Source organism: Rutidosis leptorrhynchoides, chromosome 4 (genome assembly GCF_046630445.1).
Source record: "Rutidosis leptorrhynchoides isolate AG116_Rl617_1_P2 chromosome 4, CSIRO_AGI_Rlap_v1, whole genome shotgun sequence".
In the NCBI taxonomy this organism is placed as follows: domain Eukaryota; kingdom Viridiplantae; phylum Streptophyta; class Magnoliopsida; order Asterales; family Asteraceae; genus Rutidosis; species Rutidosis leptorrhynchoides.
Genome location: NC_092336.1, coordinates 632,879,500 through 632,951,588, shown reverse-complemented (window position 1 = coordinate 632,951,588; position 72,089 = coordinate 632,879,500). Strand labels below are relative to the sequence as shown.

At 33.6% G+C, this 72,089-nt stretch overlaps 2 protein-coding genes across 2 annotated transcripts; both read left to right on the top strand.

The window, feature by feature from the left end:
• The first annotated feature begins 39,517 nt into the window (after nt 1-39,517).
• LOC139904252 (serine/threonine protein phosphatase 2A 57 kDa regulatory subunit B' kappa isoform-like) lies at nt 39,518-43,066 on the top strand. The gene is made up of 3 exons (XM_071886198.1): nt 39,518-39,695; nt 40,786-41,972; nt 42,400-43,066. The coding sequence occupies exons 1-3, from the start codon at nt 39,668-39,670 to the stop codon at nt 42,781-42,783; spliced, it is 1,599 nt and encodes a 532-aa protein (XP_071742299.1). The 5' UTR covers nt 39,518-39,667; the 3' UTR covers nt 42,784-43,066.
• A 3,780-nt stretch (nt 43,067-46,846) lies between these two features.
• Nucleotides 46,847-48,033, top strand: LOC139904251 (uncharacterized). The gene has a single exon (XM_071886197.1). The coding sequence runs from the start codon at nt 47,058-47,060 to the stop codon at nt 47,697-47,699; it is 642 nt and encodes a 213-aa protein (XP_071742298.1). The 5' UTR covers nt 46,847-47,057; the 3' UTR covers nt 47,700-48,033.
• The last annotated feature ends 24,056 nt before the right edge of the window (nt 48,034-72,089 follow it).

Genomic DNA, 72,089 nt, shown 5'->3' with positions numbered 1-72,089 from the left:
TCACAACATCCGTTAGGGCACTTAACACCTCGCACCACTAACCCCTAGGGTGGCACCTTAACACCTCGGCACTTCACCCCGAGTGGCATCTTAACACCTCGATGCTTCACTCATTATTTTACGGAGTGGTGTCTTAACACCTCGACACTACACTCCTAGGTGGCATCTTAACACCTCGATGCTACACCCGAGTGGCATCTTAACACCTCGATGCTACACTCTTCATGTGAAACGTGGTGTATTAACACCTCGACACTACACATTTCATGCTACAATAAATAGATACATTATATACCTACGCATATAATTATTCCACTCACCTCAAAGTCTTGTGTAAAGATACCCGAGCTTGCGAAACCTCAAAGTAACGTACCTATCATGTTATACATATTATCAAACGCAAACTCAAGTCGGTCAACCAATTCTTTCACCATTCCTAAGTCATTTTGACCCAAAGTGCAATCCCGACCCATTTTGCACCATTAACCCTAATAATGGGTCAACTTCACCAAAAACCCTAACTCTAGTCAAATATGGTCTTATTACATTTTTAAATCACCAATTTAACTCATTTTCACACATGCAAGACCACTTAGGTCATTAAAGACCCATTTGACCCATTTCAAGGTCAACACACCCATTTGGGTCATCCACAACCCAAATGACACCCACTAACATTAACTATAAGTGTACTAGTGATTTGCTAGGCCTTTAAGACCCATTTACCCTTTCAAAACCCTAGGTTAGTCACCATTTGGGTCTTCATGACCCAAACTTACCCAAAACCCCCAAATTACTCACAAATGGGTTTTATGTGCAACACTAACCCAAACCCTTAAACACATTAAACTAAGGTAATCAAGTTTAGGGCTTACCACCACAATCAAAACGAAGCTAACGAGAAGATGAACAACTTTAATGCTCGAGCTAGAACCCGAAACAAGCTTCTTCCTCCCCTATTTGAGCTTTCTCACACTTAAATGCACTCTCACTCTAGAATTGAAGTGGATGAGGTTTGGTGGTTGGAAATGGAGTAATGAAGCTCAACAAAACTGATCTAGGGCCTTTAATTCGTCCACAAAGTGAAATTACCAAAATGCCCATCTAAAATTTCAAAAAAACAAAAAGGCTTGTCTGCCAGCCATTCTGGACGGTGTCCAGAAAGTTGGACGGCGTCCAGGCCTTTAATATGGGGTGGCGTCCCGCCCATTTGGACGGCGTCCCACCAGTCTGAGGAAACCGGATCTTACAACTCTCCCCCACTTGAACCGGATTGCGACCTCGCAATCCACGCCGCATGACAAGCAGGAAGATAAACCAAGACAAAGTCTTCGGGCTCCCAAGTAAACTCGGAACCTATACTTCGACGCCATTGGACTTTAAAAGTCCTCACCTCTTTATTTCTCAATTTCTTAACCTTTTCATCAAGTATAGCTACCGGCTCCTCAACATACCCTAACTTATTATTTAGCTCAATCTCGTCTAACGACACCCACGAAGAATCATCCGCAAGACACTTACGAAGATGGGAAACATGAAATGTATTATGGATCCCCGCAAGTTCTTCGGGTAATTCCAAATGATATGCAACTTCACCAACACGAGCTAAAACTTTGAATGGCCCAATAAACCGAGGAGCTAACTTTCCCCATTTTCGAAATCGAATAATACCTTTCCATGGCGAAACCTTAAGCATCACCATGTCACCTTCTTGAAATTTGATCGTTCGTCTACGTTTATCGGCATACGACTTTTGTCTATCTTGAGCCTTCTTCAAGTGATCCCGAATAATATCAATCTTGTTATTCGTCTCCAAAACCAAATCGGTACTCCCGATTTCCTTTTGTCCCACTTCACCCCAACAAATCGGGGTTCGACACCTACGCCCATAAAGCATCTCATATGGCGGCATCCCGATACTAGTATGATAACTATTATTGTACGAGAATTCCACCAAAGGTAAGTGCTCGTCCCAACTACCACCAAAATCAATAATACACGCCCGTAACATATCCTCCAAAGTTTGATTCGTACGTTCGGTTTGACCGTCCGTTTGAGGATGATACGTCGTGCTCAATTTCAATTGTGTACCCATATCTTCGTGAAACTTTTTCCAAAACCGAGATGTAAAACGAGTATCTCTATCCGAAACAATAGATATAGGAACCCCGTGTCGAGAGACCACTTCCTTGATAAACAACTTAGCCAAGGCCTCCGACGATATTGCTTCTTTAATGGGAAGAAACAAAGCACTTTTCGTCAACCGGTCAACTATCACCCAAATCGTATCAAATTGGGTTCTCGCCGTCTTAGGTAACTTTGTTATGAAATCCATGGTAATGTGCTCCCATTTCCATTTCAGAATTTCTAACGGTTGTAATTTACCATACGGCTTTTGGTGTTCGGCTTTTACTTGCAAACACGTGACGCATTGCTCAACATACTTCACAACATCACGTTTCATGCCCGGCCACCAATAATCTTTCTTCAAATCATGATACATTTTCGTCGCACCCGGATGAATGGAATATTTGGACTTATGTGCTTCATCAAGTAGCACCCGTCGGTAATCACCCATCTTAGGCGCCCACACCCTTTCTTGAAAAGACAACAAACCACGCGAGCCCATAGTAATGAACTCCGATTGGCCCACGATTCGTTCCGCATGTTTGTTGTGAACGTAAGCCTCTATTTGAATCTCGCCAAGCCTCTCAAGAAAATCGTTGGAAATAATCAAACGTAACGATCCCACTTTTATCGCCGGATGTTGACTATTTCGACTCAACGCATCCGCGACAATATTCGCCTTACCCGGATGATAAAGTATCTCACAATCATAATCTTTCACCACATCCATCCACCTACGTTGGCGATAATTCAAATCTAGTTGATTAAAGAGAACTTTCAAACTCTTATGATCCGAATAAATCGTACACTTGACACCATACAAGTAATGGCGCCAAATTTTCAACGCATGCACAACCGCCGCCAACTCAAGATCATGAGTCGGGTATCTTGTTTCGTGTTCCTTTAATTGTCGTGAGGCATAAGCGATGACTTTACCTCTTTGCATCAGAACACACCCGAGCCCATTTAGCGAAGCATCACAATAAACCGTCATGTCTTCCACACCTTCCGGCAATACTAACACCGAAGCTTGACACAACTTCCCTTTTAGCAATTGAAAAGCAATTTCTTGCTCGTTCTCCCAATTAAACTTAGCATTCTTTCTCGTCAACTTCGTTAACGAAGAAGAGATCTTAGAAAAGTCTTGGATAAACCGACGATAATAACCGGCCAATCCGAGAAAACTTCGGATTTCCGTAGGCGTAGTCGGTCGTCCCCAACTCTTCACCGTCTCTATCTTCCCCGGGTCTACTTGAATACCGTTTTCGTTCACAATATGACCAAGGAATTGAACTTTCCTTAGCCAAAATTCACATTTGGAGAACTTTGCATACAACTTCTCCTTTCGTAGCGTCTTCAATACTTCACGCAAATGACGTTCATGTTCGTTCATACTTTTCGAGTAGACTAGTATGTCGTCAATGAACACTATTACCGACTTGTCCAACATAGGTTGGCACACTCGGTTCATAAGGTCCATGAATGCCGCCGGTGCATTCGTAAGACCAAAAGGCATTACCACAAATTCAAAATGCCCATAACGCGTTCGAAAAGCCGTTTTCTCGATGTCTTCCTCACGGACCCGCATTTGGTGATAGCCGGACCGTAGGTAGATTTTAGAGTAATACGTTGCACCTTAAAGTTGATCAAACAAATCGTCAATCCTAGGTAACGAATAACGATTCTTGATCGTCACTTTATTCAACTCTCGATAATCGATGCACATCCGCATACTACCATCCTTCTTCTTCACAAATAACACCGGAGCGCCCCATGTGGAAGCACTCGGTCGAATAAAACCCTTCTCAAGTAACTCTTGGGTTTGATTTAGCAATTCTTGCATTTCCGTCGGCGCTAAACGATAAGGAGTTTTAGCAATGGGAATAGCTCCCGGAACCAACTCAATGCGAAATTCAACTTGTCTTTCCGCCGGAACACCCGGTAACTCGTCCGGAAAAACATCTTCGAATTCATTAACAACCGGAATTTCACGAATGGGTGGTGGCTCATCACGAGTATCAACAACATGGGCAAGAAAAGTCATGCCACCACTAACAAGGAAACGACATGCCCGTGCAAAAGTGCATATCGACATAAGTCTTCTACGCTTATCACCGTGAATAATTAACTCTCCCCCACTTGGGGTCTTCACACGAATAAATTTTTCATGGCATGCAATATCGGCTCTATTACGATCGAGCCAATCCATACCCACAAGAATATCAAAGTCGCCCAAAGTCATCGAAATGAGATCTATCTTAAAGTTTTCGGCACCAAACACGACATCACAATTTTTGCACACATCGACCACTAGCACCGTCTTGCCGTCCGCTATTTCAACTTCTATCGGACGACTTAACTTAGCTAACGGTCTATTAAGTTTAGGCACAAATTTAGGAGACACAAACGACAAATTTGCACCACTATCGAAAAGAATCCTTGCCGGATTGGAATTAACCATGAAAGTACCCGATGAAATGTCCCGTTCTTATTGATTAAAAACGTTCCATATTAATTGATTTCGTTGTGAGGTTTTGACCTCTATATGAGACGTTTTTCAAAGACTGCATTCATTTTAAAACAAACCATAACCTTTATTTCATCAATAAAGGTTTAAAAAGCCTTACGTAGATTATCAAATAATGATAATCTAAAATATCCTGTTTACACACGACCATTACATAATGGTTTACAATACAAATATGTTACAACAAAATAAGTTTCTTGAATGCAGTTTTTACACCATATCATACAAGCATGGACTCCAAATCTCGTCCTTATTTAAGTATGCGACAGCGGAAGCTCTTAATAATCACCTGAGAATAAACATGCTTAAAACGTCAACAAAAATGTTGGTGAGTTATAGGTTTAACCTATATATATCAAATCATAATAATAGACCACAAGATTTCATATTTCAATACACATCCCATACATAGAGATAAAAATCATTCATATGGTGAACACCTGGTAACCGACATTAACAAGATGCATATATAAGAATATCCCCATCATTCCGGGACACCCTTCGGATATGATATAAATTTCGAAGTACTAAAGCATCCGGTACTTTGGATGGGGTTTGTTAGGCCCAATAGATCTATCTTTAGGATTCGCGTCAATTAGGGTGTCTGTTCCCTAATTCTTATATTACCAGACTTAATAAAAAGGGGCATATTCGGTTTAATAATCCAACCATAGAATGTAGTTTCACGTACTTGTGTCTATTTTGTAAATCATTTATAAAACCTGCATGTATTCTCATCCCAAAAATATTAGATTTTAAAAGTGGGACTATAACTCACTTTCACAGATTTTTACTTCGTCGGGAAGTAAGACTTGGCCACTAGTTGATTCACGAACCTATAACAATATATACATATATATCAAAGTATGTTCAAAATATATTTACAACACTTTTAATATATTTTGATGTTTTAAGTTTATTAAGTCAGCTGTCCTCGTTAGTAACCTACAACTAGTTGTCCACAGTTAGATGTACAGAAATAAATCGATAAATATTATCTTGAATCAATCCACGACCCAGTGTATACGTATCTCAGTATTGATCACAACTCAAACTATATATATTTTGGAATCAACCTCAACCCTGTATAGCTAACTCCAACATTCACATATAGAGTGTCTATGGTTGTTCCGAAATATATATAGATGTGTCGACATGATAGGTCGAAACATTGTATACGTGTCTATGGTATCTCAAGATTACATAATATACAATACAAGTTGATTAAGTTATGGTTGGAATAGATTTGTTACCAATTTTCACGTAGCTAAAATGAGAAAAATTATCCAATCTTGTTTTACCCATAACTTCTTCATTTTAAATCCGTTTTGAGTGAATCAAATTGCTATGGTTTCATATTGAACTCTATTTTATGAATCTAAACAGAAAAAGTATAGGTTAATAGTCGGAAAAATAAGTTACAAGTCATTTTTGTAAAGGTAGTCATTTCAGTCGAAAGAACGACGTCTAGATGACCATTTTAGAAAACATACTTTCACTTTGAGTTTAACCATAATTTTTGGATATAGTTTCATGTTCATAATAAAAATCATTTTCTCAGAATAACAACTTTTAAATCAAATTTTATCATAGTTTTTAATTAACTAACCCAAAACAGCCCGCGGTGTTACTACGACGGCGTAAATCCGGTTTTACGGTGTTTTTCGTGTTTCCAGGTTTTAAATCATTAAGTTAGTATATCATATAGATATAGAACATGTGTTTAGTTGATTTTAAAAGTCAAGTTAGAAGGATTAACTTTTGTTTGCGAACAAATTTAGAATTAACTAAACTATGTTCTAGTGATTACAAGTTTAAACCTTCGAATAAGATAGCTTTATATGTATGAATCGAATGATGTTATGAACATCATTACTACCTTAAGTTCCTTGGATAAACCTACTGGAAAAGAGAAAAATGGATCTAGCTTCAACGGATCCTTGGATGGCTCGAAGTTCTTGAAGCAGAATCATGACACGAAAACAAGTTCAAGTAAGATCATCACTTGAAATAAGATTGTTATAGTTATAGAAATTGAACCAAAGTTTGAATATGATTATTACCTTGTATTATAATAATAACCTACTGTAAGAAACAAATATTTCTTGAGGTTGGATGATCACCTTACAAGATTGGAAGTGAGCTAGCAAACTTGAAAGTATTCTTGATTTTATGTAACTAGAACTTGTAGAATTTATGAAGAACACTTAGAACTTGAAGATAGAACTTGAGAGAGATTAATTAGATGAATAAAATTGTAAGCATTTTTGTTAAGTAGAAGTATTTTGATAAGTGTATTGAAGTCTTTCAAAAGTGTATAAATACATATTAAAACACTACATGTATATACATTTTAACTGAGTCGTTAAGTCATCGTTAGTCGTTACATGTAAGTGTTGTTTTGAAACCTTTAGGTTAACGATCTTGTTAAATGTTGTTAACCCAATGTTTATAATATCAAATGAGATTTTAAATTATTATATTATCATGATATTATCATGTATTAATATCTCTTAATATGATATATATATACATTAAATGTCTTTACAACGATAATCGTTACATATATGTCTCGTTTACAAATCATTAAGTTAGTAGTCTTGTTTTTACATATGTAGTTCATTGTTAATATACTTAATGATATGTTTACTTATCATAGTATCATGTTAACTATATATATATCCATAAATATGTCATCATATAGTTTTTACAAGTTTTAACGTTCGTGAATCACCGGTCAACTTGGGTGGTCAATTGTCTATATGAAACATATTTCAATTAATCAAGTCTTAACAAGTTTGATTGCTTAACATGTTGGAAACATTTAATCATGTAAATATAAATCTCAATTAATATATATAAACATGGAAAAGTTCGGGTCACTACAGTACCTACCCGTTAAATAAATTTCGTCCCGAAATTTTAAGCTGTTGAAGGTGTTGACGAATCTTCTGGAAATAGATGCGGGTATTTCTTCTTCATCTGATCTTCACGCTCCCAGGTGAACTCGGGTCCTCTATGAGCATTCCATCGAACCTTAACAATTGGTATCTTGTTTTGCTTAAGTCTTTTAACCTCACGATCCATTATTTCGACGGGTTCTTCGATGAATTGAAGTGTTTCGTTGATTTGGATTTCATCTAACGGAATAGTGAGATCTTCTTTAGCAAAATATTTCTTTAAATTCGAGACGTGGAAAGTGTTATGTACAGTCGCGAGTTGTTGAGGTAACTCAAGTCGGTAAGCTACTGGTCCGACACGATCAATAATCTTGAATGGTCCAATATACCTTGGATTTAATTTCCCTCGTTTACCAAATCGAACAACGCCTTCCAAGGTGTAACTTTAAGCATGACCATCTCTCTAATTTCAAATTCTATATCTTTTCTTTTAATGTCAGCGTAGCTCTTTTGTCGACTTTGGGCGGTTTTCAACCGTTGTTGAATTTGGATGATCTTCTCGGTAGTTTCTTGTATAATCTCCGGACCCGTAATATGTCTATCCCCCACTTCACTCCAACAAATCGGAGACCTGCACTTTCTACCATAAAGTGCTTCAAACGGCGCCATCTCAATGCTTGAATGGTAGTTGTTGTTGTAGGAAAATTCTACTAACGGTAGATGTCGATCCCAACTGTTTTCGAAATCAATAACACATGCTCGTAGCATGTCTTCAAGCGTTTGTATCATCCTTTTCACTCTGCCCATCAGTTTGTGGATGATAGGCAGTACTCATGTCTAGACGAGTTCCTAATGCTTGCTGTAATGTCTGCCAGAATCTTGAAATAAATCTGCCATCCCTATCAGAGATAATAGAGATTGGTATTCCATGTCTGGAGACGACTTCCTTCAAATACAGTCGTGCTAACTTCTCCATCTTGTCATCTTCTCTTATTGGCAGGAAGTGTGCTGATTTGGTGAGACGATCAACTATTACCCAAATAGTATCAAAACCACTTGCAGTCCTTGGCAATTTAGTGATGAAATCCATGGTAATGTTTTCCCATTTCCATTCCGGGATTTCGGGTTGTTGAAGTATACCTGATGGTTTCTGATGCTCAGCTTTGACCTTAGAACACGTCAAACATTCTCCTACGTATTTAGCAACATCGGCTTTCATACCCGGCCACCAAAAATGTTTCTTAAGATCCTTTTACATCTTCCCCGTTCCAGGATGTATTGAGTATCTGGTTTTATGAGCTTCTCTAAGTACCATTTCTCTCATATCTCCAAATTTTGGTACCCAAATTCTTTCAGCCCTATACCGGGTTCCGTCTTCCCGAATATTAAGATGCTTCTCTGAACCTTTGGGTATTTCATCCTTTAAATTTCCCTCTTTTAAAACTCCTTGTTGCGTCTCCTTTATTTGAGTAGTAAGGTTAGTGTGAATCATTATATTCATAGATTTTACTCGAATGGGTTCTCTGTCCTTTCTGCTCAAGGCTTCGGCTACCACATTTGCCTTCCCCGGGTGGTAACGAATCTCAAAGTCGTAATCATTCAACAATTCAATCCACCTACGCTGCCTCATATTCAGTTGTTTCTGATTAAATATGTGTTGAAGACTTTTGTGGTCGGTATATATAATACTTTTGACCCCATATAAGTAGTGCCTCCAAGTCTTTAATGTAAAAACAACCGCGCCTAAATCCAAATCATGCGTCGTATAATTTTGTTCGTGAATCTTCAATTGTCTAGACGCATAAGCAATCACCTTCGTTCGTTGCATTAATACACAACCGAGACCTTGCTTTGATGCGTCACAATAAATCACAAAATCATCATTCCCTTCAGGCAATGACAATATAGGTGCCGTAGTTAGCTTTTTCTTCAATAACTGAAACGCTTTCTCTTGTTCATCATTCCATTCAAATTTCTTCCCTTTATGCGTTAATGCAGTCAATGGTTTTGCTATTCTGGAAAAGTCTTGGATGAACCTTCTGTAGTAACCAGCTAGTCCTAAAAACTGGCGTATGTGTTTCGGAGTTTTCGGGGTTTCCCACTTTTCAACAGTTTCTACATTTGCCGGATCCACCTTAATACCTTCTTTGTTCACTATGTGACCGAGGAATTGAACTTCTTCCAACCAAAATGCACACTTTGAAAACTTAGCGTACAATTCTTCCTTCCTCAATACTTCTAACACCTTTCTCAAATGTTCACCATGTTCTTGGTCATTCTTTGAGTAAATAAGTATGTCATCAATGAAAACAATGACAAACTTGTCAAGGTATGGTCCACACACCCGGTTCATAAGGTCCATGAACACAGCTGGTGCATTAATTAAACCAAACGGCATGACCATAAACTCGTAATGACCGTAACGTGTTCTGAAAGCAGTCTTTGGAATATCATCTTCTTTCACCCGCATTTGATGATACCCGGAACGTAAGTCAATCTTTGAATAAACAGACGAGCCTTGTAGTTGATCAAATAAGTCGTCGATTCTCGATAGTGGGTAGCGGTTCTTGATGGTAAGTTTGTTCAACTCTCGGTAGTCGATACACAACCTGAATGTACCATCTTTCTTCTTGACAAACAAAATAGGAGCTCCCCACGGTGATGTGCTTGGTCGAATGAAACCACGCTCTAAAAGTTCTTGTAATTGGCTTTGCAGTTCTTTCATCTCGCTGGGTGAGAGTCTGTAAGGAGCACGAGCTATTGGTGCAGCTCCTGGTACAAGATCTATTTGAAATTCAACGGATCGTTGTGGGGGTAATCCCGGTAATTCTTTCGGAAATACGTCGGGAAATTCTTTTGCAATGGGAACATCATTGATGCTCTTTTCTTCAGTTTGTACTTTCTCGACGTGTGCTAGAACAGCATAGCAACCTTTTCTTATTAGTTTTTGTGCCTTCAAATTACTAATAAGATGTAGCTTCGTGTTGCCCTTTTCTCCGTACACCATTAAGGGTTTTCCTTTTTCTCGTATAATGCGAATTACATTTTTGTAACAAACGATCTCTGCTTTCACTTCTTTCAACCAGTCCATACCGATTATCACATCAAAACTCCCTAACTCTACTGGTATCAAATCAATCTTAAATGTTTCGCTAACCAGTTTAATTTCTCGATTCCGACATATATTATCTGCTGAAATTAATTTACCATTTGCTAATTCGAGTAAAAATTTACTATCTAAAGGCATCAATGGACAACTTAATTTAGCACAAAAATCTCTACTCATATAGCTTCTATCCGCACCCGAATCAAATAAAACGTAAGCAGATTTATTGTCAATAAGAAACGTACCCGTAACAAGCTCCGGGTCTTCCTGTGCCTCTGCCGCATTAATATTGAAAACTCTTCCGCGGCCTTGTCCATTCGTGTTCTCCTGGTTCGGGCAATTTCTAATAATGTGGCCCAGTTTTCCACATTTATAACAAACTACATTGGCATAACTTGCTCCGACACTACTTGCTCCGCCATTACTCGTTCCGACACCATTTGTTTCTTTCGTTCTATTAACCCCTGGTCCGTAGACCTCACACTTCGCCGCGCTATGACCATTTCTTTTACACTTGTTGCAAAATTTGGTGCAGAACCCCGAGTGATACTTTTCACACCTTTGGCATAGCTGCTTCTGATTGTTGTTGTTGTTGCGGTTATTATTGTTGTTGGGATGATTGTTGTAGTTGTTGTTGTTGTTGTTGTTGTTGTTGTTGTTGTTGTTGGGCCATTTGTTGTAGTTGCGATTGATGTTGCGATTGTTGGGATAATTGTTGCGATTATTGTTGTAATTGCTGTTGTTGTTGTATTGGTGATTCTTATCACCGTTTTCCTCCCACTTTCTTTTGACTTGCTTTACATTGGCCTCTTCAGCAGTCTGTTCTTTAATTCTTTCTTCAATCTGGTTCACTAGTTTGTGAGCCATTCTACATGCCTGTTGTATGGTGGCGGGCTCGTGTGAACTTATATCTTCTTGGATTCTTTCCGGTAATCCTTTCACAAACGCGTCGATCTTCTCTTCCTCATCTTCGAATGCTCCCGGACACAATAAGCATAATTCTGTGAATCGTCTTTCGTACGTGGTAATATCAAATCCTTGGGTTCATAACCCTCTAAGTTCTGTCTTGAGCTTATTGACCTCGGTTCTGGGACGGTACTTCTCGTTCATCAAGTGCTTGAATGCTGACCACGGTAGTGCGTACGCATCGTCTTGTCCCACTTGCTCTAGATAGGTATTCCACCATGTTAACGCAGAACCTGTGAAGGTATGCGTAGCGTACTTCACTTTGTCCTCTTCAGTACACTTACTTATGGCAAACACCGATTCTACCTTCTCGGTCCACCGTTTCAATCCAATCGGTCCTTCGGTTCCATCAAATTCCAAAGGTTTGCAGGCAGTGAATTCTTTGTAGGTGCATCCTACACGATTTCCTGTACTGCTAGATCCAAGGTTATTGTTGGTATGTAGTGCAGCCTGTACTGCGGCTATGTTTGAAGCTAGAAAAGTACGGAATTCCTCTTCATTCATATTCACGGTGTGTCGAGTAGTCGGTGCCATTTCCTTCAAAATAGTCAAATGGAACAAGTTAATCATACAGAATATTAAGAGTAGTTAATAGTATTTTGTAGCATAATATGAACTCATTTATAAAAGCTTTTTCTTCATATTAGCGTTTTATAAGTTTAAATTCGGGTAGTACCTACCCGTTAAGTTCATACTTAGTAGCTAATATACAATTCAACTACTACAATTCTATATGAAAAACTGATTATAATAATATTTCGCATTCAAACTTTTACACAATATTTTACAAACTTACAATACCCCTTATTTTACATATAGTATGAAATATAGCACACAATAAACTTGATACAAGATGGTTGTGAAGATAATTCTAGCTAGTACACAAGTCGTTCAGCAAAGGCAATAAAGACACGTAATTCATACGTCCAGAAACAAGTCATGCATTCTGGTTTTACTAGGATTACTTCCCATCCTTGGTCTTGTGGAACATAACCGTTATGGCCGTTGATAAGACAGCGTGTTGTAACGTCGTCAAAGGGACGAGGGTTACGTAATGTCCAACAGTCCCGTAACAATCTAAAAACCTCATTTCTTACCCCAATTACCGACTCCGTCACTTGTGGGAACGTTTTGTTTAATAGTTGTAGCCCGATGTTCTTGTTCTCACTTTGGTGAGAAGCGAACATTACTAATCCGTAAGCATAACATGCTTCTTTATGTTGCATGTTAGCCGCTTTTTCTAAATCACGAAGTCCAATATTCGGATTTCCCAATGTGGTATCCCCCATCTTTCGAACGAAAGCCTTTTATAAACCAAGGCATTCTTGGAACGTTCTTCGAATGTCTTCCAAACTGATCTCGCCTTAAATAGTTGTGCCGCAGAATTCTGACCGACTCTAGACAAGATTTCATCAATCATGTCTTCGGGTAGGTCTCTTAAAATATTGGGTTGTCTATCCATTTTGTGTTTTTATACTGTAAAATAGACAAGAGTTAGATTCATAAAAAAAATACTTATTAATACAAGCAATTTTTACATATATCATAAAGCATAAGCACACTATATTACATATATTACACCACACGAATACAACTATCTTATTCCGAATCGCTTGTTTCTTCTTCTTCGGTTTTGTTCGTTTTGCCAAGTTTCTAGGGATATATGATGTTCCCCTAATACGAGCCGTCGTTTTCCACATTGGTTTAGAAAAACCTGGTGGTTTAGAGGTTCCCGGGTCATTGTTACAACTTAAGGACTTCGGGGGTTGACGATACATATAAAGTTCATCGGGGTTGGAATTAGATTTCTCTATTTTTATGCCCTTTCCCTTATTATTTTCTTTTGCCTTTTTAAATTCAGTAGGGGTAATTTCTATAACGTCATCGGAATTCTCGTCGGAATCCGATTCATCGGAGAATTGGTAATCCTCCCAATATTTTGCTTCCTTGGCGGAAACACCATTTGTGACAACCCGGAAATTTCCAACCAAATTTAAACTTTAAACTTTATATGTTTCCGACACAATAAGCAATATTTGTTAAGTTAAATTTCAAGAATTTTAAACTATGTTCATACATTCATTCAACCTCGACCAAGTTCCAACGATTCACGAACCATTAAACGAATATGATTATATATGAATATGTGTATATATATTATAACTTGAAACGTAAACGAAATATTAGATTAAATACTTTATATGATTGTATCTGTTTCAAAATGTTTATCAATGGAATTAGAAGATAAGATCAACTGATTGAATTATCAGATATATTAAATTATGATTACAAGTCTCTGTTGAAAGGCCCACGTTGATTTAAGAAATCTTTCCATTTTAACAATATTCGGAAAATGGTAAAGTAATTTATAAATAAGAACAAATTGTCAATCATTGAGAACTAGACAAAGGATAGTGGAAGATTGAATCTCATAAAGACTCGATTGATCTATTTAGTTTCAAACGTACAAAAACGTTTTCAGTTTAAAAAGAACTTTATTATTAAAACGTATATAACTTTTATAAATATCTAGAATCACTTTTGACAACTCATTACTTAACTAGTATGATAAAGATAACGATATTTATATTTTATTTTATTAAATATATATAACGATTTAAATTAATATTATATATATTTATACGCGTATAATACGTACATAGTTTTATACTTTTACTATACTTAAACTTTACCTTTACTTTATTTTTACTTTACTTTAACTTTAATAATTCATACTTTAATAATTTATACTTTAATAATTCACTTTAATAATTCATACTTTAATAATTCACTTTAATAATTCATACTTTAATAATTCACTTTAATAATTCATACTTTAATAATTCATTTTAATAATTCAAAAATCTATTATAAATAGAATTCAATATGTTTCATTATTTCATAGAAACTTGAAAATATTTTTCTCTAAACTCTCTCAATCGATTTACATATATATATTTACTCCGTATTATTTCAAGATATTATTAGTATACATAAAATATTACGACGGAGTGTTGTCCGAGTGATTTCGAAATTGTTTTTCGAGTAGGATAGGATTAAGGAAATTATGGGTTATAGCTATGGAGGTGATTGAGTATGGTTCATGGGTATGCTCGTGAGGTCAATATAGTGTTTATCATTTCCGTTGCGTCTACGTACCTTTCCTGCAATATTGAATCTCAATATTGATGCGTGAGTACTCATAATTTAACTTTTACATACTAATAGTGTATCCCTGACTAGTGCTCGAGTATTTAGGATTATGCATGCTTGTACTTTTGATATTGCCCTTAGACAGGTTAGGTTGAATCTTGAATTAGTTACACTTGCAGTTGAGATAAGGTATAAGATATGCATGTCCTTGGAAAGCTAGCGAAAAATTAAGTACTTTTCCTTTAGATATCGAATGGTTTCGATGAACGGATTAGAAGTTATAATCAATTGAATTTTCGATATTTTTATTAAAAATGATTATTATTATCGTCGTTTTTATCGTCGTTCTAGTTTTATCTTATTATTATCATTATTATTATCTTTATCAATAAAAGGAATTTATCATTAAAAATTGTTTTTTTTATTACTATCGTTATTATCGTTAAAGTTATAATTAGTATTATTATTATTATTATCCAATTATCATTATTATTATTATTATTATTATTATTATTATTATTATTATTATTATTATTAGTATTATTATTATTATTATCATTATTAATATATATATATATATCATTATTTAAAAATGGTTATTGTTATTGTTATTATTATTATTACTATATTATCATTAAGATAATTATTAGTATTATCGTTAATAATATTATAGTAACTATCATTATTAATATTAGTGTAATTAAAACAAATAATTGTAACACCTAAATATTTTGATTACTATTATTATCATTATTATGAACACGATATAAAAGACGATTAAAAGCTATTAAACGAAACGATTAGGAAATAATGAGTAAGAGTATCATGATGAAATTAAAATATTATAAGATATTAATTTAGATAAAATTATCGTTCTTATTATTTTTATCATTACTATTATTATTAAAAGTATCGTTAGTATTAAAACTATCATTTTAACAAAAATTATCATTTTAATAGAAATGTCATTGTTACTATAAAATATCATTATTATTATTATTTTAAATAGAATTATTATTTTAAAGATAATATTAAAAATTATCGTAAATATTAAAGTTATCATAATTAGAATTATCGTTTTATCATAATGTCATCTTAGTAATTATAAATATTGATATTTTTATAATAATAATTATTATTACAAAATAATACAACTTTTACTTACTATCATTATAGATATTATTTTATAAAATAAATATGTGATACAAACATATTTTACTACGTGTAATAACTTATTTTAATAATACCTATCATATTATCTTTATGATATTAAATGAACCCTATAAATTTTATTACTTAATATATATAAAAGTATATTTGATTATATAAATTTAATATAAAATTTTATTTATTAATAAATAAATTATATTATTTACTCTAATAAATCTTTTTAAAATATTTAAAAATATAAAACGATGATATTTAAACTATATATTAATCATGTATAGATTTTTAGAAATTATTTTGAGTCAAATTTACTTTTGTTGACTTTTGCATATTAGTCTCGAGCATTAGGATTGTGGTACACTATGACTTGACCTAATTTGTTAGACAAATATTGACCAACATATAAATATATATAATTAATTTAGGTTCGTGAATCCGAGGCCAACCTTGCACTTGTTCAATGACGTTATATGTATTTTTACTACGAAATACAGTATGGTGAGTTTCATTTGCCTTTTTACCCTTTATATTTTTGGGCTGAGAATACATGCGCAACTTTTATAAATGTTTTACGAAATAGACACAAGTACGTGAAACTACATTCTATGGTTGAATTATCGAAATCGAATATGCCCCTTTTTATTAAAGTCTGGTAATCTAAGAATTAGGGAACAGACACCCTAATTGACGCGAATCCTAAAGATAGATCTATTGGGCCTAACAAACCCCATCCAAAGTACCGGATGCTTTAGTACTTCGAAATTTATATCATGTCCGAAGGAGGATCCCGGAATGATAGGGGATATTCTTATATGTATCTAGTTAATGTCGGTTACCAGGTGTTCACCATATGAATGATTATTTTTGTCTCTATGCATGGGACGTATATTTATGAGAACTGAAAATGAAATTCTTGTGGTCTATTAAAATGATGGAAATAAATGATTATGATAAACTAATGAACTCACCAACCTTTTGGTTGACACTTTAAAGCATGTTTATTCTCAGGTGTTAAAGAAATCTTCCGCTGTGCATTTGCTCATTTTAAAGATATTACTTGGAGTCTTTCATAGCATATTTTGAAGAACGTTGCATTCGAGTCATTGAGTTCATCAAAGATTATTATTAAATCAATTTATAGTTGGATAGTGGATATTATGAAATGGTATGCATGCCTGTCAATTTTCGATGTAAAGAAAGTTTGTCTTTTAAAAACGAATGCAATGTTTGTAAAATGTATCATATAGAGGTCAAATACCTCGCAATGAAATCAACTATTGTGAATCGTTTATAATGTATATGAACGGGTCCTTTCAGTTGGTATCAGAGCGGTGGTCTTAGCGAACCAGGTCTGCATTAGTGTGTCTAACTGATAAGTCGATAGGATGCATTAGTGAGTCTGGACTTCGACCGTATCTGCATGTCAAAAGTTTTGCTTATCATTTTGTGTCGAAAATTAACTACTTATCATCCTCAGAAAATTACCTGCTTATCATTTTTAGTCTAAGACACGTCTTGCTGTATTGATTGCATGAATAGTGTATAGACAAAAATTCATATCTTAGCATATCTGCTAAATCATATCTTATCGTATCTATTACTTTAAACTTTGCCTGACATATCCCGCAAAGTCCTCCGTAATCTACGAAATCTTTTGATCTATATATATATATATATATATATATATATATATATATATTCTATGTAATTAGAATACCATCCGTTAGCCAAAATCATTTCATATCGAAAAAAAAAATCCTTTATCCAATCGTACGAAATGGAATTCGTCATCAGTTCAAGTCACTCAGATTCCGAAATGGAATCCCATTCAAGCTCCGAAAGCAGTGTGACCGGAATAGATCAACCAATCAGTCATCACCTATTCTGGATGAATTGGGGATGGGTTCGTAGCATCCTCAATCATTGGAGACAAGAAGAAGGTGATCCCTTCCATCCACCACATTGCCCTCGTGATGAAGAACCTGAAGCACTTACCGGCGAACCTGTCCGAAACACCATTTTCTCGCTCATTTCCAGAGTATCTCGTCACGATTATATATTACATCAAATTTTAGATTTTATTTATCCGCTCGTCCGAACCGACAATCACCCCGGTGTAATAGAAGAAGTCAACGAGCTTCGCGCTCGGGTAGTGGCTTTGGAGAATATGGTGCAGAGATTACAAACACCAGCAGCAGCATCAGCAGCATAACCAGTACCACCATCATCAACACCAACAGTACCATTACCACCTCCAACCACAACCGCGTCGTAAACCTCAACTTCACAATCTGTCCCACGAGCATCAACGTCATACGCACCATAGATACCAAGGAGTACCAACAACAATAACTAACGAAGTATTAATTCATAACTTCATTGGAGAAACATTCCGCGGCGATTATGTAATCTCTAAAGTCTTAGAGATTATCTAATCTAGCCCTAACCATAAATCAGTTAAGCGAACCAAAATGATGGAAGGAAGAGTAGAAACCCTGACAAAAATGGTGTGTGATTAACAAGCTAAACTTGCTTTACCAACAACATCAATAGTACCATCAGCGTTACCAGCATCGTCAGTACAGTCAACATCCGAATCAACAACACCGATAACATCACAAACTCCGTCAGTTCAAGAATCACTGTGGACATCATTACGAATCAATAACGTTTATATTGTATCAACGAGTTATGAAGAATTAACTCATTTCCTCTGAAGAAATTATATGTATATTATATATATATATATATATATATATATATATATATATATATATATATATATATATATATATATATATATATATATATATTGAAATAAATCTTTCAGTGCTAAGCTATTGTGTGTGAATCTTAACTACTCGGTTAATTCATATTACAAATATGCAATAATGTACGTCCTTCGGCCGCAACTTAACCAGCGTTAACTACAATCTCTGTCGCAATTCAACAAATTCCAATTCATAATAAATCAAGTATATATTTGATTTTACACTTTCATCATCAATGTACCCGAAACTTTTCAGATAACATCATTCGTACTTTGCGAAATTCACAAGAATTCCACGAACCGAACACCATACATCAACAAATAACGAAGTATTGATTCATAATTTTAATGTCATTAAAGAAATACTGCGTAAAAGTTATGTACTTTTTAAAGCCTTTAGGGATTATTCAATTCTAGTTTCAACCGTAAATTAAATGAGTTTAATTTAACATTAACTCATTAAATCTATGTTACATCTGAAGAAAATATACATATATATATTTTCATAAAGACTGTAATAAAATTCTTTTGTACAAAATATTAATTGTGAAAATTTTTTTTAACGGGTAGGTAATACCCGAGAGATATATAAATTCACAATTAATATGTTACATTCTTCGAATCTGATTCAGCAAATCATCCATTATACTCCCTACTTTCACAACAATATACATTCTTTTATAGAAATCAAAGCAACCATACTCATTCAAAATTTAATTACATATTCTGATTTTGAAATCTCAAAATTTAACTTGAGATATGACCAAAATCATCACTCTTAGATCCTTACATCTTTCACAAGCTATATTTTGACTTCAAAACTGTGTTAGAACATCAAATGTATGTTAACGATTACAATCTGTGTTCAAACCCTTCGAAAATTTCTGAAGACACTTCGAATGATGAGCAATCGAGATGATGATCCAACCACATGTTACCCACAGTTATGTACCCGAAAAACTCTTGAAACCAAAGTAAAAGTTTAAACAACGTATCCGCGTCAGATTCTTTGGCATTTATTAGCAAAAATAACTTTGCGACTCCTATTCAAAGTAGCCAGTTTTGTCACAGCTCCAGCAAGTCAACTTCGACTTTTCAGTCAGACTAACCTTATTATAACCTTGAGATATACACCATCGTTACCAGGGAACCTTTTACATTCCACCATATTATTAGCAGATGTACCAACAACTTCATTACCCTTTGACTTTAGCCTCTCCAAAAAGTCATCATAATTATTCATTGAAACCCCATCATTTACTCATTCGCATCTTGTAATGAGAATTGTCATACGAATCATTGGGAATTAGCAATCAGTATTTTGAAATCTTGCAGCATGTCTGCGCCAACAGTTATATGTGTATATATAACGTCTATCTTCTGGACTTAATTTGAATGTGAAGTTTCTGAAAAACACTCCGAACTACGAATTGGTTCTCCGAAAATGGAAAAAATGCTGATGGAGCAGCAAAAACTATAAACGACTTTAAATGGTAAAAGCTGGATGATAATGATGAAGTGTGCTGGCAAAGCGCAGAAAAAGAGAAGTTTTGGAACTGGAAAACGGATTGAGCAAAGTAGGAAGGAGGCTGTGGACAAATTACAAAGACTGAACCTTGACTTTAAAGGATCCAAATGATTCAGTACCTGCTGAAGTCATTAACGAATACCTTGCTCCTGACTCTAAACCCCTGCGGACAATATTCTTCATCATCCTCTGATATTAGAAATTCTAAAATATCATCATATCTTTCATTATAAATATCCTCCATATTTCTGAAGATATTTTCTTAATTTTTCTTATTTGAAATCATTTACCTCTTCGCGCTATCTGTATTACATCATAAAAGAAACTATTTTAGTTTCTAAATTCTGAAAGATTCAAGTTTAAAATAGGAATATTTTGAAGTAGTGTTGAGAACTGAAGCATGAATTAGTATAATATAATGACACTTGATCAATGTGATTATATTACAGTAAGTCATGCTGAGTTTCTAAATGGAACGTGATGATTCACAGATCATAACATCATCATGTGCCATGTTATACGACTCTTGTATTCTATTTAACCTCTAAAATATCAAGAAAATATTTCTTAATGATTCGGCCTTTTCCAAGGTATTCTAGTAATTTGACAAGTCAAGATCGTGCCATCACAATTTCCTTCCTAGAACATTAACAATGTTCATTCCTAAATTCATATCTGTGAATTCTGGACCATTACAAGCGGTGCTTAATCGCAAGAAGAAGAAACGAAAGGACAAAACTCCGAAATAGAAATTGGGGTATAAATTGCAGCAAATAAAAGAGAGCATTAACTGTGAATGATAATGATTATAGAAGACAGAAGCAGAGACTTTGAAATATAAGGGAACATATAAAGCTCAACGACAAACCAGAAATTATAAACCATATATCGATGCATATAGCAATATAAAGACACGGGAGAACTAGAAACACTATAAACCCAAGAGTATAGTAGAAGTAAATAGATTCTTCCGGCGGTAGATGAAAAAGAAGAATGACCGATATGAAAGTTAGAAGTATATCGAGAATCAGAGCTGGATGGAGCATATTGATGAATACTTTAAAATATGAGTTGAGGGGAAAAGAATAGAAGGTGATGAAACATGACTAGGAACTTAGAAATCAACAGATTTAACTCACACAATGGCAGAATAAGTGAATCAAACCCTCTAGTGAATAGGTTAAGTTTTTTTTTGATTAATTTAGTCAAACCACAACTAAATCAAGTGTGATTAGATCAACACCTAGAGCTATTATTCACCACATGGGTGATTTGGACTGAGAGAGAATCGGAGGAGCTCACTAGATCTGAGTGTGTGTAATAAATAAGAGGCTTAACCTAAAATGAAGAACATAAGACTTTATATACCCCTGCTGTTGACTCACCCATACGATTCATTCATCACACGTACGAGTTGGCTTCATCAACCGTACGGGTGATCACTCACTCGTGTCTTCTCATTTAGGTTGTAATTGTGACTTAGCTCAGCATCAACCGTGCGTATGAGCCTGTCAGCCGTACTAGTGAGGCTTCACTCGTACGTCTGACTAAGTCTAACATAGTCAAACATCTAAATCTCGTTCCTGCAGTTCCTGTAATCACATACAAACACAGGATAATAATGAGCAATCATGGTGGCCTGTAAACTGTTGTACCTGCAATGGACGTGGGTAGATGTCTAGGGACTTGCATAAAATGCATCAACAGAAGGTGTGAGTTGTAAGGAAACGAAGGAGGTGAATTTATAAGAAAATCTCCGACAGAAAAATTAAAATGGACGATCGCATTTAAAGCGGATCCTAATTTCCTTGATTACCGGAGAGTCAAATCTTATTAAGAAGATTTTCTTCAAATCCCTTGAAATCTGGGAATCAATCATATCTACATCAAATGATAAGATGAATCTACACTTACTCATTTCACTCTTCTATGTTAGCTTCATTCGTACTCTTCATATAAATGGATTGTTTATCCAAATTATTCGCTGATGATAAAACTCTAATTTTCAGCCCGTATGTATCATGAAAACATACTTATTATCATTCACGACCTTTCCACTTAAATTTCGGGACGAAATTTCTTTAACGGGTAAGTACTGTGACAACCCGGAAATTTCCAACCAAATTTAAACTTTAATCTTTATATGTTTCCGACACAATAAGCAATATTTGTTAAGTTAAATTTCAAGAATTTTAAACTATGTTCATACATTCATTCAACCTCGACCAAGTTCCAACGATTCACGAACCATTAAACGAATATGATTATATATGAATATGTGTATATATATTATAACTTGAAACGTAAACGAAATATTAGATTAAATACTTTATATGATTGTATCTGTTTCAAAATGTTTATCAATGGAATTAGAAGATAAGATCAACTGATTGAATTATCAGATATATTAAATTATGATTACAAGTCTCTGTTGAAAGGCCCACGTTGATTTAAGAAATCTTTCCATTTTAACAATATTCGGAAAATGGTAAAGTAATTTATAAATAAGAACAAATTGTCAATCATTGAGAACTAGACAAAGGATAGTGGAAGATTGAATCTCATAAAGACTCGATTGATCTATTTAGTTTCAAACGTACAAAAACGTTTTCAGTTTAAAAAGAACTTTATTATTAAAACGTATATAACTTTTATAAATATCTAGAATCACTTTTGACAACTCATTACTTAACTAGTATGATAAAGATAACGATATTTATATTTTATTTTATTAAATATATATAACGATTTAAATTAATATTATATATATTTATACGCGTATAATACGTATATAGTTTTATACTTTTACTATACTTAAACTTTACCTTTACTTTATTTTTACTTTACTTTAACTTTAATAATTCACTTTAATAATTCATACTTTAATAATTTATACTTTAATAATTCACTTTAATAATTCATACTTTAATAATTCACTTTAATAATTCATACTTTAATAATTCACTTTAATAATTCATACTTTAATAATTCATTTTAATAATTCAAAAATCTATTATAAATAGAATTCAATAGGTTTCATTATTTCATAGAAACTTGAAAATATTTTTCTCTAAACTCTCTCAATCGATTTACATATATATATTTACTCCGTATTATTTCAAGATATTATTAGTATACATAAAATATTACGACGGAGTGTTGTCCGAGTGATTTCGAAATTGTTTTTCGAGTAGGATAGGATTAAGGAAATTATGGGTTATAGATATGGAGGTGATTGAGTATGGTTCATGGGTATGCTCGTGAGGTCAATATAGTGTTTATCATTTTCGTTGCGTCTACGTACCTTTCCTGCAATATTGAATCTCAATATTGATGCGTGAGTACTCATAATTTAACTTTTACATACTAATAGTGTATCCCTGACTAGTGCTCGAGTATTTAGGATTATGCATGCTTGTACTTTTGATATTGCCCTTAGACAGGTTAGGTTGAATCTTGAATTAGTTACACTTGCGGTTGAGATAAGGTATAAGATATGCATGTCCTTGGAAAGCTAGCGAAAAATTAAGAACTTTTCCTTTAGATATCGAATGGTTTCGATGAACGGATTAGAAGTTATAATCAATTGAATTTTCGATATTTTTATTAAAAATGATTATTATTATCGTCGTTTTTATCGTCGTTCTAGTTTTATCTTATTATTATCATTATTATTATCTTTATCAATAAAAGGGATTTATCATTAAAAATTGTTTTTTTTTATTACTATCGTTATTATCGTTAAAGTTATAATTAGTATTATTATTATTATTATCCAATTATCATTATTATTATTATTATTATTATTATTATTATTATTAGTATTATTATTATTATTATCATTATTAATATATATATATATATCATTATTTAAAAATGGTTATTGTTATTGTTATTATTATTATTACTATATTATCATTAAGATAATTATTAGTATTATCGTTAATAATATTATAGTAACTATCATTATTAATATTAGTGTAATTAAAACAAATAATTGTAACACCTAAATATTTTGATTACTATTATTATCATTATTATGAACACGATATAAAAGACGATTAAAAGCTATTAAACGAAACGATTAGGAAATAATGAGTAAGAGTATCATGATGAAATTAAAATATTATAAGATATTAATTTAGATAAAATTATCGTTCTTATTATTTTTATCATTACTATTATTATTAAAAGTATCGTTAGTATTAAAACTATCATTTTAACAAAAATTATCATTTTAATAGAAATGTCATTGTTACTATAAAATATCATTATTATTATTATTTTAAATAGAATTATTATTTTAAAGATAATATTAAAAATTATCGTAAATATTAAAGTTATCATAATTAGAATTATCGTTTTATCATAATGTCATCTTAGTAATTATAAATATTGATATTTTTATAATAATAATTATTATTACAAAATAATACAACTTTTACTTACTATCATTATAGATATTATTTTATAAAATAAATATGTGATACAAACATATTTTACTACGTGTAATAACTTACTTTAATAATACCTATCATATTATCTTTATGATATTAAATGAACCCTATAAATTTTATTACTTAATATATATAAAAGTATATTTGATTATATAAATTTAATATAAAATTTTATTTATTAATAAATAAATTATATTATTTACTCTAATAAATCTTTTTAAAATATTTAAAAATATAAAACGATGATATTTAAACTATATATTAATCATGTATAGATTTTTAGAAATTATTTTGAGTCAAATTTACTTTTGTTGACTTTTGCATATTAGTCTCGAGCATTAGGATTGTGGTACACTATGACTTGACCTAATTTGTTAGACAAATATTGACCAACATATAAATATATATAATTAATTTAGGTTCGTGAATCCGAGGCCAACCTTGCACTTGTTCAATGACGTTATATGTATTTTTACTACGAAATACAGTATGGTGAGTTTCATTTGCCTTTTTACCCTTTATATTTTTGGGCTGAGAATACATGCGCAACTTTTATAAATGTTTTACGAAATAGACACAAGTACGTGAAACTACATTCTATGGTTGAATTATCGAAATCGAATATGCCCCTTTTTATTAAAGTCTGGTAATCTAAGAATTAGGGAACAGACACCCTAATTGACGCGAATCCTAAAGATAGATCTATTGGGCCTAACAAACCCCATCCAAAGTACCGGATGCTTTAGTACTTCAAAATTTATATCATGTCCGAAGGAGGATCCCGGAATGATAGGGGATATTCTTATATGTATCTAGTTAATGTCGGTTACCAGGTGTTCACCATATGAATGATTATTTTTGTCTCTATGCATGGGACGTATATTTATGAGAACTGAAAATGAAATTCTTGTGGTCTATTAAAATGATGGAAATAAATGATTATGATAAACTAATGAACTCACCAACCTTTTGGTTGACACTTTAAAGCATGTTTATTCTCAGGTGTTAAAGAAATCTTCCGCTGTGCATTTGTTCATTTTAAAGATATTACTTGGAGTCTTTCATAGCATATTTTGAAGAACGTTGCATTCGAGTCATTGAGTTCATCAAAGATTATTATTAAATCAATTTATAGTTGGATAGTGGATATTATGAAATGGTATGCATGCCTGTCAATTTTCGATGTAAAGAAAGTTTGTCTTTTAAAAACGAATGCAATGTTTGTAAAATGTATCATATAGAGGTCAAATACCTCGCAATGTAATCAACTATTGTGAATCGTTTATAATGTATATGAACGGGTCCTTTCACCATTGACCATAATTAACCTTGGTCGGTTGGTTGAGGATTTTATTTTACTTAACCGTTTTATTATTTCCCCCACCGGTTCTATTTCTTCATCCGGTTTCGATTCTTCTTCCGGTTTCGATTCTTCTTCCGGTTCCGACTCTTCTTCCGGTTCCTCTTCGGGAATTTGTGAATCAGTCCACGAATCATTCCAATTTACATTTGACTCTTCATTATTATTAGGTGAGTCAATGGGACTTGTTCTAGAGGTAGACATCTATCACATAATATCAAACGCGTTAAGAGATTAATATATCACATAATATTCACATGTTAAAAATATATAGTTTCCAACAAAATTTGTTAAGCAATCATTTTTCAAGTAAACACGGTCGAAGTCCAGACTCACTAATGCATCCTAACAAACTCGATAAGACATACTAATGCAAAATTCTGGTTCTCTAAGACCAACGCTCGGATACCAACTGAAATGTCCCGTTCTTATTGATTAAAAACGTTCCATATTAATTGATTTCGTTGCGAGGTTTTGACCTCTATATGAGACGGTTTTCAAAGACTGCATTCATTTTAAAACAAACCATAACCTTTATTTCATCAATAAAGGTTTAAAAAGCTTTACGTAGATTATCAAATAATGATAATCTAAAATATCCTGTTTACACACGACCGTTACATAATGGTTTACAATACAAATATGTTACAACAAAATAAGTTTCTTGAATGTAGTTTTTACACAATATCATACAAGCATGGACTCCAAATCTCGTCCTTATTTAAGTATGCGACAGCGGAAGCTCTTAATAATCACCTGAGAATAAACATGCTTAAAACGTCAACAAAATGTTGGTGAGTTATAGGTTTAACCTATATATATCAAATCATAATAATAGACCACAAGATTTCATATTTCAATACACATCCCATACATAGAGATAAAAATCATTCATATGGTGAACACCTGTAACCGACATTAACAAGATGCATATATAAGAATATCCCCATCATTCCGGGACACCCTTCGGATATGATATAAATTTCGAAGTACTAAAGCATCCGGTACTTTGGATGGGGTTTGTTAGGCCCAATAGATCTATCTTTAGGATTCGCGTCAATTAGGATGTCTGTTCCCTAATTCTTATATTACCAGACTTAATAAAAAGGGGCATATTCGGTTTAATAATCCAACCATAGAATGTAGTTTCACGTACTTGTGTCTATTTTGTAAATCATTTATAAAACCTGCATGTATTCTCATCCTAAAAATATTAGATTTTAAAAGTGGGACTATAACTCACTTTCACAGATTTTTATTTCGTCGGGAAGTAAGACTTGGCCACTAGTTGATTCACGAACCTATAACAATATATACATATATATCAAAGTATGTTCAAAATATATTTACAACACTTTTAATATATTTTGATGTTTTAAGTTTATTAAGTCAGCTGTCCTCGTTAGTAACCTACAACTAGTTGTCCACAGTTAGATGTACAGAAATAAATCGATAAATATTATCTTGAACCAATCCACGACCCAGTGTATACGTATCTCAGTATTGATCACAACTCAAACTATATATATTTTGGAATCAACCTCAACCCTGTATAGCTAACTCCAACATTCACATATAGATTGTCTATGGTTGTTCCGAAATATATATAGATGTGTCGACATGATAGGTCGAAACATTGTACACATGTCTATGGTATCTCAAGATTACATAATATACAATACAAGTTGATTAAGTTATGGTTGGAATAGATTTGTTACCAATTTTCACGTAGCTAAAATGAGAAAAATTATCCAATCTTGTTTTACCCATAACTTCTTCATTTTAAATCCGTTTTGAGTGAATCAAATTGCTATGGTTTCATATTGAACTCTATTTTATGAATCTAAACAGAAAAAGTATAGGTTTATAGTCGGAAAAATAAGTTACAAGTCGTTTTTGTAAAGGTAGTCATTTCAGTCGAAAGAACGACGTCTAGATGACCATTTTAGAAAACATACTTCCACTTTGAGTTTAACCATAATTTTTGGATATAGTTTCATGTTCATAATAAAAATCATTTTCTCAGAATAACAACTTTTAAATCAAAGTTTATCATAGTTTTTAATTAACTAACCCAAAACAGCCCGCGGTGTTACTACGACGGCGTAAATCCTGTTTTACGGTGTTTTTCGTGTTTCCAGGTTTTAAATCATTAAGTTAGCATATCATATAGATATATAACATGTGTTTAGTTGATTTTAAAAGTCAAGTTAGAAGGATTAACTTTTGTTTGCGAACAAGTTTAGAATTAACTAAACTATGTTCTAGTGATTACAAGTTTAAACCTTCGAATAAGATAGCTTTATATGTATGAATCGAATGATGTTATGAACATCATTACTACCTTAAGTTCCTTAGATAAACCTACTGGAAAAGGGAAAAATGGATCTAGCTTCAACGGATCCTTGGATGGCTCGAAGTTCTTGAAGCAGAATCATGACACGAAAACAAGTTCAAGTAAGATCATCACTTGAAATAAGATTGTTATAGTTATAGAAATTGAACCAAAGTTTGAATATGATTATTACCTTGTATTAGAATGATAACCTACTGTAAGAAACAAAGATTTCTTGAGGTTGGATGATCACCTTACAAGATTGAAAGTGAGCTAGCAAACTTGAAAGTATTCTTGATTTTATGTAACTAGAACTTGTAGAATTTATGAAGAACACTTAGAACTTGAAGATAGAACTTGAGAGAGATCAATTAGATGAAGAAAATTGAAGAATGAAAGTGTTTGTAGGTGTTTTTGGTCGTTGGTGTATGGATTAGATATAAAGGATATGTAATTTTGTTTTCATGTAAATAAGTCATGAATGATTACTCATATTTTTGTAATTTTATGAGATATTTCATGCTAGTTGCCAAATGATGGTTCCCACATGTGTTAGGTGACTCACATGGGCTGCTAAGAGCTGATCATTGGAGTGTATATACCAATAGTACATACATGATACATCTAAAAGCTGTGTATTGTACGAGTACGAATACGGGTGCATACGCGTAGAATTGTTGACGAAACTGAACGAGGATGTAATTGTAAGCATTTTTGTTAAGTAGAAGTATTTTGATAAGTGTATTGAAGTCTATCAAAAGTGTATAAATACATATTAAAACACTACATGTATATACATTTTAACTGAGTCGTTAAGTCATCGTTAGTCGTTACATGTAAGTGTTGTTTTGAAACCTTTAGGTTAACGATCTTGTTAAATGTTGTTAACCCAATGTTTATAATATCAAATGAGATTTTAAATTATTATATTATCATGATATTATCATGTATGAATATCTCTTAATTTGATATATATACATTAAATGTCTTTACAACGATAATCGTTACATATATGTCTCGTTTACAAATCATTAAGTTAGTAGTCTTGTTTTTACATATGTAGTTCATTGTTAATATACTTAATGATATGTTTACTTATCATAGTATCATGTTAACTATATATATATCCATATATATGTCATCATATAGTTTTTACAAGTTTTAACGTTCGTGAATCACCGGTCAACTTGGGTGGTCAATTGTCTATATGAAACATATTTCAATTAATCAAGTCTTAACAAGTTTGATTGCTTAACATGTTGGAAACATTTAATCATGTAAATATCAATCTCAATTAATATATATAAACATGGAAAAGTTCGGGTCACTACACCCGAGACAACTTCGTTCGATTGTTTGGCTTCATAATTGGTCATCAAATAGTTGCGACCCCTAGCCGTACCCACCGCCTTCTCTAATCGCTTCACATTATCGTTTCGCAAATCGGGACACTCCGGCTTCTTATGCCCTTCTTTTCCGCAATTAAAACAAGTGACCTTGTTTCCGAAAGATGGTTTAGGACATTCACGAGCCATATGACCCGGTTGCCCACAATTGTAGCACGCATAAGAAAAACCCCCGGAAGCGCCCTTCTTCACGCTATTAACACTCTCGGAACCCTTCTTGTTTTTGTTCTTCTTGTTTGAAAAGTTAGAATGACTAGAACCTTCAAACTTTCTTTTGAAAAACGTGAAATCGCTTTTTCTTGGAACATCCGGCTCAAAACCCCGGGCCAATTCAAATAACTCATCAAAAGACTTAGCCATACCCCGACTAATCTTGCCCTTGAACTCATCATTCAAAGTACGGTAGAAATCTTTCATTAGCTTGTGATCGTCACCCACATATTCCGAACAAAAACGAGTTTTTGCCAAAAAGGTAGACTTGAGTGTGACCAAGTCCATTGAACCTTGTTGCAAATGGTGCAACTCGTCTCGGATTCTATCAAGATCAGAAGAAGTTCGGTATTCTTTGAAGAATTCCTTCTTAAACTCCTCCCATGTCAAGTTCATGCATTGCTCTTCACCATATAAGTTGATTTTGTCGTCCCACCACAACTTGGCTTCTTCCCTCAACATACTAGAACCATACCTCGCTTTCCTTTCGGGAGGACACTCTGCGGTACGGAAAGCCCCCTCGATATCGGAAATTCAACACTTGCTTTTCAACGGATCTCGTACCCCATTAAACAACGAAGGTTGAGTATCCTTGAAATTTTTGTAGTGGAAGTCCCGCCTTCCACCCCCACCATTACCTTCACCCCCTTCGCCTCGAGGATAAATGTTTCTAGCCTCTAAAGCCTCCTCTATTGCGGCTTTCATTCGATCATTGATCATTTCGGTCACTTGTCCATCGACCGACTCTTAGAAGACCCTTCGAACGTCGTCAATAAAATCCCTCTTTAGCCTTTTAAAGATGGCCTCAACCTTGACCGTGAGTTCAACGTCCTCACTCGTACCTCCGTCATTGGTGTCGTGCCCATTTCTCATCTTCATTCTATAAAACGAAGTAAATTAAGCAACAAAACGAAAGGACTTAACCCATATGTATATACATGTATACCACACTACCCCGTCTTGCTCAACAATCGTCGTACATCGCTTGTTTGACACGATTTGAACCCGTAACAATGGTAGCTAATCTTTGTTACGCGAGCACATCGCATTAACTCACTAGTACCACGTCTATCTCGCTTGACGATTTTAAATACCACACAAAACAATAGCGCATGATTAGTTCACATAAACCTATGCACTAACCAAAACCCGATCCGACCCAAAGTCCTACAAGTCCCGCATAACGCGCACACAAAAGTCTAAGTCTAGGCGCCTATCTCAAGTCACCTAAATCCCTTAGACCATGCTCTGATACCACTTGTAACGACCCGACATCTCAAATCCCAAAAAAAAAAAATTCTGGGCCTGACCATCTGGACGGCGTCCAGGTTTTGGGACGGCGTCCAGCTTTTAAAACTGGGACGGCGTCCAAGAAATTGGGACGGCGTCCCAATGAACTGCCAGGGACTGACCTGGTGTCCCGTTTCACGTACGCGGAAAACCCGCTTCCCGACATTTTTAAACGAAAACCTTTTTACCACAAGTCAATATAAGTGAAACTAAGAGTTTTGCATAATCAAAACAAGTTTTACATCATCAGGCCCACGTCGCCTATTTACGAGTTTCGTTCAATAATACAAGTTTCGACCAAATACAAGTTTAAGTTCCAAACGACACTAGAGCATGGTATTTGGGGTTAAACTACCCAATCTCGGTCGAACTCCAAAAGCTAACACCCAAAAGCATCCCCTATCAAAACGGGCGGAGACCACTAATCCAATTGAACGCTCTTACCCTTGTCAACGCCCGAGCCTATAAAAAGGTAAACAACGAGAGGGTAAGCAAAGCTTAGTGAATGCAATAATTATACGAATACATATATAATTATACCTACTTGCATACACTTACACAACCGTAAACTTGCTAGCAAACAACATTAGCTTATCGTCGCAATAACAAGCTATAATTCACCAATACCCCCAAGCTAGCATAACAACCGCATATAAATATAACTCGAATAATATAATATGCTTTCAACACAAATAACCATGGTTAACCAATAGTACAAGGGAACGGCGCTCGCGAAAACGCCATCGGTGTTCACAACATCCGTTAGGGCACTTAACACCTCGCACCACTAACCCCTAGGGTGGCACCTTAACACCTCGGCACTTCACCCCGAGTGGCATCTTAACACCTCGATGCTTCACTCATTATTTTACGGAGTGGTGTCTTAACACCTCGACACTACACTCCTAGGTTGCATCTTAACACCTCGATGCTACACCCGAGTCGCATCTTAACACCTCGATGCTACACTCTTCACGTGAAACGTGGTGTCTCAACACCTCGACACTACACATTTCACGCTACAACAAATAGATACATTATATACCTACGCATATAATTATTCCACTCACCTCAAAGTCTTGTGAAAAGATACCCGAGCTTGCGAAACCTCAAAGTAACGTACCTATCACGTTATACATATTATCAAACGCAAACTCAAGTCGGTCAACCAATTCTTTCACCATTCCTAAGTCATTTTGACCCAAAGTGCAATCCCGACCCATTTTGCACCATTAACCCTAATAATGGGTCAACTTCACCAAAACCCTAACTCTAGTCAAATATGGTCTTATTACATTTTTAAATCACCAATTTAACTCATTTTCACACATGCAAGACCACTTAGGTCATTAAAGACCCATTTGACCCATTTCAAGGTCAACACACCCATTTGGGTCATCCACAACCCAAATGACACCCACTAACATTAACTATAAGTGTACTAGTGATTTGCTAGGCCTTTAAGACCCATTTACCCTTTCAAAACCCTAGGTTAGTCACCATTTGGGACTTCATGACCCAAACTTACCCAAAACCCCCAAATTACTCACAAATGGATTTTATGTGCAACACTAACCCAAACCCTAACCCTTAAACACATTAAACTAAGGTAATCAAGTTTAGGGCTTACCACCACAATCAAAACGAAGCTAACGAGGAGAAGAACAACTTTAATGCTCGAGCTAGAACCCGAAACAAGCTTCTTCCTCCCCTATTTGAGCTTTCTCACACTTAAATGCACTCTCACTCTAGAATTGAAGTGGATGAGGTTTGGTGGTTGGAAATGGAGTAATGAAGCTCAACAAAACTGATCTAGGGCCTTTAATTCGTCTACAAAGTAAAATTACCAAAATGCCCATCTAAAATTTCAAAAAAACAAAAAGGCTTGTCTGCCAGCCATTCTGGACGGCGTCTAGAAAGTTGGACGGCGTCCAGGCCTTTAATATGGGACGGCGTCCCTCCCATTTGGACGGCGTCCCACCAGTCTGAGAAAACCGGATCTTACATTCTCTTACTCCAAAAAGCAATAAAAATTTATTAAAGTTTTAATTATGTTCCTTTAATTATTAGAATATAACATTAACTATAGAAATTAATTTATTAGTTGCTATTTATAATAATATATTATATAAATAAATGAGAAATTAGACAATTCATTTAATATACCTTAAATTAAACAAAAAGTTAAATAAGTCACTTTTTATTTACCCCTAACAAATAAAATATGCATCTTATTATCGATCACCATTTCATATAAATTAAACCCTTATCTAATAAAGAGAGTTGATGAATAATACCCACAAATGTGCTTTACTCATTTCTAACACTTGCTTAAACACATGTACGCACAAGAAGCAACACTAGACATGGTGACTTCCAGAGTTAAGGGAAACTTAAGGGGTAAAAATGTAATTTCCTAGGGTGTACATGTTAAATTCATAGAATCCAAGTGTAACTTCTCTACTTAATATAAAACCCGCGAACTTTAACTACATAAATTTTTGACGGAATTTATCTTTTTGTTCGATGCGAGGTTACGTTTCACCACCATAACAGTTAAACTCGAAATAATTTTACGAATGAAACGCAATAAATTATATTCGAAACGTAACTTCACTGTAACGATCCTTTTTGTTCGTTAACTTTTTTCGTTAATTCTTTAATGGCCGTTAACTGACTCTTTATGCATAGCTTTAAGATAACATTATCACGTGTTATATTTTATTATAAACTGGTTTAGGAGGCTTCGCTTCGCGTCGGGGACTCCGTTTTGAATGTAATTTATTGCATTTAGTTCGTAAAATTATTCGTGTTTAATGGTGATGTCGGTGAAACGTAACTCGAGTCCAGCGAAAAGATATAGCCCGTCAAAGATTTAGGTGGGAGTAGTTTTGGACCCTTATGATATTTAATTTTTTGCCCAAAAAAATTTCTGTTTAGCCGTTGAAGTTTTGAAAGGGTGTCATTTTTAGTGAAGGGCCCTTGTGTGTACAACGTATAAAGTCGGGTGTATCAACTACCAGCGTTTAATGCGCGAAAGAGCACTATTCATAAGTTTTACCTTTTAGATGAAGGTGTAATATTTGTATATAGGTAAATTTGTAAAGGGTTTGAAATTGTAAAGGAGAAAATGAAAAAAAGTTTTTTTTTTTTTTTTTTTTTTTTTAGGCTTTGAAACTGTAAGAGAAAATGAAGTTTTGATTTAGGCTATGAGTTACTCATTTATAACTTTTTTCTGAAAGAATTTTTTAAAATATATGTAGTTCAACTTTTTTTAAAAAAAAATGACATTTACAACTTCTTATAAATAAGTTGCTCGACTTTTTTTTGTTTTTAATTTTTCACTTTTTTCATTTGTTAAATTTTTTACGTTTAATTAATGGATCATTAATTGACCAAAACAACCACTCCGATTAAAACAACCCCTGCGATTAACCGGACAAAATAACCCTATTCGGTTAACCGATGAAAGTTACTCTGCAGCGAAGCACGGCTACAGCGAAGCGTGGATTCTTGTCCTCGTTAATTACGGAGTATTATTAACTTCTACTACTATTTAGCATTTCCATAATATTAATCATCATAGAAATTAAACAACACAAGTGTTCATACTTACAACCATGTATTACTATAAAAAATAATTTTTACACTAGTGCTAAGCCGTTGCTTTTATAAATTCCAATCAATTAAAGTGCTTTTTGCTTTTTGACATTTTCACCCTTAAGTTAAAAACAGCTAAAGAAAAGGCAGAAACCATGAGTAAAATGGCGTTTTAGTCCAAGTTAACTTCAACCTTCGCTTTGACGACTCGATTATGATCCAAGAGCTTGTACAGCTAAAGATATATCTACTAAGGGGTGTGTTTGGGTGACGAGCTTATGAGAGTTTACGAGAGTTTATAGGAGTTTGAGGTTATGATTTTAATAAGACAAATTACATAAAAAAGTAATATATTTTTCCTCTTTTCATATTTTCGGTAATCTATATCATTCTGACATAAAAAGGAGTCTATTTTTGAAAGTTAATCAAAAAAAGGAGTCTCGTTTTTTCCGTTAAATGCCAGCTTGGCACTCCACGTCACTTCTTTTTCCACGTCATTAGCCTACATGTATTAGATCTTTTTAAATCTCTGCTACATGAAAATATCAAATCTGTCGACCCACACCATTGAAAATATCATACCCAGATGAAATTAATCACAAATCCGTCGACCCAATTGAAATTATCAAAACTTGATCGAACATCGTTCTTTCCACATAATCATCTTTGACTTTACCACCCTCGATAACTTCGCTAGAATCCGGTGAACAATTACTCCGACTTACATGTTTGGATATACTCCGATGAGATTCTGGTCACCTTCTCCGGCGATATTCTGTTCACCCTTGCAGCTGAGTTACATCATTTCACAAAAAGAATAAAATTGAATTCGTATTGCATACAAAGTACAAAATAAAAGGGTGCCTCTGTTTTACCAACGATTCTGGATGGTGGTCTAATGAATTTCGCCGGAGTCGAAAAACACGAACATCCGATCGAAATGAAAGCTCGCCAGTGGAAAAAGATACTCCGTCGTTAGATCTATTATTTCGTTCATCAACAACCACCACAAAACTTTAAATTCCGATTAAATCTATTTTTTCCGACCTGTTTTTTTATCAGATCCACTTTTTTCTGATAATCTCTATCACATCCATGTAAGCAACACAACGTTTATATAGATTAATTGTTCGATTCAGTTGAATGGAAGCTGCGAATGGATGATGACATAAATGGGGATGGATGGTGAAGATTAAAAACGAGGAAGAAAATGATAGAATTAGTGAATTTGGGTTTTTAGAAATTGATAATAAAATTTAATTAATCTTGTGATAATGATAAACTTAGGTTTTATGCTTTGGAGAAGATGAGTGTGTTTGGTTTTTTAAAAAGATTTAATACATGTAGGCGAATGACGTGGAAAAAAGGAGTGACATGGAGTGCCAAGTTGGCATTTAACGAAAAAAGTTAACGAGACTCATTTTTTGATTAACTTTCGAAAATTGACTCCTTTTTTTATTGCAGAATGAAATAGATTACCGAAAATAGGAAAAAAAGGAAGAAAAAATGTTACCTTTTTATGTAATTTGGCCCTTTTAATAAGCTACAAGTCATAAGCTTTGTTTGGTTGACATTAAAAGTAGAGCTTATTAATTTCATAAGCTCTTAAAAAATAAGCTACTTATAGTAGTTTATGAAAAAAAGTAGAACTTATGAACTGAAGAATAAGCTCCAGTTAGTTTACCAAACACTTATAAAAAATAATAAGCTCAAGCTACCAGCTTCAAAAATAAGCTCCAACTCCAGCTCTATCTCAAAAGCTCCAGCTCCAGCTAGGTTCATCCAAACACACCCTAAACTTAATTTAAGAATGAGAATAAAATAGTTTGAAAAAACTTATATTCTTCATATATAATCAAATATACAGTTTCTCGTCCACATGTGCATATTTGTTTGTGTAACATGTGAACATTTCGTATTATTAACAATTTAACATGTAATTTGTGGTAATGATCATATTTTTGTTCATAATATGAGCATTAACATACATTTGCATGTAATTTGTTGCATTTAAATGAACAAAAACTATAAAATTAAAAAGTTCTCGCAGTTCTCGCCATTTTTTGGTTCTCGTTTGAACATGCCCTATATATATATATATATATATATATATATATATATATATATATATATATATATATATATATATATATATATATGGAGAGAATCCAGTGAGAATTTTTTTAGTGTGAGAACTCTATGAACTCCAAATACACTAAAATTCGAGCAAAAAAGTGGCGGGCGAGCAAAAAAAAAGGAAATTCGAGCAAAAATCAAAAACATGGACGAACAAAAATTCATAGTCGAGCAAAAAAAAATTTTGTTCGAATTTCAAAAATGTAGAACACATTTTTGTTCGACTATCATGTGTTCTAAATTTTTTGTTCGAATTTCAATAATGTAGAACACATTTTTGTTCGAATTTCAAAGATTTTGTTCGCCTGCCACTTTTTTGTTCGCCCGCTTTTTTTTGTTCAAATATCAAAAATGTAGAACACATTTTTGTTCGACTATCATGTGTTCTACATTTTTTTGTTCGAATTTCAAAAATGTGGAACACATTTTGTTCGAATTTCACAATTTTTGTTCGCCCGCCACTTTTTTGTTCGTCCGCCTTTTTTTGTTCGAATTCCCCATTTTTGCTCGAATTCCTTGTTTTTTGCTCGTCCGCCACTTTTTTTGCTCGAATTTCAGTGTTTTTTGGTGTTTTTTGGAGTTCTCAGGGTTCTCACACAAAAAAGTTCTCATTTGATCCCTCTACTATATATATATATATATATATATATATATATATATATATATATATATATATATATATATATATATATATATATATATATATATATATATATATATATATATATATATATATGGAGAGGATCCAGTAAGAATTTTTTTAGTGTGAGAACTCTAGGAACTCCAAAAAACACTGAAATTCGAGCAAAAAAGTGGCGCGCGAGCAAAAAAAGGGAAGTCGAGCAAAAAAACACGCGGGCGAACAAAAAAACAGGCGGCCGAACAAAAAAATGGCAGTCGAACAGTTTTGGGTTGTTCGAATTTTCCATTTTTGTTTGGTTCTACAAGCTTTTGGTTCGGTTCTACAAAATCTATAGTTAATATTAAATCTCTAATCTTATGATATTATAAAAAAACAATTATTCTTTATAAAAATAAATCAAAAGAAAAAAAAATTAGAAGATATCTAGATGATGTCATAAACACTAATTAAAATAAATTAATAAAAAGAGTAATTATTTATCTTCTACTTTTTAGTAACTATTTTTTCCTTTTCATAATAACAACTAAATAATTATTCTGTATTATTTTATAACAAACGTGAATATCTTCTGCATCATATTTAATTCTTTTTTTTTTCTTCAATCATAACAACTAAATAATAATTAGAAGACATCTAGATAATGTCATAACAACTAATTAAAATAAATTAATAAATTATTTATCTTCTACTTTTTAGTAAATTATTCTTATTCTTTTCTTTTCTTCAATCATAACAACTAAATAATTTGTGTGGTTAAAATGTCAAGTCAGAGTGTTGCTGATATTGTGTGATATATTTGTATGGAAATAGCAAATCTCTTATATAACATACTTCAAATAAAATTCCTTAAACACAACAAAATATCATTCATTACTCATCTTTTTAAACACAAAATAGCAATTGTGAGTTTTTTTTCCCAGGATTAATACGTTACATATGTATACAAAATACACGTCTCAATAAAATGTTGTAATGTAAACTTTTATGAAACAAGGAAAATAGCAATTGTGATAAAAATTTGAAGATGGTCGTGGGAGAATAAATGTAGTTCATTTATTCTGACCAAGTTAAGTATATCAATATGTTTGTAAAAACAATGACAAGTTTCTTAGTCGGAATATGTAGTTTCACGAGCCATCAAACTAAATGACTTTAACATTTACGTTTAATACTTAAAACATATATTAAACTATTTCATTAAAACAAACTCGTGGTTTCACGAGTCATTTCACTAGTTGTAGAACCAAAATTTGTTCGAATTTCTCAAAATTGTTCGAATTTCTCAAAAAGTGTCCGACTTTCACCTGCTTTTTTCAAAAATCAACTTTTTTTTTTGATTTAGCCCGATTTAGAGTTTAGGGTTTAGGGTTTTCGGACCCTAAACTCTAAACTCTAAACCGTTCGTGTAAAAAACTCATTCTAAACCATTAAGCCTAAAATATAAACCCTAAAATCTAACCCTAAATCTAAACTCTAACTTAATTTGATGAAAATTTATGTAGAACAAGTGTACTGTTCTACACAAAATGTTGAACCAAGCAAACGATACATACTGTTCGACTACGTCTATAAATTGTTCGGCCGCGTCCTTTTTTTTCTCGACTACCTTAGTTCTCAGAGTTCTCGATCCAAAAAAAGTTCTCATTTCATTTTTCTATATATATATATATATATATATATATATATATATATATATATATATATATATAATATATATATATATATATAATATAATATAATATAATTCTCGAAGTTGGACTTAAAACTCACTAGTAGATTTGTATATGCACTTTTCACAACTTTGCATACCAAAACCATCTTCTTGGATCCTCAATAAAAAGAAAGAAACAGAGATGGGCTCCATTTTCACCATTATTGTTATGTCTTCAATCTCAAGATTTTAACTTGAAATTCTCTCTCTCTTCTACCTTTTTTTCTATCTAATTTGCATGTCTTCTTCTCTTTGATTATATCTCCCCAAAACCCATGTCCATTTTTGTGCCAGAAAGCCCAGGTATACTCTCTCTCTCTCTCTCTCTCTCTCTCTCTCTCTCTCTCTCTCTCTCTCTATATATATATATATATATATATGTTTAATGTTTATATATAAAGAAAAATTATATATATATGTGTAATGTATAGATCTTATGTGATTACCACCTGATTCTTCTGTGCTCTGACTTTTTAGATTATATTATTACTGTCCTCATCAATCTTTTAATGTGAAGACATGTTGCTATTTGACAAAACCCTACTGGCATTATCAATTTTCTTTAATCTGTTACAGTATCCTGACATATAATTGTTAAAGTTGTTACCTTTTCTTCAAATTTTGGGTGTTTAGGGCTTTTTATGATTTGGGTTTTCATCTATTTTTGTGTTTCAAATTTATTTTTCGTAAGTTACCAAATCCTGATCTGGGTTTCAGATCTACACATTTCAGTACTACTCTTTTTGTTCTTGTTCTTACCTCAATTTTTCTACTTTTTTAGTGTGTTTTATTTTTAGATATACATATATGAACTAATGATTGTTAGGTTGGCTTTTAATGTTTTCTTGAAAAGTCCAATTCTTGAAAAGTTTAATACTTCTCCTACAGTATGAGATCATGAACAATCAGTATTTTTATTTCTTGAAAAGTTTAATATTTTTCATTAGATGACTTCTGTTTTACTTTTTTCTTGAAAAGTTGTTTTTTTTGAACGGCTCATCAGTATATCATTTATTTCAACGTCCCTCATCATTTGCACGTAACACACACGTTCGGCCGAAAACCCGAACCCGATCGACGGTACCCGGGAACACATCCATTAGTTGTGGATATTATTATATGTATTTATAGAAGAATATGTTGTTAATAAAATTATACAAGATGAAATGATGATATATATTGTTCTTGAGGTAGGGGATAGATTTTATGCTCAATGAATGATGTTGAATTTGGATTTGGATAATTAATCTAAATATGTAGTGTTTTTAATATTTTAATTAGACAAAAGTTGTATTTTCACCTTTAGTTTCTGTATGTGTGTTGACTTGAATAATTTGAAACACAATTTTCAGTAGTTACATTACTAATCATGATTCTAATGTTCGTCTTTCAGGCTTATTATTGGCTTCAAATTCGACTATTCCGACTATGCTTAAGCAAATTCTTGCGAAACTCCCCCTTAAATCATCGAAATCCAATTCAAATTATTCAGATGGAAGCAATGCAACCCCTGATTTGGGCAACAATGGCAGCTTCACTAACACTTGTAACGTTATTTCAAGTCGATTAAACGTTGTAAAAAAGATGTCCTCATCTATTTTCCCTACATCAAATGGCGATAATACGATCCAACCTCATCTTGCATTTAAAGATGTCCTTAATTCAGAAAAATCGAAACTTTTTATCAGTAAGTTACATCTTTGCTCGATCATATACGATTTCAATGATCATGACAAAGATAACATTGAGAAAGATCTAAAACGTCAAGTTTTAGTCGAGATTCTTGATTTTCTAGCTTCTGAATCTATAAAGCTCGGCGAAAATATCATGTCAGCGATCTGTAAAATGTGTGGTGACAATCTTTTTCGTGAGTTCCCTCCAAAATACTCCAATCCCAATTCGCCACGTGGCGAAACAGACGACGACGACCCATGGTTTGATCCTGCGTGGTCACATTTGCAACTTGTTTATGAAATACTCCTCCGATTCGTTAGTATTAATTCTCTTGATCCAAAAATTGCTAAACAATATATTGATCACGCGTTCTTGTTAAGATTACTCAATCTCTTCGATTCAGAGGACCCAAGAGAACGTGAATGTTTAAAGTCAGTTTTACATAGAATTTATGGCAAATTCATGGTTCATAGACCTTTTATTCGAATGTCTGTCAGCAATATTATCTACCGGTTTGTTTTTGAAACCGAAAAACACAACGGGGTTGCCGAATTATTGGAGATTTTTGGTAGTGTGATTAGTGGATTCGCGTTGCCCTTAAAAAAAGAACACAAGATGTTTTTGTCACGTGTTTTGATTCCTCTTCATAAACCGAAATCCATTGGTAATTATCATCAGCAGCTAACGTACTGCATAGTTCAGTTTATAGAGAAGGAACCAAAACTTATGACTGTTGTTATCAGTGGGCTGTTAAAATATTGGCCCGTAACAAGTAGTCAGAAGCAGTTAATGTTCTTAAGTGAGTTGGAAGAGTTGCTCGAGTTGATTCGTACAGATGAGTTTGAGAAAGTTATGGTTCCGTTGTTTACCCGTATTAGTTATTGTCTCGAGAGCTACCATTTTCAGGTAATCTTTGAGTTTTTTTTTTTACCATTGAATGCTTCAAATATTATGCTTTTACTGTTAAATAGTACATTCTTTAAGTTCAATTTATTTAGATGCGTAATTATAACCTCCTAAAACCTGCAAATCTGAAATTTAGAGGTAGAAAGATGGATCGGTGGGCTCATGGGTCAATATGGGTCAGATTTCCACCCTAAAGAATTTATAACTGATTAATTGCTTTTTAAATTTTTATTTAAAATGCTAGCTAAGAAACGTTTCTATAGTGATTTGAATAACTTGGGGGTCAATTTGGGTCGTTGGGTCAAATTGGGTTGATCCAAATTTGCCATGCTGACCCAACATGTGTTAGTACCATAGTAAGTGGGTTGGGTTGGGTTGTTTTTTACACTGCATCCTTATTTGTTTATGTTACCATCACAATGTTCAGGTGGCAGAACGATCACACTTCTTATGGAACAACGAACACATAAAACATCTAATAATGTGTAACCGACAAGTAATTTTGCCAATAGTCTTCTCGTCATTACAATACAACTCAAAGAATCATTGGAATCGGACAGTGCTCAACCTAACACAAAATGTGATGAAGATGTTTAACGAGGTAGACGAGGCGTTGGTGCTCTCATGCCAAAGTAAGTTCGAGGAAGACAAATCAGCCACTACCGTGGTGGCTGAGAGGCGGCAACTGACATGGGACCGCCTCGAGAACGTTGCTGGCGGTGGCAGTTTCCAACCTGTAGTTGGAAGTGTTTCGGTTTTAGAGAACACTGCCACTGCCACCGCCACCGCCACGTGTGCTGTTTCTTGTTAACGAAGTAATTTGTTACGATTACAAGTATTGTTTTAGAAGGGAATTGCAAGAAGCACTAATGTTTGATATTGTTTTTTTTTTTGAGTGTTGCTCTCGGTACAACAATGGTGTTTATGTGTATATTAGTGGCGTTGTGTCAATTATTTTGGTCATTTGTAGTGCTAATTAGATTAGATGTAGTATATGTGAAGATGGGCCATTAAACTTTCCTTAGAATAGTAATCCTTGTTAGCTACAATAATGGTTAAGATTAAGAATAGTCTTTATAACTATAAAAGTATGTTTTGTGGCAACAATTTCTTATAGGCACTTCAAATTAAAATCATCCTGGCTTTAAAAATCTTTGATTAATTGTATCCTAGTATATAAGCTTTTTGGAATCACAGGTATAAGTGTATAACCATGTAATTTATACTCCCTTTGTCTCAATTTAATACCCTTTTGTCTCAATTTAATAGTATGAGTTGACCTTTTTAATAACTTTGACCAAAAATAATTTTTATAATTTTTAATGAAAGTTATACCAAATGAAAGTACATTTAAAACTTTATAAATTTATATAAATTTCATTATGCATTATATAACACAGAATTATCAATAATATATCTAAGTTAAGAAAAAAAGCCATTTCAGAACTATTAAATTAAGATGGTGGTAGTAGCTTACAAGTAAAAGTACATTTTGTTTCATGGTGGTCCTACCTCCTAATAAGGTGTGACATTTTGAATTATTGTTCGAACAACTTTTTATTGCATTTAGCAAGGAAAGCTAAAAGAACACCTAACAAAGTGAGCTTATTAAACAAAATGTAATGTTGCATATAATGGTTTTTTGCACTCAATTACCGCACTATACTATATAAAGATTGCAAATTTCACAAATTACTTGTTAAAAAATAATGATTATCACGGGTTGTGCTTTTACTTTGGGTTAAAGCAGTATCACGTTCAAGGGTCGTGGACTCAGTCGGTCCATTGTTTTAAGTTAGATTCAATGGTATAATTTGTGTTTGCGTCATTTTTCATTGCAGGTGGTCCTACGTTGGATGTCAAAAAGTTGGATATGGGTTAGATAATCTAAATTTTTAAATTTCTTGATCTGCACATTCATTGAATTAACTGATTGAAGTATGCATTTTTATCCATTATTAGTCACTAACTTGAGCTCGATCGGCCCGCACGATGCGGCGGAGTCATTCGGGTTGCATATTCATATTTAACGTAGCGTTATGTATTTACATAATTAAAAACACGTTGTTGCGGGTGTGTTTGGATACACGTGGGTAGTACCTAGTATACTTAATGGTGTGCGCTTTTTTGACGCCGAGAATATTGCGAAAAAAGGGGACGGAACCATATGATGTAGTTAGTTTGGGTTGTTTAGCGTACGTGTATATATATGTACGGACGTACGGTAGATAGCCCGAAATATTTAGCGTTTTTTAAGAAACGTCTGTTTCGCGTGTAGTTAGTTGCATTGCGTTCGTGAATTTATTTCGAGTTGAACGGTGATATCGGAGGAATTTAACTGGTGGAGAGCGGGAAGATACGACCCGTTAAAATTGTTGGTGGAGTTTGTTTAAGTGTTTTTAATAAAATAGTTTTTTACACTTTTTACTCCTAGAAAGTTTCCTAGAAATTTTGTACATTGAACATAGTTCAAGGGGGTGTTTTGTAATTTTTTTTTGTGTCGTTTCATGGACATCAAACGACTAAATTATTAATAATAATGATAAAAAAAAAACTTAAATAACATTAGATATTTCAAATATACTAATTTAACGATGTTCACATACTTATACCTTTCACAACCTTTATTTTCAATAACAATATAATATAATATAATTGCTTATATCATATAGTGTATGTGGATATGTAATTTCAAGGGCGTACCTACATTAGAATGAGTGGTAGCACGAGATAACAGCGATATACGTGATGAACAACTTTAAAATCCGAACTTCGGTGAGAATCCAACTCCTTCTTTTCCAAATTAAGCTCTCTCTCACTAAAAGTGAGTTTCTCTCACTAGGGTTTGAAGAGAGTGTTTGTGTAGGTGAAATGTGATCCACAAATGGGATCTAGATCAGCCTTGAAGGCTCCAAACCGACACCCAAGTGAATAGACCAAAATGCTCTTTTTAAAACAAGTTACACAGCTGGCCCGTCAACACATTTGGACGGCGTCCCAAAACTTGGACTGCGTCCAACTCTTCTTTACTGGACGGCGTCCCAATCAACTGAACCAGACTGAAACTGAAACAGGATCTTACAATATTTTTGACCCTGTGCATATTTATTGGGTGGTTTCTTCGTGTAAATAATAATGGATTTTAATTAAAACTAGAAAGATTTCGGACCGCGCGTTGCGGCGGAATATTTTAACGTCTTCTATAAAATTAATGTTGAGCGATAACTGAGAACAAAAGGAGCCAAGAGGACTTGAACTCAGGTTTCTCATTACCAACTCATGAACTTACCACTTGCTTTAGGCATTCACTTAATACAATAAGTTGAGTTTATTTATTACATGAACTTACCACTTGCTTTAGGCATTCACTTAATACAATAAGTTGAGTTTATTTATTATATATATGGGTTCCTTTAAAAAAATAAGCTCCGTTTCGAATATAATTAGTTGTGTTTTGTTCGTAAAATTATTTCGAGTTGAACGGTGATGACGGAGAAACCTAAATCGTAGCGAGAAAAAAGATAAATCCAATTAAAAAAATGGGTGAGTTTTATATAATTGGTATTATATTAAATTTCAAAGTACAATCTAACACCTCAAATTAGAATTTATACCTAACTTTTATCCTTAAATAGTTACAAATTTTACCGTCTAAGTAAGTCTCATGTTACACTAATTTCCCCTAGCAAATACTACAAGCATCACTATTGAGACGACCCAAAATTTGGTGAAGTTTAGTAGATATGAAAATGTGGATGAATTAAAGTGAAATATATATATATATATATATATATATATATATATATATATATATATATATATATATATATATATATATATATATATATATATATATATATACATACCTTAAAATGTGGACGAAAAAAAAATTGCTTCCTCCCGCTTCCCCCCGATTGGTTACTTCCCATTGATCTTGCCTATATATATATAGTGGTAGGATCAAGAGGGAAGTAACCATTCGGGGGAAGCGGGGGGAAGCAAAAACTTTTTTTTTTTTTTCGTTTTTTGAAAAAACTTTGTTCACGAACATTATAGATGAGATGAAAATATGAACATTTAGTAGAGACACTTTGTGATAAATGTTTTTATTTTGGCGGAAAAACGCTCGAAGAAGTAATATATAACAATTATCGTGTTTTTCGAGCGTATTTTGAGGTTTTAGCTATCGGGGTTTAGATATTAGGGTTTATAGGGTTTAGATATTAGGGTTTAGAAATTTAGGGTTTAGGGTTTAGATTTAGGGTTTAGATTTAGGGTTTAGATTTAGGATTTAGATTGAGTTTTTAACATGAACGGTTTAGAGTTTAGGGTTTAGGGTTTAGGGTTTGGTGTTTTGGGTTTATGCTAAACTCTAAATCGGACTAAATTTTACTTCACAAAACATGAAAAAAAAACGTTCATATTCTTCACGAACAATATTACCTTGAATGTTATTTTTGTCGATCGTTTTCCCGCCTAAATAATAACATTCATCACGAAGTGTCTCTTCTAAATGTTCATATTTTCGTGTGATATTGATGCCGGAAAAAAAAATTTCAAAAAAAACGGAAAAAAAAAAATTTGCTTCCCCGATTGGTTAATTCCCCATTGATCCTGCCCCTATATATATATATATATATATATATATATATATATATATATATATATATATATATATATATATTCATTTAATCAGGTATGTTTAAATCCATCCATCCATCAATTTATATACATGTTTTATCGAAATATTTTGTATATGTTCGTTGGTTATCTAGGGTTTTTTTATTGATGATTTTAGGTTTTGTGAATTCGAATGTAACCTTATACTGTTATATCTTTTAATTTATTGTCTGTGCAACTAATTTTAAAATCACGTTAGTAGTTTGTAATTTGTATTCTGCAATTGTAATTTGAATGGGTTCCCGGGTCACCCGTACTCTTAATTTGGTCATATTGCAGTTCATAGCTGCTCACTCATATTTGTTCTTTTCTTTTTTGCAGACAGCTAACTCCAACAACAGCTTGCAAATGGTTTGATTATAGGTCAGTCATTAACGAAACTAGTGATCATAAATAGTCTTAAAAATGAGTTTGTTTTTTAGGCTTAGGCATCGTTTACCCAATGGATTCTGTTCTAAAACTATATGTTCTCCCATTATTGCACTTGATTCTATAAAAACATGTTTGACTCGAAACTTTAGTCAGCCTGCAAGACAAGTAGAAGAAGAAGAAGAAGAAATTGAGATTGACCAAAGGAGGCTGCCAACTGATTATGATCCTGCAACATTTAACCCAACTGAACACCGCAGCCCACCAACAGACCGTGTTTGGAGACTAGTAGATGAAATGTCTTCACTTACGTTAGATGAGGTGGCGGAACTATCGTCAATAATGATGGAGAAAATGGGAATGAAGGAGCTGCCAACTGTGGCGGTGATGAAATCTAGAGCTGCTGCTGGGTTAGTGGGTGGAAAAGGTCAAACGGCTGCAAAAGAAAAGGCAAAACCTGAAAAAACTGTTTTTGAACTGAAATTGGATTCGTTTGAAGCAGCTTCGAAGATCAAAATTATTAAGGAGGTGAGGAGCTATACTGATCTTGGGCTTAAGGAAGCTAAGGAGGTAGTTGAAAAGGCACCAATTGTGTTCAAGAAAGGTGTGACGAAAGAAGAAGCAGGACAAATAATCGAGAAAATGAAAAGCGTTGGTGCTAAAGTTGTGATGGAGTAACAAAAGTTATCTATGATCAACATGAAGAATGCAAAAAGATTGAGAAAATTATGCTCATAAGGTACCCCTTAACCTTTACATTACATTTCACAGGCCAAAAGAAAAAGAAAAAAAAATGTGTTCATTTTATGTTCAAGTTGAGTTCTTATTGAATTGTTATCGTTAGCTTTAGGAATCTAGCAGCATAAAACTACTTGTATGTAAATCATTTCCAAGTGGGAGAGTGTGGATTCCAATTATCTTTTTCACCCTATTGAAAATGAAAATGTATGCTAAGAACAAAATTCAATTATTTGATACCCTTCTTTGATTCAATAGATTTTATCTTTTGAGACTTTGAATCTTTGAATGGACTATTATGTGATTCCAAAATTAATTTACATGTCTTGCTTTTTTTATACACCGTTATACATTTTTTTTTCTTTCAAAAATACATATATGTATAATCCGTTTGAGTTACAAATGATACATATCGCGCAATATGTTTGACCCTACACTGCACAAAAAAACACACACACATATATACATATCGTGCAATATGTTTCACCCTACATGATACATATCCTGCAATATGTTTCACCCTACGGTGCACACATACACACACACACAAAAACACTCACATATATATAATTCGTTTAAGTTACAAATGATACATATCGTGCAATATGTTTGACCCTACAATGTGTTCAACTAAACGATGTTATAACCAGATACAAACTCCAAACAAATGATCACATACCAGTCAAGCCATACAATGAACAACCAATTGACGACAAGTGTAAATTAAACTCTAACAGAATAACAGCCGACAACAACATTAAAATAAATTAAAATAAATAAAAAATAAAATAAAAAACCAATCTGATTCGAGCCCCGCAACGCGAAACCTCCTACGAAACTCTCTTTAAACGGAATACAGTCCCAACTACGTCCACGAAGCTCCTAGAATTTCTCGTCGGGAAGCCCATCAACACCCATCTCGAGACCGCAAACAACAGACTAAACGAAAACTCCCGATAGCCAAAACCCCATCTAACAGAACGGACCACCAAGAAAAATTTGCCAATCGAATATCGCATACTGACGACCAAGAAACCATCGAGAGGCCTTCTAGAAAACCTAGCCCGATAAGCCAAGTCGGCAAGTGCCGACACCGGCTGAAAAACATCGGTGGCGAAACAGATGGAACGAGCGAAAACCAAAACCCCGTAAGCCAAAAGAGATAGGACAAGACATCGGCGACATCGTCGAAACGCCGGCATGAAACTCTGACGATAATTATGTTAAAAAACGAGAAGTGAGAGATAACCTGGAAACAGGAAGACGAGGAAGAAAAGGAAAAGAAAATGGTTGCTGGAAAACGCACAGAAATTGAGGCAAAATTCTGGTCATATTGAAACCACCGATCATGTTATCATTCATTGTCCAAAAAGCACGCATATTTGGACACTTGTATTAGAATGGTGGAACCAACATCACGCGTCGATCTCTAACATTGAAGAAGCCATGCTATCAAACCAATCTTTTGCATGCAACAATACCGGCATCTCCTTTTGGCAAGCGACAAAATGGATTGTTTGCTATTTCATTTGGATATAGAAACCTAAAAGTCTTCACAAAAAAAGAATGGAACCCCGTTTCAATAATCTCCGAAATTCAATCCCAAAGTTTTAGTTGGATCTCTAAGCGATCAAAAAAGAAGAAACTCGAATGGCATCAATGGCTAATCGAACCCATCCCCTTATGTGTCCAATAGCTCGGTTAATCACTAGCTAGCACATGCCATGGGTGGTTCATTTTATCTTCTTATGGATGGTTGATTAAATGGGTTGATGTTCGGGTAACTTTGTGGTCGTTTAGTTGGCACTGTTCCCCCCATCTCACGGCTTGTTTTCCCAAGTTCTCTCCCCCCACAAGTATATATCTTGTTCCCCCAATCTGCCTTTTCCTATACATCGGTTTTTATGTTGTAGCATACTTATTTCGATTCCATTGTATAGCTTTTGTATAGGTCCTTGTATACAATGTTTTAAATGTGAACTAATATTTACCTTGATTTAAAAAAAAAAAAATGATTTTATTCATATAATATGTATTGTACTTTATATATATATATATATATATATATATATATATATATATATATATATATATATATAAATATATATATATATATATATATATATATATATATATATATATATATATATATATATATATATATATAAATATATATATATATATTCAATTATGTATATTAGTTTAGGATGATGTTTTACAAAGTTAATACTTTATTATTTGTTCGTCTCGTGGAATAAAAAAAAACATTCGATCTGGATGTAAGTCGACTTCGGTTTTTACCGAAATCGAACCGAATTCAAATTCGATTTTTGGTTTGGTTTTGGTTTCGATATTTGAATTCAGTTTCGGTTTGATTTTCGATTTTGATTTTTAAAGTTTCAATAATGGTGACCGAATCGAATAAACTAAAAACTTGAAAATCGAACTGATGAACACTTCTAACTGGAGCACCGGGACACCATATTAATTACTAATTATAATTATCACTTAGTTATTACATTGTGAATTCGTGAGTGTACACTAATCTAATTATAAAAAGTCAATTTTGATAAGAAAAGTAGTCACTTTATTGTTAATCAACTTGTGTTTGTAAAGTTAAAAATGGAATGTTTGTATCTAGACTCGTATCTAGAAAGCTATATACAAAGATACAATAAAAAACAATCATATAATAAACCAAATATCACATTAAACAACAAAACATACGAGACTATTATTGAAACTTGCCAATACTAATATTTTCCTTCTTGGTTAACTTTTTGTTTCGAAAAAAGGAAAACACATATAACTTAAGGACTTTTAACAATCGATAAAAATCCTATCAAAATACACGGACCCAAGCTCGACTCACAACTACAGAGCACACATACCAACAACCAAGTGTGAAGGCTAACTAAAAGAGAGCGTAGCCGGAAAAGAAAGAAACAAACAAACTAACGGAACACATCTTTTGGTGATTACTAAATTTTTCTTCTTGGTTAACTAAATTATATATATTTACTTTAGTTATTAATCATCATTTTAGCTATCTAACGAGAGGTGAATACATTACAATACTTTTTTGCCATACACTATTAAAGGTGAGTATTTTTTAACTATTTTATCTTTGATGAAATAGTTTACTTAATATTTAATAATTTTATTTATTAATTTTAATTTTAGTTTTAATTCAATACCATACTAGAACTTGAATGGGCATTTTCCACACTTAATAACTTAACATTCAATGGCCGATTTAGTTGTTGATCAGACTTGAGAGTGATAGCTACTTATGACTTTGACTACGCATCCAACATGCAAATATTTTTAGACTCAAATCAAAGACATCAATATATTGCGAAGTTTTTGTTATGTTTAAAATGGTTGGTGATATTTTAGATTCACGGTATTAGCGTTATTGGGATGAAACTACTTGGAGCTTGTAACTGCAGCTGAAGTTTATGAACTAGAATTAGAGTTGGAGCTTATTTTTTAGGAAAAATTATTTGAAAATATATTGAACTTTTACCAAATTCCTATTGTGTGCATCCAACTTTCAAATTACCTATTGTATGTATTCAACTATTTAAATTGTTCTATCGTATGTATCTAACCTGTTATAACAGATAACCTTTCAGGTCATCCCAATTTACATTTACATTATTGATCCCTCAGGTTTATAAACTCTAATTTCATTGGTCCCTAAAACATGTGATGATCCGGAAATTTCTGACCAAATTTAAACTTAATCTTTGTATGATTAACGTTTCCGACACGATAAGCAAAGTCTGTAAAACTTAATCTCAATATTTTTGAACTACTTTCATATGTTCAATTACCCTTCGATGGTTCTCAAAGATTCGCGAACCATTATATGTAAATAGATACATATATATATATACTATAACTTGAAAGCGTAACAAAATATTAAGTTTATGATACTGTGCATTAAACTTATTGGTTTATATATCTATTTGAATATATATGATAAGTTGGAATATTAATTGTATGAATAGCTTGCGACGTATATTTAAAACGTGTTTATTAATATTGAGAATAGATATTAACTTGGTTATGAAACGTTTGATAATACTATTATATTAGTAAATATCGAGAAGATGATTTATAGAAGTAATTGACCAAAACACTCAATTGTATAAGTTATTTCGAGTGATATAGTTTAGGGATAATTTAAGTCTATATTTTGGCAAAGGTACGAGTCACGAAAGGTAAAGTACAAGTTTTCTCAGTGTACGAAAGGACGTTCGAAAAACCGGAACCGCGACATAGGTCGAGTGACGACGTACGACTTATCGGAACAAAACATTACAAGTCACCTATACACGAGAATATAATATAATATATATATAATTAATATAAATTATATATATTATATATATAATTAAATAATATGTCGACGAGCTAGCAAACAAAAGAACCAGGCTGGACACAGGTGGCCATGCGATCGCATGGCCATATACCCATGAAACCATGCGAACGCATGGAGGGAGGGGGCATGCCAAGTGCTATAAAGTTCGACGTTTTTCAGTTTTTGATTCATTTCATTCAATCTCTCGACATCTCTTTCTCAATATATATAATTATATTTATTATTATTATTATTATTATTATTATTATTATTATTATTATTATTATTATTATTATTAATCATCTTATTATTAGTAGTAGTATTATTATTACATAAAATATTACGACGAGGTTATGAGCGAGTTATTTTCAAAACAAGTTTTGAGCGGAATAGAGCTAAGGAAATTATGGGTTATAGCTATGGAGGATATGGGTAATGTTCATGGGTATTATTCGCAAGTCAAACCTAGTGTTTATCATCTCTGTTGCGTCTACGTACTTTCCAGCAATATTGAATCACAATATTGATACGTAAGCATTCATATCTTATCTTTTATATATTAATAGTGTATACATGTCTAGTGCTTGAGTATATATGTTTATGCATGCTTGTATGCTAATTTTGGCCGTTAAACAGTTTATGATGAATCACGAATTTAATACATATAATACTGATAAAAAGTATATGATATGCATGTTTTTGGAAAGCTGGCGAAAAATCAATAACTTTTCATTTAGAAATCGCGTAATTTCGATGAACGAATTAAAAGATATGGTCAACTGAATTATGGTTAACGTTAAATGAAATTGTGTTTGAAACTATAAAGTAATATTTAATCAACTTGTTTATAAGATTGATAAATTGGATTTTCAAATATTACTAATCGAGTAAATGAATTTCAATATAAGGCACTGATAGTGCTCCAAATGAACATATATTTAGGCACAATATCCTTCCAATATGTAAAGCTTTTAGTTGTAATTGTTCTATTTTTATCTATTATTCGTTTAAATAAATAAGTGCGAAGACAAAAGAAGAAAACGACGATTTGAAGACGCAAATGACCAAAAAGCTAAAAAGTACAAAGTACAATCCAAGTGTTTCAATTTATTGATGAGAAACGTCCAAAATGACAAGAGTACGAGCTGCAAAACGCAAAGTACAAGATATTAAATAGTACGCAAGGACGTTCGAAAATCTGGAACCGGGACATGAACCAACTTTCAACGCGCGACGCAACGGAGCTAAAATTACAAGTCAACTATGCACATGAATATAATATAATATATAAATAATTCTTAAAATTATATATATATATATATATATATATATATATATATATATATATATATATATATATATATTATATATATATATATATATATATATATATATATTATATAATAAAACGTCGGCAAATAAGAAAAAAATAATATGTGAGCTGTCCCAGGCGGCCATGCGATCGCATGGCCAGAAGGCACAAAATCCATGCGATCGCATGGGCATCAGAATCTGGCCAAATGCTATAAAAAGCCACGAATTCGGACGAGCTCAACACCTCTTTTTCATTTCCCTTCTTTCTGTAAACAATATAATATATATATTATTAATTATAGTTTTAATTTTAATTTAAGTTAATAATAATAAGGTTATTGTAAGAATATTTAACGGGTTTTAAGTCGAAATTCTGTCCGGGTAACGCTACGCGATTAAATACCACTGTAAGCTATGTTCTTCCTTTTTAAATTAATGTCTCGTAACTAAGTTATTATTATGCTTATTTAAGCCAAAGTAATCGTGATGTTGGACTAAAAATTAAGATTGAGTTATTAGATTTTGTACCATAATTAAGGTTTGGATAAAAGACCGACACTTGTGAACATTGGACTATTGACTATTAATAGATAGGGGGTATTGTCTAATCGAATGACAACTCATTAGAATCTGTCGAACCTATCTTCAAATTAGTTAATCTAATAATTATTAAAATGATTATGTATGTTCTATTTAGTGACGTTTATACGACATCTTTTAAGATCATTTAATTAATTATTCGAGTTGGGTAATTGATTATTCATTCTGATCAAGTGGGTAAATTAATATTCATATCTCATTAAAACAGGGGTGGATTACATACAAGGATAATTGGTGTAATTGTTAACAAAGTATTAAAACCTTAGATTACACGCAGTCGATAACCTGGTGTAATTATTAACAAAGTATTAAAACCTTGTTACAGTTCCAATCCCTAATTAGTTGGAATATTTGACTTCGAGAATAAGGTTAATTTGACGAGCATTTTATAATTATGACTGATGGACTATTATGGACAAAAACCAAATAGGTGTCAAATAATTCAGGACAAAGGACAATTAACCCGGGTAACAAGTAATTAAAATCAAAACGTCAAACATCATGATTACGGAAGTTTAAATAAGCATAATACTTTTATTTCATATTTCATCGTACCTTTATTTACTGTCATTTTAATTACCGCAATTTACTTTATCACAATTTAAATTCTGTCATTTATATTATCGTCATTTATCTTTACGCTTTATTTAAAATCGACAAACCGGTCATTAAACGGTAAAAACCCCCTTTAATAATAATACTACTTATATATAGTTGTGAAAAATATAGCATTAAACTTAGCCAGCTCCCTGTGGAACGAATCGGACTTACTAAAAACTACACTACTCTACGATTAGGTACACTCCCAATAAGTGTTGTAGCAAGGTTTAGGTATATCCCATCTATATAAATAAATAAAACTTGTATCATATTATGCCGTATTTCATATTAAAAATAATACTATTTCGTACTACACCTCGCACACATCAAGTTTTTGGAGCCGCTGCCGGGGAACCCGAAAGCGAAACGCTATATATAAAAAAAAATTATTAAGTTTTAATTTCTTTTTGTAAAAATACGTTTTAAATATTAAAATTCAAAAATATAAAAAGAAAAACAAAATATATATATTTTTAAGAGTTGTTCAAAATATATAAAATTATAAAGTATTTTTATTTCTATTTTAGTTTTTAAATATAAGTTTTATTTAATTTATATAAATATAAAAACAGAAAAAAAAATAGTAAAAAGTAATCGGGCCGATCACTGTAGCAGCCCAACTTTCTGGCCTGATATCCGATCTTATGCGATCGCATGAGCCCAGGCCTTGAAACCCATGCAACCGCATGGTCCCTTCTGACACGCCAGGTTTGACCTGGTACTGCATTAATTACGGAGTATTATTAATTATTATTATTATTAAACCCTAATTAGAGTAAATTATTATATTAATTAGTTTTAGTTTTATTTATTTTGTATTTTTAAGTTATAATTAGTTTTATTAATATAATAAATTAATACTTTTATAAAATAATAATATAAAAATAATATTTTTATAAAAATAAGTAATTTTATATCTTTTTATAAATTGTATATTTTAATCATTTATTCGTATATTTTTCGTTCGTAATTAGTTTTAAACTTAGTATTTTGCCGTAGTTATTTTTATATTTCTAGTTTTTAGGCTTTGCCTTAAAATTCCTTAAGTGCTTTTTCTATAGACTAAGACTTAGGTGCTTTAGAATTTTACGACGCTGTTTTAAGATTTTAGTGACTTTTAAGTTATTGCCGTTTTGAATATAGAATTCCTTTTAAGCTTTAATACCTTTAGACGTAAGTTTTAATTTTTAGTATTTAGTACCTTTTAAGTTTCGACGCGCTACGTTCTTTTTATTATTTTTCGACCATCTATTTTTCGACGTTTTTCGACGCACTCTTTTTCTTTCTTATTTCTCAACGCTCTAGTTTTTAGGACATAGATTTTTATTTCAAAATTTCGATGAAAAATTATTTTAAGCAGTTAAATTGATAGACATCCAAATTTTCTGGTTCGTAGTAATAGTTGGATTTGTTAGTGGCGAGTTGTGGGCTTCCGATTTAAAGGGTCCTGGCTACCTGCTGCATCTATTGGCTATTCGAAACGTGGGCAAAATCAGAAAAGTCTATTAATTTGATAGCTTTAATAATTTTTATCTTTATAACTAATAGGATATTCAGTGAATGCACCGAGCAAACCGTTCACCACCTTTCATACGTTCACCACCTGTAACTCGATCAAGACATCTAGCCAATATTATCGCCGTTGATTTTTCTTTAGAATCATCATCTAGTCAAACAAGTACTCCAACTCAAAATCCCAATAATCCATTTTTTGAACCCGACTTCAAAATTGAAAACCTGGAGGATATTCAAGAACAATTCAGAGATCCTGAACCACTAATCATTCCTCCTGAACCACAAATCATTCATCCAGAGATTGTCGAGGAAGAAACCATTAAATCAGAATCCTCTAGTGATTCGTATTTAACAAATTCAATTATGGAAGTAACTGAACCTCTAAGTATGGAAGACCGAATGAGACCCACACGCACGGGCCAAGGTCACACCATTATTAAACTAGACATTATTGCGCCAGATTATGAAATCAAAGGAAAAATCCTACACATGGTAACTAATCAATGCCAATATAGTGGTGCGCCAAAAGAAGACCCAAACGAACATCTTCGAACCTTTAATAGGATCTGTACTCTATTTAAAATCAGAAAAGTGGAGGATGAACAGATTTATCTCATGTTATTTTCCTGGACTTTAAAGGGAGAAGCCAAAGATTGGTTAGAATCATTACCTGAAGGGGCGATTGATACATGGGATGTCTTAGTTGAAAAATTTCTTAAATAATTCTTTCCAGCATCTAAAGCCGTGAGACTTCAAGAAGAAATTGTTACGTTCACGCAAAAACCAAATGAAACTCTATATGAGGCATGGACAAGATTTGGAAAGTTGTTGAGAGGATGTCCGCAGCATGGTTTAGACACTTATCAAATAGTATAAATATACTATCAAGGATGCGACATCACTACAAGAAAAGACATCGACATAACAGCTGGTGGTTCTATTATGAAGAAAACCGCAACTGAAGCTTACAAAATTATTGATAACACTGCTTCCCACTCACATGAGTGGCATCAAGAAAAAGATATCGTTAGATCATCTAAAGCGGCTAGAGCCGATTCTAGCCATGACTTTGATTCCGTTTCCGCAAAAATAGATGCTTTCGAGAGACGAATGGAAAAGATGACTAAAGATATTCACGCAATACGAATCAGTTGTGAGCAATGCGGTGGACCTCACTTAATGAAAGATTGTCATATCGAGCAAACGATGGAACAACGTGAGAATGTTTCCTACATGAACCAAAGGCCGGGAAATAATTATCAAAATAATTATCAACCGCCAAGGCCAAACTTCAATCAAAATCAAAACATTCTTTACAATCCAAATGGACCCAACAATAACTTGTACACCAACAAGGTTCGAATAACCAACCAACTCAAAACAACACTTTCAATCAACAAAGACCTGGCTTGTATAAACCACCACAACAAACCGAAGATAAAAAGTCAAATCTAGAAGAAATGATGGCAAGGTTAATGGAATCTCAAACACAATTTATTACATCTCAAACCCAAACGAATGAGAGGTTTGATCAGTCATTAAGAACTCAACAAGCTTCCATTTTAAATCTAGAAAAACACGTAGGCACTCTTGCTAGCATGATGAGTGAGAGGGAACAAGGAAAACTACCGAATGATACTGAAGTAAATCGTCGGAATGAGAATGTTAATATGGTGTCAACAAATTCTGAAAACCAGCTCCAGAAGATGGGAAGGTTTTCGATGTGAGTAACAATGAAGAAGTTACACCATCACCACTACCCGAGTATGTAAAGCCAGTGGTGGCAACATACAGACCACCCATCCTGTTTCCAAGAAAAGGAGTTGAGTATGAGCAATTAATAGGTAATAAAGTTTGTGATACCTCTGGAAAGAAGAAGAAGAATAAGAAAGTACAAGAAACAAAAATCGTAAAAATAAACCCGGTAAAGACAGTTCCACCGAAACTTCCACCAAGGTTGGGTGATCCGGGTGAATTTATTGTTCCTTGTCTACTTAGTGATTGTGTCATGTATGATGCACTAGCAGATTTAGGTGCGAGTATAAGTGTTATGCCTCTTTCATTATATAAGAGGATTAGGAGTAGGTGAGTTAAGTCCAACAGAAATGAGTGTCCGACTCTTTGATCAAACCATTAGGCACCCAGTTGGAATTGCTGACAACCTACCCGTTCAAGTGGGTAATTTAACCTTTTTAGTCAAATTTATTGTCATTGACATAGAAGAGGACTCAAACATTCCTCTAATTTTAGGTCGCCCATTCTTAGCATCCACCAGGGCGTTATTTGATATACGAGAGGGTAGAATGACACTTAGTGATGGTGACAAATCGGTCACCTTTGTGATTCAAAAGACTAAATCTCCACCAACCAAAACCGTTGAACCAACAAAAATGATTGTTAAGAACCACATTGTTTTATCAACTCCAACGGTAGTGCTTAATAATAATAAAACGCCTAAGTGTGGGAAAAATGAAGTAACACCTAATGATGACTTGATAACAAAGAACCCCGTTGTTGATATGAAATTAAATGACTCCGTTATTAATAGTTCAATGAAGAAACTTATTAAACGGATTCGCGATGCTAGAACCAAGGGGAACTTTACGTTATGTAACCGGTTAGTATCCAATCTATCGCCTAAAGAAAAGGCAAAACTAGTTGAATTTGTGGATATTACACAGGAATCCGACCAATGGCTTAAAGCAAAAGTCACAGATATGCAAGTTGATTATGGTCCAAAAGAAATTGACAATGAAGTTAATCATAATTTCGACACCACAGCTACCTAAGTGTGGGAAGATTCAAATGTTCTAAAAAGAAAACGCTGTCTAGAGTTAGTTGTTCTGTTCTAGTGTAGTTCCGAGAATGGAATCCGATTGGTCTTTTCCGCTAGCAGACACTAAAGAACTAGTTTTCTTCCCCCATTCTGAATTTTTGTTTTGTAGGTTTTGTATTAAATTAATACGCATTTTTAAATTTAATTTTTGTGTGATTTTAAAAAACAAAAATTACTTTATTTCATTAAGTTTAAAAAATGATTTCTAAAATTCATCGTAAGTTGAAGACTAGATCATAGAACCGAAATTGCTTTACCCGAGGGCGGGGCGAAAAATTTTGTTATCATTATTTTTAATTTTATTGATCTAAAGTATACCAAAAAATAAAAAAAAACCCCAAAAATCTATGCTTTTAAAACAATCGCTTTAAAAACGACAAATTTTAAATTTTGTCGAGGGACGAACTAGGTAAACATACCGAAACTACCTAAAGTAAAAGGAAACAAAATTTTAAAAAAATTATTTATTTAAATTATTTTAATAAATAAAAGTTTTTATAAAAAAAAAATATATATATTATATATATGTTTGTAGTCTATCTTATGTACAAAACATGGTAAAACAGCGCATTTTCAAAGACTGACATTAAAGTTCAGCAAAAAGCTACTAATTTTGACGATAAGACGCAAAACATATGTGAAATTACAACAAAAGGAATGAACGATGAGACGCGCCATCTATCATTCGACGACCTTAGTAATTACAAACTGGATATTTTTAATCACTTTTCTACACTAATCACCCTCATGAATTTATAATTATAGTCTGATTTCATGCAAATGAGGGCATTGCATGATCTCAAGTGTGGGGAAGGGTTATAAATTCTCTCGGGTTTACACTTAGTATAATTGCCAAATTTTGTGAAAATTTGAAAAATTTTCAACTAAATGAATTCAAAATCATGTTTATACATATTTATGAACGATAAAACTAGGTGATAATATCGAAATTATTGTTACCTCAGAGAGAACATAAATGGAGAAACAACCCAAAACGTTAGAATTCATTTAAAATGGAATAGAGGAGAATAAAAAGGCAAATAAAAAAAAATAAATAAAAGCTAAGTGTGGGAAGAATTTACCAAGTTCTTTAAAACACATATCACATATATTTTGTACAAGATTATTACAGGTACTTTTGTTTTGGATGATTTTAATCAGTTTTACCTAATTTACTGTAATATATTTGAAAGAAAGATGGATCTGCACGATGAATCAAATCCATCATTAAAAGGAAGTAAAGTCTTCCGAAAAAGATACGCGCTTCTTGATTTAGGTCAGGAAGTTGTCGTCCAGACCAGCTATAGGTTGACGAAAAATCTAGAAAAGTCATCTCTAAAATTAGCAGGAAATCCACGGACCTCATCATCAAACAGGGTCGCCAAGTTGTCAGATTTATCCTAACCATGAGAAGGATTTATCTCGTAAAATGGGGAGGGCGCCGTGCAAATTAGCTTGATAAGACTAATGAATCAGACCCCCAGAAAGGATAATCTCCTTAAAAGATTAAAAATCAGCTTTTAAGCCTGATATTACTCAATCCTTGAGATTGACTTTAAAGATTGAGAATTACAAACTCATGGAATTCAATGATATCTAAACTCGAACTTGAACGAGAAAATATTTTGATCAAATTAAAACCGATTTGTTTTCTGAAAACCCATTTTCAATGCGTTCATTACCATTGAACGTAAAATCCTAAGATTTCATCGAAATTCATTAGGTCACCTGAACCAATTCGGGTGTCAACCGTAAGAACGGTGGTTGCATAGCATGGTCGAAGACAGGACCTTGTTCCAGACGAAAAATTATAGGGCGATCTTTACTATTGCTCCTACAAAGGATAGTAATTGCATCCGACACATTTTAGACCATGAACATTTGCATGTCATTAGACATTGCCTTAACAGATGCTTGTTCAATGCTTTCCTTTACAACCGGACGGTAGTTTACCGAAAGGTAATATACGGAGCAAATATACTGGACGTGTGCTTTCCTAATGCAAGGTTAGCAAGTGGGTGACACAAAACCGCAAGTTTTGAGCTAAAATTTTAAAATATGAAACCCACACAACCCACAAAAATATTTTGCAAACACCGGTGAAAGGTTATTCCGTAAAACTTATCTAGGGTAAAAGCTAGAATGGATTTTCAAAAGATCAAATGTTTTCATAAAGATCCAATTTCCTTAAAGGATCTAAATTTTTATAGTCATGTGGGACTGTAAACCACATCATTACTACCATTGTTTATACCGCCGTATCAAAATCACTGATGTATAAAGTGTGAGAATAAAAAAAAAAAGTGATTCGAGTGAAGTGTGATTTTATTTTAAGTTCTGTATTGCTTGAGGACAAGCAACGCTCAAGTGTGGGGATATTTGATAGTGCTTCAAATGAACATATATTTAGGCACAATATCCTTCCAATATGTAAAGCTTTTAGTTGTAATTGTTCTATTTTTATGTAATATTCGTTTAAATAAATAACTGCGAAGACAAAAGAAGAAAACGACGATTTGAAGACGCAAATGACCAAAAAGCTAAAAAGTACAAAGTACAATCCAAGTGGTTCAATTTATTGATGAGAAACGTCCAAAAATGACAAGAGTACGAGCTGCAAAACGCAAAGTACAAGATATTAAATAGTACGCAAGGACGTTCGAAAATCCGGAACCGGGACATGAACCAACTTTCAACGCGCGACGTAACGGAGCTAAAATTACAAGTCAACTATGCACATGAATATAATATAATATATAAATAATTCTTAAAATTATATATATATATATATATATATATTATATAATAAAACGTCGGCAAATAAGAAAACAAAAATATGTGAGCTGTCTCAGGCGGCCATGCGAGGCACAAAATCCATGCGATCGCATGGGCATCAGAATCTGGCCAAATGCTATAAAAAGCCACGAATTCGAACGAGCTCAACACCTCTTTTTCATTTCCTTTCTTTCTGTAAACAATATAATATATATATTATTAATTTTAATTTTAATTTTAATTTAAGTTAATAATAATAAGGTTATTGTAAGAATGTTTTACGGGTTTTAAGTCGAAATTCTGTCCGGGTAACGCTACGCGATTAAATACCACTGTAAGCTATGTTCTTCCTTTTTAAATTAATGTCTCGTAACTAAGTTATTATTATGCTTATTTAAGCCAAAGTAATCGTGATGTTGGACTAAAAATTAAGATTGGGTTATTAGATTTTGTACCATAATTAAGGTTTGGATAAAAGACCGACACTTGTGGACATTGGACTATTGATTATTAATAGATAGGGGGTATTGTCTAATCGAATGACAACTCATTAGAATCTGTCGAACCTATCTTCAAATTAGTTAATCTAATAATTATTAAAATGATTATTTATGTTCTATTTAGTGATGTTTATACGACATCTTTTACGATCATTTAATTAATTATTCGGGTTGGGTAATTGATTATTCATTCTGATCAAGTGGGTAAATTAATATTCATATCTCATTAAAACAGGGGTGGATTACAACAAGGATAATTGGTGTAATTGTTAACAAAGTATTAAAACCTTGGATTACACGCAGTCGATAACCTGGTGTAATTATTAACAAAGTATTAAAACCTTGTTACAGTTCGAATCCCTAATTAGTTGGAATATTTGACTTCGAGAATAAGGTTAATTTGATGAGCATTTTATAATTATGACCGATGGACTATTATGGACAAAAACCAAATAGGTATCAAATAATCCAGGACAAAGGACAATTAACCCGGGTAACAATTAATTAAAATCAAAACGTCAAACATCATGATTACGGAAGTTTAAATAAGCATAATACTTTTATTTCATATTTCATCGTACCTTTATTTACTGTCATTTTAATTACCGCAATTTACTTTATCGCAATTTAAATTCTGTCATTTATATTATCGTCATTTATCTTTACGCTTTATTTAAAATCGACAAACCGATCATTAAACGGTAAAAACCTCCTTTAATAATACTACTACTTATATATAGTTGTGAAAAATATAGCGTTAAACTTAGCCAGCTCCCTGTGGAACGAACCGGACTTACTAAAAACTACACTACTCTACGATTAGGTACACTGCCTATAAGTGTTGTAGCAAGGTTTAGGTATATCCCATCTATATAAATAAATAATACTTGTATCATATTACGCCGTATTTCATATTAAAAATAATACTATTTCGTACTACACGAGTACACGTCGCACACCTCAGGCACGTCTCGTTTTGTTAAACAATTGTCAAAGTTGACTGTCTTATCATGTTTTTAAAGCTTTATAAACACTATAATGTGATTATACAAGTATTGGGAAACTATGTGAAATGTTAAAATGTTTTGATTGCCATAATCATTCAACTATAGTATTGAGTCAGATTGACTTTTTGAGATGACTTTTGATAACTTTTGTATGTCGATCTCGAGCATTAGGATTGTGATACACTATGACCTGACCTAGCTTGATAGACATTTATTGACCAACAAATGTTCTCTAGGTTGAGATCTACGATTATTTGGTATTCCGAGTTTCGATCACATTTCGGTGAACGACTTTATGTGCTGCTAAGGTGAGTTTCATTTGCTCCCTTTTTAATTGCTTTTGCAATCTATATTTTTGGGCTGAGAATACATGCACTTTATTTTAAACGCAATGGATACAAGTACATACTAAATTCTACACTGAGTTTGAACCGAAAATCCCTTAGCTTTGGTAACTAGTAACTGCCGGTTATAAGAACTGGTGGGCGCGAGTAGTTGTATATGGATCCATAGGGCTTGACATCCCCGTCTGTTCCAGGTATAGAAACCCTAGCCTGAACTATAAAACAGACATATGCTATTTGAGTTTAGTACACGTTGGATAGCGTGTATTGTACATGTTGGTTGCATGTATGTTAAAACAGGGGTACTTATTATAACGTTAAAGTTTAGTTACCAGGGTGCTCAATCTTGTAGAATATTTTGATAAACGTTTCTGGATGAAACAACTGAAATCTTGTGATCCACCTTTATATACAGATTATGCGAAACATTAAAACTATGAACTCACTAACCTTTGTGTTGACACTTGTTAGCATGTGTATTCTTAAGTTCCCTAGAAGTCTTCCGCTGTTTGCTTATATGTTAGACAAGCTTTGTGCATGGAGTCATACATGCTTTATTCAATAAAACGTTGCATTCACAAAACCATCATCATGTATCTATTTTGACTGCATTGTCAACGGATGTATTATTGTAAACTATTATTTACGGTGATTGTCTATATGTAGAAATCATTAGATGTCGAAAACCTTGGATTTAAATATTCATTTATGGTATACCTTTTCAAAAGAATGCAATGTTTATAAAACGTATCATATAGAGGTCAAATACCTCGCAATGAAATCGATGAATGACGTATTCGTCCATATGAATTTGGAGCGATCGTCACAATTGGTATCAGAGCGTTGGTCCTAGCGAACCAGGTCTTGCATGAGTGTGTCTAGCTGATAGTTATTAGGATGTATTAGTAAGTCTGGACTTCGACTGTGTCTGCATGTCAAAAGTTTTGCTTATCATTTCTTGTCAGAAATTACATGTCTATCATCTTAAGTCTAAACGCGTCTTACTGCATTGATTACATAGATAGCGTATAAACAAAATTCATATCTTGGCATATCTATTACAGTAAACTTTACCTGACATCTTCCGTAAAATCCTCCGTAACTTATGGGATTCTGGTATTATAAATACATATGTAAACTATGCATTGAGGAGTACCAAATTAGTCCTATAATCTATTTCATTCCAAAAATCTTTTCTTTGATTACACAAAATGGATCCTGTATCTAGTTTAAATTCCTTAGATTCCGACAGCTATTCCGATATGGAATTCCACTCTAGCTCCTAAAGCAGCGTAACCGGAATGGATCAACCAATTAGCCATCATCTATTGTGGATGAATTGGGGATGGGTTCGTAGTCTACTAAATCATTGGAGACAAGAAGAAGGTGATCCCTTCCATCCACCACATTCCCCTCTTGGCGAAGAACCTGAAGCACTTACTGGCGAACCTATTCGTAATACTATTTTCGCTCTCATCTCCAGAGTATCTCGTCACGATTATATACTATCCCATATTCTAAATCTTATTTATCCGGTCGTCCGAACCACCGATCATCCCGGTATAATAGAAGAAGTTAACGAGCTTCTCGCTCGAGTAGTGGCTTTGGAGAATATGGTGCAAAGGTTACAAACACCAGCAGCAGCACCAGCAGCATAACCAGTACCACCACCACCAACAACATCCCCATCACACGCCTCAACATTACAATTTGTACCTCGGACATCAACATCATACGCACCATAGTTACCAAGGAGTACCAACAGCAACAAATGATGAAGTATGGATTCATAACTTCGTCGGAGAAACATTCTACGGGGATTATGTAATTTCTAAAGTTTAGAGATTATCTATTCTAGCCTTAACCATAAATCAGATAGAGTAGAAACCCTGATCAGAATGGTGTATGATTTACAAGCTAGACTTGTTATATCACAACATCAACAATTCTGTCAGCATCGTCAGCACCAGCATCATCTATTACATCACAAGCTCCGCCAGTTCAAGAATCACTGTGGACAACATTACGAATCAACAACGATTATATTGTATTAATGAATTATGAATCATTAACTCAATTCCTCTAAAGAATTTATATGTATATCTTATATATATAAATTTTGAAACCATCATAAATCTTTTCGTACTAAGCTATTGTGTATGAATTGAAAAAGGGTAGATATTACTTGGTTAATTCATATTACTAATATGCTATAATGTACATCTTTCGTTAACGACTTAACCATCGTTAACTACAATCTCTGTTTCAACTCAATGAATTCCATTTCCTAATAAACCAAGTATATTATTCAATTACATAATTGATTTTACATTTTCATTTTCGATGTACTCAAAACTTTCCAGAAAACATCATCTGCGTCTTGTAAGGTTCACAAAAATTCCACGAGCACCAACATCCATCACCGAGGAATATCAATAAGAATAAATAATGAAGTATTGATTTCATTACTGAAATACTCCGCTAAGATTATGTAATCTCCAATATTTTAGAGATTATTTATTTCTAATTCAAGCCAAAAATCAAATGAGTTTAATATGATATTAACTCATTAAAATCTGTATTACATCTGAAGAAAAATATACATACATATATTTTCATAAAGACTGTAATGAAAAAATTCTTTTGTACAAAATATTACTTGTGAAATCTTTAACGGGTAGGTAATACCCGGGAAAATATTTAAGTTCGCAATTGATATGTTACACTGTACATTCTTCAATTTTGATTCAAAAAAATCATTAACTATACTCACTATCTTCACAATGATACACAATCATTTCATACAAATTCAATTACATATTCTGATATTGACGAATTAAAATCCAAGTCATAACTCTGAACTGGTGACATCATTCTTAGATCTCTACATCTTTCAAAGCTATACTTTGACTTCAAAACTGTGAAAGATCCTTTAGCATTGTTATTACCGAAAATAATCTTGCAATCCCTTTTCAAAGTATCCAGTTTTATCACACTTCCAACCATTCAACTTCGACTTTTCAGATTAACCTTATTATAACCTTGACATATACGTTCTTGTTACCGGGGAATCTTTCATGTTCCACCACATTAGCAGTAAATTTACCAACAACTTCATTGATCCTTGACCTTCCAAAAAATCCTTATACTCATAGAAACCCTATCATATACTCATCCGCGTCTTGTAACGAGAATTGCCGTACCAATTATCGGGAATCAGCAATCAGTATTTTGAATCTCACAGCGTTTCTACATCAATGGTTATATATATACAATGTCCATCTCCTAGACTTACTTACTTCAAATGTGAAGTTTCTAAAAAACACCCCAAACTGCGAAACTAGTTCTTCGAATTTTGGAAAAATGCTGATGAAGCAGCAAAAACTGTAAACGACCCTAACAGTCAAAAGTTTGATGATAAAGAATAGTATGGTGGTAAAGCTGAGAAAAAGAGAAGGTTTGGAACTGGAAAACGGATTGAGCAGACCATGAAGGAGGCTGTGGACAAATCACAAAGACTAAACCTGCCTTCAAAGAATACAAATGATTCAGTATCTGCTGAAGTCATTAACGAATACCTTACTCCTGACTCAAAATCCGTTACGAACAAATCTTCTTCATCATCCTTCGATATTAGAAATTCTAAGATATTATCATATCTTTCATCATAAATATCTTCGATATTTCTGAAGATATCTTCATAACTATTATCATCCGAAATTATTTATCTCTTGGCACTATCTGTGTTACATCATAAAAGAAACTATTTTAGTTTCTAAATTCTGAAAATTTTGAAAAATGGATGTTTTTGAATTAGTGTTAGGAATTGAAGCATGAGTTAGTATAATATAATAACACTTGATCAACGTGATTATATTACAGTAAGTCAAGCTGAGTTTCTAATGGAACGTGATAAAGGTTCACAGATCATACCCTCATCATGAACCATGTTACATAACTCTTTCATTCTATATAATCTCTAAAAATATCAAGAAAATATTTTTATTGATGATTCGGTCTTTTTCGGATATTCTGGTAATTTGACAAATCAAGATCGTACCATTACAATTTCTTTCTTAGAACATTGACTATGTTCATTCCGAAATGCATAGCTACGAATTCTGGACCATTATCTGCTTGACTTAAGGTCGGGAAGAGAAAACGAAAGCATGAATCTCCGAAATATAATGGAGAATAAAAAGCCCGATAAAAATCCCGAAATTACAAACAATGTATATCAATGCGTATAGCAATATAAAGACACGGGAGAATGAAAAACACTATAACCCCAAGGTAATAGTAGAAGAAAATAACCTTTTCTGGTGGCAGATGAAAAAGAAGAATGAAGGATACTATAGCCAAGAAAATATCAAGAATCAGAACTGGATTAATGATATCGGTTAAAAAGTCAAGTTTTCAACCCGGTATTAAGGCCCAAAAAAGAAAGATTCGAACTTTGTCGGCAAAATACCCACTTCGTTGGTTAGAATTGAAGAATAAGTAATTACGAAGGCGGTGCAAAAAGAATCAAGAGAATCGGAGCTAAAACGAAGATTCTAGAGCCAAAACGGTGAAAGACAAGAAATCAAGTTACGATCCAGGGAATTCAGGCTGACCAGCAAGCCATACGGCCTGCCATACGGCCTGCTAGTATGGAAATGGCCTGCCATATATGTGCCACCACACGAGCCACCAAACGGCCTGCCTTGCATACGGCCTGCCAAATACGGCCTGCCATACGGCCTGCCAAACGGCCTGCCAAACGGCTTGCCAGGCGTATTTGGCAATTTTCAAGTCTATTTAAAGGGTCTTTGTCATTCATTCCAACACACACTTCAAATCACTTCTTTCTCTCTCTTGTACAATATTAGTCATACTTTCAAGGCCTTCTCACCTCCGAGCAGGAAATTAAGTACCCGGAGGCGAACGCTGAAGATTGTATTAGGAGCGGTCTGGAGTCTTGAAGTTGTCACTTTTGTATTCGGAACTCGTTTAATCTACTGGTACTTCTATCCTTTATCTTATATAATGTTTTATGATATTATTTCCATGATTAGCGAGTAGTTATCTTTAGTGTATGCTATAATGTAAGCAGTTATAATGCCGAAATAATATTATGGTTTGTGTATGCTGTTGAAATGCTTTCCGATTATGCTTTAAACTCAATCGCTTTTCCAACTAATAGAACGTAGTTATAGGCTCTGTTATTGGGAAGTCGCGAACCCCGATTCAGAGTACACTATCTGTGTCACCCCTTGGTAAGAGAAGTCTATCGGATACAACATAAGATCGATCGAGGCACACCGGTTGTAGTAAGTCTATCGAGCTTTGGATTCCAACTGAGGACTCTTTAGTAGTGAAACATCTGACTAGACCCCTAGTACATTGTCGGTCCCAGACCATGCTAGCGTAGTCGCCAAGCATATAAACTTCGTACGTGCACGCTGAAGCACAGCGGTTGTTGTAAGCTGTACCTCTGTTAAGTAAGGCCATGGAACATGGTTAGTGTTGACCAGTACACTGCACCATAACACGGTCTCAAGCATTGCACCCCGCTTGAGGGATTCTTAGTTAATTAAGGAACTGTTTGTTTAGACACATAAAGGATTGGACCGTTAGGATAACCGAACGTGTTCATGGAAGTCAGACTTGACTTGGCCATGGTGTTCTTTATGGTTGAACTCTTTTAAGGGCCTAACTATCTTTTACCAATCATTAACGAAAGCATTGAAGCACATCACGTCTCTCGAATATGGTTCACCATGTATTCTATTATGCTTAAGAAAGTTTAGACCATTTTGGAATGTTAATACGTCACCCAACCGAGTCGCTCAATTGGATGAGCCGTCTGAACGTGTATACCTGTAGTCAGACTAAACGGGCGTCGGGGGTAAGGGACGTTGCTGTCTATTCAGAATCTTCAAGCCTAACGCAGTACCCCAGTGACATGTCTTATGACAGGGGCGTTTAGGACCAGTGTAATGAATACAGGGCCTCTGCCTATTCATGAGCCAGCATTCCATAATCTCGGACGAATAACTGATGAAGTCATAGTATGCACTTACTTTAACCTTATCTGAATTACAAATTTTATCGCATTTACTTTATCTATCTTATAAATTAGAAAATCCCAAAATAAATATTCACTACTCCCTAACTATCTTAGGCTACAATATAGGTTCGATGTTACTGATTTCTCAAAAATATGACTCTAGGTCATACTTCCCTTACTTATAAGGAGTAGTGAGATTTAGGCCCCGCTAAATATAAATTTAAAACAGTACCCTCTCCCACGAGTGGCTGATCCTGGCGAGACGCGGCCTAACGACACCGCGCAAATAAAAACCGTCCGTTTCGGCCATATCAAGAGATCTACTAGTTTTTGGTGCCGCTGCCGGGGAACTGGTATCTGGCAATACTGCTCTCTATCAAACTTATTCACAAGCATTTAGTGGTGTCTAAGAAAGACAATTATACACGGACTTGGTTATTGGATTTTCCGAACAGTCGCCAATTATATTGGGACCAAAAGGATCCTGCCTCTCCGTAGTCGGCCTGGCCACTTGGTTTGTTGAATAGTTTGTGTGAAGCTTTGTTACCGAAATACCAGGGAATCAGTAGCCAGAACCAAAAACATATTCCACCATAGGATAGTTAGTTAATTAATTAGATTACTTTAGATTACTTTAGATTACTTTAGTTTACCTTAGATTAGATTACATTAGATTACCTTAGATTAAATTAGATTACCTTAGAATTAGATTAGTTTAGTTTTGCTTATTATAGTTTAGCTTATTTGCGAAAATAAAAAACAAAAAGGCATACCTAGTGTATGACCCAAACCCGATCTAGACCAGGGCCGTTGTTATTCGTACCTGATCCAGACTCAATAATCTCTAAAGCACGCAAGGAAGCACGAATCAGAAACCAAATGGCGTTACGCATTACTTTAGCAGAAAACACGAAACCCTCGATTGAAGGTCGTGGAGGACCAATCAGATTTCCAGAGATTCAAGGACACTCGTTCGAGTTAAAACATCACATCATCCAGCTCATTCAGAATAGCTGTCAGTTTCATGGATTACCGAATGACGATCCTAATTCTCACCTTGATAAATTCATATCTCTTTCGAACTCCTACAAACAGCCAGGGATAGGACAAGATATAGTCCGGCTATACTTGTTCCCATATTCTCTCACTCATCATGCTCAAACTTGGTTTGAAGGACTGGAAAAAGATTCCATCACGTCATGGATGGAGATGGCGACTAAATTCCTAACCAAATATTTCCCTCCTTCAAAACAAACCAAACTGAAGAATGACATCATTAACTTCAAACAAAGTTATGACGAATCTCTTTACACTGCATGGGAGTGTTTCAAAACCCTGCTGAAGAAATGCCCTAATCACCAGTTAGAACGATCAGCCCGAATCTGTACCTTCTACAATGGTCTTACGGTGAATCATAGGATGACGATCGATGCAGCAGCTCAAGGGAATCTGATGAACCAAACCGCAGATGAAGCATGGGAATTGCTCGAGAACATAACGATGCATCATCATGACTGGAACAGTGGTGAAACAAATTCATCATCTGCCCCACTCTCTGCACTTAACAATCAAACGGAGGCAATCAAATCCCTCACAGATAAGATGGAATCTCTTGCCAAACAACTCGGAGAATTGAAGACACAACCGCAGCAGGTTAACCAAGCTCAGGCTTGTGTTAATTGTACCAACCCGCAACCTACTGAAGACTATCAAGTTGAGTACGAAAACCCTGACGGTTCAGTCTGTTACGTTCAATACCCAGCTCGTCCACCAAATCCCGAATTCAATCAACCACCAAGGGTTAATCAATTTCAGTGAAGCAATCAACCTTTCCGCTATCGCTATCCACCTTATCCAGCCCAACAATCTCAATTGACCTACGATCAACCACTTCCACTCACTGGTTCCCCAGTTGAGGAGAATTCCCCTACCACCCAGATTACAAAAGCAGCTAACCCCACTCTCGGAGCTGATGATCAGTTAACTCAGTTCATCCAAGGACAACAACAGTTAAATCAGAGAACTGCAATCAGACAAGATCAGACGAAGATACTAATGAGAAATCAATTGGCTCTGCTTAAAAGTTTAGAAACGCAGCTCAGATAGATATCACAATGCCTTGAAACCCGACCGCAGGGAAGATTGCTAAGTAATACTATCCATAATCCCCACATAGAAGAAGCAAAGCAAATAGATTTCGTAATCCCGGAGGAAGAACCACGGAGAAGGTCAACTAGGCTCAAGAAGAAATCAACATATACTCAGAAGCTGACCCCTGAAACTCCAGTTCGCATACCTTATCCTGTAAGGCTACAAGAAGAACCATCCAAGCTTGATTCCTTCAAACTAGATGGAAGATTCTTGGACACTATGTCCAAAGTTCCCAACCAGAAGAGATACATTTGAAGGCTTCTTTCT

What these genes read in the sequence shown, in the direction of transcription:
- LOC139904251 (XM_071886197.1), top strand. Translation starts at nt 47,058, where the DNA reads ATGAGTTTGTTTTTTAGGCTTAGGCATCGTTTACCCAATGGATTCTGT.
- LOC139904252 (XM_071886198.1), top strand. Translation starts at nt 39,668, where the DNA reads ATGTCCATTTTTGTGCCAGAAAGCCCAG. An exon ending in TTTTGTGCCAGAAAGCCCAG is followed by an intron (nt 39,696 to 40,785) that starts GTATACTCTCTC and finishes TTCGTCTTTCAG; the next exon opens with GCTTATTATTGGCTTCAAAT. An exon ending in TCGAGAGCTACCATTTTCAG is followed by an intron (nt 41,973 to 42,399) that starts GTAATCTTTGAG and finishes CACAATGTTCAG; the next exon opens with GTGGCAGAACGATCACACTT.